A 65,413-nucleotide genomic window follows, 5' to 3' on the forward strand; every position below is an offset into this window, starting at 1 on the left:
GGAGCACGAAGAATGAAAAGGGGTACAGAGAAGATTGAAACAGAAACTGTGTTGCTGGAGTTTGAAACAAAAGAAATGCCAAGGGAGGTTTTCTTTGGCTTGATAAGATTTAGTGTCAGGGAATATGTGCCCAAACCAGTGAGGTGCTTCAACTGTCAGGAATTTGGCCATATTGCAAAAATGTGTAAAGGAAAAAGGAGATGTGCCCGTTGTTCTGGAGACCATGAATATGGTAAATGTGGAGTTGGAGTTAAACCAAAGTGCTGTAGTTGTGGAGGAGAGCATAGTGTCGCTTTTTGGGGATGCGAGGTAATGAAACGACAATCAATGATACAGAAAACAAAAGTTACGCAGAAAGTAACGTATGCAGAGGCGTGTAAAGTAGTTGAGAAAGAGAAACAAACTGGGAAATCTCTAACAGGAGAAAAGCAAGTAATTTCAAAAATTATGGAAATGGTTGAAAAGAAAATTGAAGAGGAAAAAAAGAAAATGGTGACTTTTATTGCAGGAGTTATAAATGCAACATCGGATGTGAAATCAAAAACGGAAAGGATTCAGATTATTGTAAAGGCAGCATGCCATAGTTTAGACTTAAAGAATATTCGGTGGGAGGACATAAGGGGAGAACTGTGTAGTCAGGCAAGTCAAGAAGGATAGTCTCAATATTACAATGGAATGCGAGGAGTCTTCTGTCAAATGGGCAAGATTTTAAACAGTTTATTTACGAATTAAAAGAAAAACCTGATGTAATTTGTATACAGGAAACTTGGCTGAGGCCTTTTTTGGATTTCAAATTGGATGGATATATTGCAGTTAGATATGATAGAGAAGAAGGAAATGGAGGAGGGTGTCTTTCTCTGATTAAAGAAGGTATTCCGTATAAAGTTATTGGAAGTAAAGGAGACTTGGAGTATGTTGCAACTGAAATATGGGTGGAAGAGAAGGTACTGTTGGTTCTAAATTTTTACAATCCTTGTAAAAAGCTTGAGGTAAATAAACTTGAAGAGATGGATATGAAAGGAAATGTTATTTGGTGTGGAGATTTTAATGCACATCATTCATTATGGGGTAGTGAAAAAATAGATTATAATGGGAACATTTTAGAAGAATTTCTAGATAGTAATAATTTGGTTTGCTTGAATAATGGAAAGAAGACAAGAATTGATATAAATTCAGGTAAGGAATCTGTACTAGATCTGACATTTGTTTCTAGCTGTTTAGCTCCACTATGTGATTGGCAAGTTAAAAATAAGTCATTTGGTAGTGATCACTACATTATAATCAGCAAAATAAGGATGGGCCAGGTGCATAGGCCTGAAATGATAGGAGGGAAGTGGATATTTGAGAAAGCAAATTGGGAGGAATTTTATAACCTATGTGATAGGAAAATTTTAAATGTTCAAAATGATCAGAGTATTGAAAGTATGAACCGAGTGATTAGTCAGGGTATTTTAGTTGCTGCAGAGGAGGCTATTCCAAAAACATCAGGGAAAAATAGGAGAAAGTTAGTTCCATGGTGGAATGAAGAGTGTAGGAAAGCAGTTAGAGAAAGAAATAAAGCATTTAAATTGGTTAAAAGGTCTCATAATTTTCAACATTTAATTGAATATAAAAAGTCACAAGCAAAAGTCAGGAGAACAATAAGGAGCACAAAAAGAGAATACTGGAGAGGTTTCTGTGATACAATTGGCAGTAGTACAAAACTAGGGGATGTTTGGGGGATGATCAAAAAAATGGGAGGAGATAGAAGGGAATGGAGTTATCCTATACTAAATAAAAATGATATAGTAGCTGTAACTGACAAGGAAAAGGCTGATATGTTAGTGAGAACATTTGTGGAGATACATAGTGGTAAAAATTTATTAGGTAATGAAATGGAGGGAAGAGAGAGAACTAAAAAGGAATATGATGGCATCTTAAGAAGAAAGGAGAATAATAATGATCTGATGAATTATCCTTTCTCTATTGGAGAGCTAAAAAGAGCTTTGGATAGAACTAGGAATAGTGCTCCAGGTAAGGATGAGGTGTGTTATATTATGCTAAAACATGTAAGTGAGGAAGTTTTAAATAAATTATTAATTTTATTCAATAAGATTTGGAAGGAGGGGAGACTGCCTTGTAAGTGGAAAGAAGCTATTATTATTCCGTTGAAGAAACCTGGGAAAGATCAGAGTAACCCTGTAAATTACAGACCAATAGCTTTAACATCTAATCTGTGTAAACTGATGGAAAGGATGGTGAATGAGAGATTGACACAATATTTGGAGTCAAAACATTTAATTGCTCCTTATCAGAGTGGTTTTCGTAGAGGGAGAGGAACAATGGATCCTATTTTATGTTTAGAGGATGATATTAGAAAAGCTCAGATTAATAAAGAAACTGTTGTTGCTGTGTTTTTTGATGTGGAGAAAGCATATGATATGTTATGGAGGGAAGGGCTAATGATTAAATTACATCAGATAGGTATAGGAGGTAATATGTTTAATTGGTTATGGGATTTTTTAAGGGATAGAAATATTCAAGTTAAAATAGGATGTCAGTTTTCGGAAATATGTAAAATAGAAAATGGAACCCCTCAAGGAAGTGTGGTAAGTCCAACATTATTTTCAGTTATGATCAACGATATTTTTAAAGAATTATCCATCGGTTTTGGTAAGTCACTTTTTGCTGATGATGGAGCATTATGGAAAAAGGGAAGAAATGTGGACCATCTTATTGTTAAAATACAGGAAGGTATAGATAAAGTGAGTAAGTGGGGAGTAAAGTGGGGTTTTAAATTTTCAATTGAAAAGACAAAAGTAATGTTTTTCACAAATAAAAAAATAGGGGTTGATAAAAAGTTGTGTTTATATGGGAAAGAGTTAGAAAGGGTTGATTGGTTTCGTTTTTTGGGAGTAGTTTTTGATAAGAAACTAACTTGGGGAAATCATATAGAACATATTATGGAGAAGAATAAAAAGGTTCTAAACATTATGAGGTGTTTAGCTGGGTTGACATGGGGTGCAAATTTCGATTCCCTTAGAAATATATATGTGTCTCTAATTAGATCAAGAATAGATTATGGGAGTGTGGTGTATGGATCAGCAGCTAAAACTAGGTTAAAAAAGTTAGATGTTATTCAAGCCAGAGCACTGAGAATATGTTTAGGGGCAGTTAAATCAACACCAATATGTGTATTACAAGTAGAGTCAGGAGAAATGCCATTATGCATTAGAAGACAGCAGCTAATGGTCAATTATTGGATAAGTTTAAAAGGACATAATGCAGATCACCCAGTTAAGAAATTATTAGGAGAGTGTTGGGAAAGAGGAAAGAAACAAATTGATAGCTTTGGGTGGGTTGGGGATGATAGAGCGAAAATTTTTAATGTATATTATAAGGAATTTAGTCCAACTGTATTGTGGCCTTTGAGACCGACATGGATTTGGAAATATATTAATGTAGACAGAACACTAACAAATATTAGGAAAAGGAAAACATTAGATACTTGCCAAGAATTTTATAATCAACTGCAGAATAAATATAATGAATATTTGCAAATTTATACGGATGGGTCGAAAGACCCTAAAAGTGAAGCAACCAGTATAGCTGTAGTGATTCCTGAATTAAAGATTAGTATTTCAAAAAGAACATCTGATTATTTGAGTGTATTCGCAGTAGAACTAGGTGCTATTTTAGTAGCTTTAGAATGGGTGGAGGAAACTGATAGGAATAAAATAATAGTTTGTAGTGACTCTCTATCTGCGTTGATGAGTATCGGAAAGGGACGTACAAAAAATCATCAAAATATTTTATATGAGATTATGGCGGTTCATCATAGGATATGTGAACAAAATAAAAAAGTTGTATTATTCTGGACTCCTGCTCATGTAGGTATTATGGGGAATGAAAGAGCGGACAGGCTGGCTAAGGAGACAATTAAAAAAGAAGATATTGATATGCAAATAAAGTTATCTAAATCTGAAGGTAAAAGTATAATTTGGAAAGAAAGTAAGAAGATATGGGAAGATAGGTGGGTAAATGAAATAAAAGGAAGACATTTATTTAGAATACAAAAAACAGTAGATGTAGAAAGGATCAGCGGATTAAACAGGAGGGAAGAGATAATTATAAATAGAATACGAACTGGGCATAGTTTCCTAAACGGAACTCTTTTTAAGATGGGGAAACACCTTACTGGTTTATGTAGATGGTGTGATGAAATAGAAACAGTGGAACATGTTTTGATTAAATGTAGGAAATACGCAAGTCAAAGAAGATTATTAAAAACAGAACTAGGTGTTAGTAGGGAATTGAAATTTGAGAAGGTGATCGATCAGCTGAATAGTATTGAGGGGAAAAAGAAGATTTTTCGTTTTTTAAAAAACACTGGGATTTTTAAGAGTCTTTGAGGAGTAGGTGGTAGGAGTCAATAGAGGGCAGTAGTGCAACATAATTGGATGCAAGCTGCCGTTAAAATCTAAAGAAGAAGAAGAAGAAGAAGAAGATCTAAGCTGAGAGCCGAGAAAGGCAAGAAAGTAAAGACACAGCAACACCATAAATGAAAGGAGAAAAACCTGAAGCTAACAGGAACAATAAACAAAAAGAGACACTAATTGAAAGTGTTCAAATAATGAGATAAATGAACTAAAAGAATGACAAAACTAAAATGGCAAGCTCTAAGCAAATGAGCTATAAAGAAATACAAACTAAAAGTTCAAACACCTACAGATCAGCTGTAGTACATACAGTAGTTCTATCTGCACAGTGGGACATTTTGTCAGCCCAAAAAAATCTATATTTGTAAATATAGGTTTATGGAGTTCAAAGTCTTTCTCAGTGAAAACGTCTCTTAAAGCTTTAATCGCAGCTCTCCTCGTCTCTCCCTGCGATCAATTAGAGGCCAGTTTTGGTTTCCCATTTGCCAAAAGGTGCCATTTAGCCAGGTATTCATCTGTGGTTTCTCGTGACCTTTTAATCATCGATTTTTAAATCCTCTGACATCACCTCTCCTCTCATCCCTTCTTTTCTACCTCTCCCATCCTTGTTTTCTTTTTTTTCCATTTCAAATTTGTTTTTTCTTAGCACAAAATCCACCAGAGCAACATAAACATCCGGTGCTCACTCAAGCTCCCTGCTGTGTTCCCTCTCTCCCGCTCCTCTCCTGCCTCGTCTCCCGTTTTTAAAATGTGTGGCTGCGGGCTATGAGCTGCGATGTCAGCAGGGGGAGAATGAGAATGGTAATTCGTGCCCGACTGTCACCTCTGCTTGGAGGTGAGTAAGCACACCTTTCCCCCAATGAGACAGTTGGATTCGTCTGTAATCCTGCAGTGATGTCGGCCTCAAACAGTCTACAAATGGCAGCGCCACTGGAGTATTTAACTTGGAGTGAGATAACTTAGACATCTTTCCATTGGTGCTACGAAGTAGAATACTTGTTTACATGTAAGGTCAATGAGCAATATTACTAGAAAAAATAAAATATCTCAGAGAATATAGTGACGCATCCCCCCCTAGAAGAGATGTAGGTCCTGTGTGGGTCTGACAGTCCTTGGAAAGCTCTTGAATTGTTAACAGGTGTGGATGTATTTTCCATAGAGGATACAGTGCAGCTCACTGGGGCACTTTTCAAAATAGACCGTCACACTTCTCATTGTGGCTCTATTACTGACTCCATGAGGACACACACACGCATATATATATATACAGTATATATATATATATATATATATATATATATATATATATATATATATATATATATATATATATATATATATATATATATATTTTAATCGCTGCAACTTCATAAGTGACAAGTCCAAAACATAGAGTCCTAAGTAGGACTTAGGACTTCCTAAGTCCTTCCTCACTTAGGAAGGACTTGTCACTTCCTAAGTGACAAGTCCAAAACATGAAGCCTCGCCCAACTCTAACTTTAATGCTAAACTTTTATTAGCAGTTTATTTTTGAAACGCTTCACTGATTAAGAAAAAAAAATCTCCTAAAGCTTGTTTTTCTTTCAGTATGTTAAAAAGAAATGATGATTGGCAATGACTTGTTTGCATTTTTTGTGGAGGAAATATATATATATATATATATATTTTTTAATTCAATAACATTTGAGAGAGAGTAAAGAGTTGGATCTCAACCAGAACTCTGTCAAAATTTTGACTGAGCCACTCCAAAACCTTCATTTTATTAACGAACTTGCTGGTCTGCTTCAAGTACTGGTCTTGCTGCATAGTATAAATGTGGCACAGCGGTCACAAACTGATGGTCAAACACTTTCTGGCAGAGAGTAGCATTTACTGGTTCCATCAATTATGGCAGGTTATCCAGGTCATGAAACAGCGAAGCAGCCCCAGACCACCATGTCTGACTGTCGGCATGTTGTAACAATCATCAAGATGCTTTCCGGGTTATTTTCGGTCTGTAGGGGTTTTCTCCTTTCTGTGGATGTTGTTTTTTTGTTATTATTGAATCACGAACACTGAGCATAATGGAGACAAGTGAAGCCTGTGGTGCTTTAACTGTTGGAACCATTCTCAGACTGAAAGATAGCAATGATTGTGTTTATTATCCGTAGCTGAATTTCTTTAGTGAAGAGCTTGATGTGTTACCGTTTGAGTTTTTAACCTTTGTCTTGTTGACAGGCTGTTTTAAAGGAAGTTCTTTATTCCAAGCATCATCAGGCAGTAGCCAGGCCTGGGTGTTGCTTGTGAAATAAAGTTCAGCCTTCACTGAAAATATATTTATTTGCAGTAATTCACTTAACAAGACGTCTTTTTTTCTCTACAAAGAGCCAAGTTGAGCCTTAGGCTCAAATCTTTTTTCTTAGATATTTGAAGTCATCATTTGAGAAACATTTTACTTTTACTCGGTTTCTCTACATCTGACATAAAATATGTCTGATTTTCTGAAACATTTAAAGGTGACAAGGATAGCACAAATCTTTAAGAGGGCAAATACTTTTTCACAGCACTTAACTTTTAACCTCTGACCCTCACATGACCCACGCTAAAATTAGGCCTTAAAAAAAGATGCTGCAGGACAGGAGGTAAAGCGTAACGTCTTCCCTTTGGCAGATTCATTTCACTACACAAACAAACCAAACCTCCATGCCTCCCAGTGATACATTTCAAAATGATATTTTTGTACACTGAGCCGAATAAGTGGCTCCCGGCATTCCCCCGCCCCGCGTCGCCCTGCTGGTAAATCCGTCTGGAACATTTCAAGAATCTGTCTCAGGACAAGATAATCCTGGGACAGCTGCCCTCTAATTTTGAGTGCAGGACAGGAGGATCCGGGTGTTTCGGTCAGAGCTGAGAGATTGGCTGAAGTTAAAGTGGCAAAAGAAAAAAGAAAACAGAAAAACACATTTTGCAACTGCAGGGCTTAACGGTTTCTGCGGCACAGTTTTATCGAGGGATGTGGAGAAGGTCAAGACCTGATCCCGAGGCGCAGAGTGAATGGTGAATGGACAGTCAGTTAATGATTCACCCAGGCAGTATCCTCCACTGTTGCCGTAGCAACAGCACCTGCGTTCAGGTAAAAAAAAAAAAAAAAGCACGAGCCGGTGCCACCTTTCTGATCAGACAGTGGAAAAATGAGTACACTTCTCTGTGTGTGGCTGTTTATGCTTCTACCATTACCTCACAAGATCAGCTCACAAACAGCCTTCAGCCGCCGATGTGTCGAGGCGAAAATGTGCCGCTGCTGCGTCAGCTGTCACTTACAGTGTCGCATGAAGCCGAGTTGGATCGTTGGAGCGCATCGACGTCAGAACACTGGTGTACGGAAATGCCTTGACCGTCTTGCTCCACTGCTTTCTGTAAAGCTTTGGATTCAAGAAAATGCTATTCAAAATGGTTTTCTTTAGATTTATCCAAGTGTTACGTTGGACCCAAACTAACTTTTCGCTCATTATCATACTGCATATTGAATTGGCATATTGTGCTGCAAGAAGAACCGGTTCTAAAATCCAACGGGAGTAGATGGAGGTCATGTTTTTCAGCAGGCGGCTCTTTGGGAACCACACTGCCAGTTTTAGACTGCTTTCTTTATGCCTCTCAAACTACATCTTTGGAATATTTTATAGGTTCAGCTACACAGGTGTGCTAAGACAAAAAAAAAAAACACAATAAAAAACATTCACATCCTAAATAGGTGGCAGGTGCTCAGCAATAATCGAGTTAAGAATATCTTGAATGGAGAAAGAAGCACACACTCATTAATGCATAATTTTTTTGTCTTATTTTATTGTACCAGTTGGTGACATGTTGAGAATTGCTTTTAGGTACACGCGGACCTCAGATCAAAAGTTTAAACTACCTAGAGAAGGTCATTATTCTAGGGGAAACCAGTTCACAATATGAGAAGAAGCAACAAAACCCAGAGTATAGGAATAAAGACTATAACTTTGGAGGCTGTGTCCTGTGGTCTACATAAAGTTAAAACTGAAGGGGTTAACAAGAGGGATCATCAGTACATTTGGTCAAAAATGATGGAGAACAACATTCCAACTCTGAATAGGTGAGTGACGGCATCATGTGGTGGGGGTGTTTGGGTGGAGGAAATATGGGTGCACCTCCCAAAGAAGAAGGCATCATGAGGAAACTATGTGAAAATATAAAAAAAACAAACTCTGAAGACATCAGGTCACGTGTCTTTTCATGGACTTTACGTGAACATCTGGTTATAACTATAACTGTCCAGCTCTGGGGCCAACATTGATTTTCTGCATAAGGAACAATCTTAAGTGAAAAACATTTAATCTACATCTTATTGACTCGTTTGTCAATAAAATACACTTTCCAGTTGGTCTATTACCACTGTAGCAACAAACCAACTTGTCACTGACCAGATGTTACTGAAGTGGGTTGTTGAATATAATATGATAGAAGAATATTTTTTTTAACTTTATGTCTGCTGCATGCAACGTCTGTTGCTCTTTAAAGGAGCGGCAATCCCATGCAGATTGTCTGGTTTGGTGGTTCTAATCCAAAATTTCTGCAATTTTATGTTATTAAATAAAAATCTTATTAGACATTTTGAGGTTATTGTTTGTTAAATTTTTAGTAGTCCAGGTATGAGTCCCATTTTAAAGCTCTAACATTAGTCATTGTGAGATAAGCTATTGCTTTGGGTTGGAAACATATCTCTGCATGCTGCATCAGACTTCTGTGCTGTGAAATGAAATTAAATGAATTATGGGCTGGTCCATTTGTTACTAAGAACTGCTTAGCAGAATCCCTCCACTTACAGGTGCATTCCTCACACTAACGTGTTGAGTTCACTCTTTGAAAATGTAAGTTTAAAAGTCAGGTTTTTATTTAAACCATAAACAAAAGATGCCCAAGATGCCGAGCTAGATTTTTGGTAACGTCCACGATTGCTTTCTCTTTAACCTGCTCCCGACAAGGTCAGCTTTAATATTCTCCCCCCTGCAGCAGCGTCGCTTCCTCCGCCTGCCCAGACTCACTTTGTCAGAGCAGGCGGCCCCGCAGCCGACAGACTACTACAGCTGCCGGCATGATGGATGTCTGCCCTGAGCGCTCCAGCTGAGAGTGCTGAGTCATTCAGCAGATTCCTGCCGATCAGCAGGATGCTCCGGCGCTCCAATTATTTATTCGAGGTCAAATCCCCCCCTGCCCCCCATCCCACCACCCCCCAAAAAAGAAGCCTACCTCCCAGTCAGGCATGACGTGCTGTGTGGATCCGAGCTGCTGGTTTTTACAGTGCGTAAACGTCAGAAGGAGTTAAACGGTTTCAATCAAGGGAAATGAGTCACACAAGCATAGTACGGTCTGTCTCTCTCTCTTTCTCTCTGTGACCGAGTTTGTGTTTTTGCAGACTCCATCATCTGCGGAGAGGAGAGCCGAGTAATAAATACAGTTTTGAACTTGAGAGCTCGGGGTCTGTTTCATTAATCAATGCTGGAGCTGTGGCTGCTGCTGCTGCTGCTGCTGGCTCTGCATCAGTCTTTTCCCTCCCCTGCCTCTCTGGCTGGGGTTGAAGTGGCGGATGGGTGGAGATGTGTGTGTGTGTGTGGGGGGCTAACGTTCAGCTTTTTAGGATTCCTCCTTCAGGCTGTGGAACTAAAATAGAAGCCTTTGGGGAGTTTCAGCTTTATTTCCGCTTAATCTGAAAGAAAAGTGAAGCTCTTGGTGTCAAAATTTACAGATAATAATAAGAGCAGGATAAAGTTTGATTTTTTAAAAAAAGAAAAGGAAGTTGTGGATAATATATTTCTTCAGCAGGGTGTTATTTTTGTAATGGGATCTTTTCTAAACATTGTCTAAATTTATGTCGGTCCTGCAGCAACAGGACGCGCTCAGCCTTTTTTTAGTCACCATATTACATACTTCAGGCCTGCTGGCATTCCCTCAATCTGGCTCCGAGACGGTGGCGAGAGTCGATATTTTAGGCTCAAGTGATTATGTTAGTATCTCCCATCTGGAAATAAAAAAAATTAAAAAACTACAGATTTTTTCCCCCCTTCTTTCATGACAAAAAAAAAACAACACTTGGAAACATAAATTTTTTCTTCATTGTGTGAAGTCAGTTTCTTCCCCCTCCTCGTGTGCATCTTTTGCAGAAACCTCCTCAAAGCTGCAGCCCGCGTTATGAAATACGCCTCACGTTGACGGAAGCAGAGGAGTGGGAATCCTGGAGGTGGATAGTTATCCTGCGAATATATTGTGGAAATAAGCTGCTGTCAGAGCGAAATCGCAGCCACAAAGAGCCGGAGCAGATGGCAGGAGCCTTCAGGCTGAGCTGTGCGTCATTACCCTCAGGTGGGCAACAGAGTGGAAACCGCAGATCTTCCTGTTACTGATGTCGTCTCTCGTGGTCGGCGTTTGACTTGGTAGAAAATTTGAGCTTTTGTGTGTGTGTCCGTCCACTGCACAAGTAATTGAACATATTGACCGACGGAGGCGTTTGTGTTGCAGGATTAGACTCGTATTCGGACTAGGAGGTTAAACTTTTTCATGCCACAGTAATAAATCTGATTTGGAAGACATACTTGTGAAGTAGAAGGAAAAGGATAAAATTTCTATTATTTTCAAATAAAAACTAAAAAATGTAAAGAATAGAACAGAATAGAGTAGAACAGACATATCTTTTTGTCCGATGGTGGGGAACTCCAGGTGTCACTGGAGCAAGTTAAGCACGAATGCTCACAATGATGTAAAACAATATGAAAATAAGAACAAACTGTACAGTAAGGTCAAAGTGCATACAGAACAACACACTGTTTACAAGAGGCTGTGAAGAACAGCAGGGACGTGATGTAAACATGCCTGCAGTGGTTCAGTCAGGACTTTGTAAAAATATTTTTTGCTGCTGTTACTTCTGCAGGTCCTCTTGGTTTTGTCTCTTTACATTTACAGACTCACACTTTTGCTGAGTCTTCTTTGCAAAATAGATCCAGGTCAGTCAGACTAGATGGAGACGAGTCTGTAAACAAGAGCCTCGTTTAGATTTATGTCTGGACTGCAACTGGTCCAGTTTGGGGTTGTTCAAGCTTCAGTCTGAGGTATGTTGCAGATTTGAACAGAATTCCCGCCAGGATTACAGGTTTCTCCCACAGCTTGATGGGGCCACCACCATGCATCATAGTAGTGCTGGTGCAAATCAGTGTTCTTCCCTCCACCTGTTTGCCGTGTCTCAACTGCAAATGGCTTCTTCTCATCATTGGCTTCCTTCTCGCCACTTTTGTCTGATTCAGAAATCTGGGACACATTCTCTCACTTTTCCCAGAGTTAGGCCGACAGCGGGAACATCAGGATCCCGTTTTTTTAGCACAGCGTGGCCCAGCCTCATGCAGAGATGTTTAGCTGTGATGCAACATTTCAAAACGATGAATTGAATCTTTTGGGGGTTTTTTTTTGCTTCTGCTTCAAAAAAAACAAAAAAACAACGTTTGCCAGACCTAATATAAAGTAATCGTTACTCCCTTAAATTTAAATCTATAAATTATGTAAACTTGAAGGTCTCCTTTTCGAAAGCATGTCAAATTTTAAAAAATGCACGTTTTTACATGAGCACGCAAGGTTTACTAATGAATATGCATGAGAGAGCGACTGATCAAGGCTGATGAATAAAACGGGGCTCCGTTTCCTCTGTGGTGAAAACTTTCGACCGTTCGAGCTGCAGGAGCCGAGAGCGAATCTCATCCATTAGTCATGAGGCTCAGAGTGCAGGCATGGCTTCGTGTAGGACTGTTACTGATTCTGCAGCGCGGTACTGCGCCACATTCGTCCTCTCTCGTCCTCCTCCTCGCCTCTGGATCCCTCCCGGCTCAACTTTAATATGTTGAGTCACAAAGTGGGAAGGAGGGACGACCCCCCTCCCTCTCTCTCTCTCTCTCCTCCGGCCGCCGTGCTCGCGCTTTTGAAGATGAAAGGTGCCGGCGATCAGATTATTTTTCCAATGAAGCTGCATCGATCCCACTTAGTTTTATCAGGGTGGGTGTATTTTAGTCGGTGCTTCTGTAAGTTGAGGTTTTCCTCCCTGGAGAAGTTTCCCACCCTTTTTTTTATTATTCTTTTTTTTTATGACTCATTATGACTTTTTTTTGTCCAGGTGTACAAAAAAAGAGAGAAAAGATTAGCTCTAGTGCTTCAGTTCTCACTCTAATATAATATATGTTAAATACCTCGTCCTTTTGAAAATGAGAACCGGATCTCAAATGGGGGTTTTTCCTGGTTAAATAAAGAAAAGGGAAAAATTAACACAACTGTGGGTTTTGTTAAGTAAACTTAATAATAAAAAACTCAGAAGACAAGAGAGATTTGTCACATAGAAGTACAAAATAAAGCAATAAAATAGAAAGTCAGGACATTCACCATATAGTTTTTTCCTCTGTTTTTTTTGTAGGATTCTCTGTTTTTATTGTTTTATTCTGTTATAGTTGAGTTTATTTTTGTAGCTGTGTGCTTTAGAAAAATTCTCAATGCGTTTTCATCTCATCTTGCTCACTTTGTGTGATTTTAAACAAACAACATTGGGCTGCTGACAAAAAATGAATAAAAAACATTTTTTCCTTCTGCGTCTTGATCACCTGAGGGCAGCTTCAGACTTTTGAATATTTTTTACAGGATTATATTTATCCAGAATATCATGTGGGTCACGTAAAATACTTTAAAACTGAGTCTGCTGAGGCTTGTTAGCGAACAGGCTTGAGCTCATGATGGGTTTGTTTGGATGGGCTCCAAGCTAAATGCAACCAGTGGCTAAAAGTAGGAAGAAAATTGATTCAAAGTGAGCAAAACATGCAGATTCCAGCCTGGATATTAAAGCAGATCTTTAGCTGCCAATGTTTACGCTTCAACCTCCAAATATGTAATGATAAATTATTATTCTCCAAGTCAGAGAGACCCAGTCAACAGAAGGTAAAGCAGGCATTCATTGTGCTGTTTGCGGCCGATGCAGGTTAGTCTGCAATGATCACAACTGAAGATTAGAAACTAACTTTAGTCTAAAAAAAAAGAAAAAAAAAAGTCATGAAATAGGAAAATGTTAACTTCAAAGAGATGGATCATAATGCAAACTGGAAAGACAACAGCAGCAAAACTGAGCTGAAGATCTGGGGCTTACATATTTACTTTAAGTGAATGAATGAAATGAGGGAGAAGGGCTAGAAAACGAATCATGACTGAGATGAGGAGAGAGAAGAAAGTAAGACCAGGAAAAAAAGAATTAAAACAAAAACAGTCCAGTGGGAAATCAAGAAAATCTCGTCAAACACAGACCTACGAAAACAACTAAGCAACAAAATGAACTTCAACAAAATTAGAGGAATTGATCATTTTCTTTCCTCCTTGTCAAAGTCATTACTTGTCCATTTCATAAAGTCATAAATTAAAGAGGAGGAGTAGCTCAATGTCCCACTTTGGTGCAGTAAATCTACTCCTGACACTGTGAGGCGACCCGGACCCATAGTTCTGCTGGCTAAAGCTGCCATGAAAGAAAACAAATAGCTAAATAGATTTTTAGCGATATTATGTGAGATTGAAGCTGTGTAATAACATATCCTATCATTTCAGGAGCACTGTGACCTGCGCAGTTCTGCTGACAACAGACATAAATCGTATGAATGCGCAACATGTGTCTGTTTAACTTAATTCCAATAAAACCCTGTTTCCCCTGTTTGATACTGTTTTATTCTTACAAACACCTCTGTATTTAAAATATTTTTTTAAAAAGGTAGGATATTCTAGTAAAAGGATTAGTGTGCATACATCTATAGCTTTTCATTTTAAATGGGTAGGATATTCAGATGAAGGGAGTGATCTTCTTGTGGTTTCTTCATGTATGCAAATTGTTCCAATGCTAAGCTAAGTAGAGCTCCTAAGCTTCCACTTCAGTCCCGTCACTCAAATAATGTTGTCCAATATATTTAACATTAGCACAACCTGGTTTTCGGTTTGGACGAGTAGCACTGCCAGATAGATTTAGCTATCTATCCGTGCTACTGTAGCAAAATCTGACGGGGTAGCACTGATAGTCAGAACACCGGGCTCACACAGCTGCGTAACGTGACATGGCAGAGCTGGTATAGCAGCTCCATGCTGGCGGCTGCAGGGCGCAGAGCTCTGGATGTGATCCGTCTGACATCAGATAAACACAACGCCAGGGCCTCACGTGGATAAGAGAAAGAGAGAGAATGAGAGAAATAGAGCTTATGTTGCTGGAAGTAGAGGAAATGTGCTGCATGCTCTCTCTCTCTCTCTCACACACACACACACACAAGGTGCACTCTGTGTGTCTTTCAGCCAGCGGGAGCCAATTAGGTCCAGCGTAAGCAGGGCTCTGCTGGGCTTCTGTTTGTCTGAGGCCGTGTGGTAACACTAATGAATGTCATCGACACAGTGGGGCAGAAATCTGCTCTGTCATGCAGACAAAAAAAAAATCTAATAACATTTCAGACCGTTTTTCCTTCACTAATAATTCATCCCTCCATTGTCCATATACCCGTTTGTTATTATTGGGTCACAGGTGTGTCTATCAGGTGTCTACCTCCTGCAGCCATTAGGTGTACACTCTGGACAGGTGGCAGCAAGAGACATACAGGACAAACCACCATGCACACACTCACACACAGAGAGACCAGCTCAATTCGCCACGTTTTTGGACAGTGGGAGGAGGATACCTGTGTATTTAATTCCTCTTTGGAAGCAAAGATGTACTTTTGAATTGGCAAGTCTAGGAGAGACATTTTCCTAAAAATGATTTTCCCACTCACGAGTGAGAAAGGGATGTCCTCTTGTCTTTCCGTCTTTGTAGAGTTGCAAAAATACACCTGAGTCGTATATTGAAGGAAACACAAAGTCACGTGCGACTGAAACAGTATAGAAACCGTTCTCATTAGTTTAAAACATACTAATCTGCTATGATTGGATGTTGTGAACATCTGTTATGAAAACTATGAGAAATTAATTATTCCAAACATTAATCAAAAATTAAACACTAAAATATTAACAAAACGAGAAACAGGTCCCACAGAGTGTGTGTGTGTTCTTGTGTAAGCTGCTGCAGGGATGCTGAAATACTGGCTGTCTGCTTGTTTGTATTTTCCCCGAGCTTGTTGGCTCTTAATGGAACAATTATTTCTTTTTCTCCATGTGTGAAAGAAGGTACAGGAACAGTGAACAGATGTTCATAATTAGCAGAAAGAAACTCTCTTTTCTCCCCCCAAGTAGAGTGGCTAAGTAGCATCCTATTCAGAGATCTGACTCAATTAGTGGCTGAGTAAAAAACGTGTGAAGATGTGCCAGGTTGGACTGGGGGGCAACAAGGCTCTGACTGCAAATGTCAGCTTTAAAATATACACATATATATAAATATATATGCTTACAAACAAATTTCTGTCAAAATGTATGCTACTGTTGCTGTTGGTTTACGAAGCTTTCATTCTTCTGCCATGGGGTTTCAGTCAGGGCCTTCAATATGTCAATTGTTTGTCAATTTTGATTGGCTGATAATTCTGTCAGTCATGTCAACTATGGCGGCCCATATTGGCGGCCTACTGCATTGGATTTTTGACGAAAGGTCCTGAGGCGGAACCAGCTCGCCAGATGCGTTTAAGGCACTTTTTAAAGTAGGAATTTAAAGTGAAACCTTAAAAATACCAATAAGCAACTCGTTTGTCGAATAAAAATGAAATGATAGATAAAATGAAGTATGATTAATGCATATTACACTTTTTCTTTTCGCTTTTCTAGGGTTGGCAGAGAAGACTTTGCTAGGCTTGACAGCCCACCACTGTTCTGTAGTTTTCAACTCTTGGATCTGAAGGCGTCTTTTGAACAGACATGCCTGGTACTCAATTAAACATTTCCAAATGTTCAATAAGTGAGACAGGACTTATCTATCGATGTGTTTCCAACAAAATGCAATGATTTATCACATGAATGAATATGCTTTGATGTAAACTTGCCTCTCTGGCTATATGTTTGGGGTCACTGTCCTGCTGAAAGATGAATCACCGACCCAGGCTCAGCTTTTTACAACCTCTACCAGGTTTTCTTCCAGGACTCTTGCATATTTTGCTCCATTAATTTCCCCATCAGTTTGGACCAATCTCCAAAACAAAACAAAAAAACCCGTGGCCTTCTACTTTCTTGGTTCTGACTTGTTTTTGAAAACTTCACTTTTTAGCTGAATCTGCGTGTTTGGACAATTACTCCTCCTGGTTTTGGAGGGACTGCTGCAACAAATCTTTTTTTTTTTTTCAACTGGGGGAGCTGATTGGTATCTTCAAAGCTCAACTATTACAAAGATTTAAAGAAAAGCAGCAAAAGCAAATGAGATAGATTAGCTAAATATTGTCAAGCTGTTAGCATGTAATGAAGCTGTCGTACAGAAACGGTGTCTTCAGTCAGAAGCTTCTTCAGATTTGTTGCAAGACTGACTGCTACCAAAGATCTGCCGATAGTACCAGAATCCACGACTCCTTGACGATACTTGGATGCAGTGAGTTACAACAAAATTTTATTTCCCTTTGGGACAGAATAGTTTTTGCTTATACCTGAATTCCTCGTTGAAAGAAATGTTGGTGGTGAAAAGTCTCTGGTTATTTTAATACTTTGTCCACCCTAAAAGCTTGTTTTCTTAGAGTAAAAATAAAGAAATTTAAAGTTTTGCTTTTTTAAAGTTCTTTAATGGTTCAGTTGGATTTGGAAGCATTAGGGCAGTATGGTCAGCAGCCATACAAAACCAAAAAGAAATCAACTAATCAATGTAGACTGGAAAGGAAAATAAAATACAAGGCGACAAAATAAAAAGAACAAAAACAATTAAGCAACATCCGGTCACAGTAAGAAGATACACAATCCTGCCTTCAACTTAACAGCATGCTGAAAATCAAAACAGGGAGATTTTAAGTTCAATGAGGATCTCTTTCTCTCTCCTCTCTCACACACACACACCCACACACACACCCACACGCCCACCCCCGCACACACAACTTGATCCAAGGCTGCAGTCCAGCCCTGATGGGTACAATGTACAGTAAGACACCTTAGAAAAAAAAATGCATAGAGACAAATAAAGAATGTTTTATAATAAAGTAAACATAAAATACAGACAGACCTGTTGGCTGTTTACATTGCGATGATTCTTGGAAACATTCAGTCTGAACTTGAACTTACCGCCAACAACAACAACAACAACAAAAAAAAAACATTTCTAAGAAGCTGATAGCTTCCACAAATACCAACAATGTACAAACAATGGTCATTGTGACAAGGCTGAATAAACATGAGAAACCACAAAGCAGACATGCTTGGCTTTAAAACATCTTAAACCTAAATTAAATAAATCAGCATGTTGTTAAGAAATATGCCTGTTGAGACACAAATATTCTTTTTTTTTTTTTTTTCAAAGTCCAGCTGCATCAATTAAAGATTTAACTTGTTTTCTTTTTTTTTTTGTAAATGACAAATAACACATTTACAACCATACTTTTCACCCCGCAGTGAATCAAACAAATAATCTTTGTCCTAGATATTAAAACGTTTTTCTTATTTTTAAAAACAAATATCCCGCTGATAATAGTGCAACAGATACAGTACAGTTAAAAAAAAAAAAAAGAAGAAAAAAACAGCACACAGTTGTAATGTTTGGCGTTATGGGTTTGATTACAGGTAGTTAAAAGTTAGAGTTTGTGTGAATTTAGTGTAAAAGAGTCGCTGCTTGCTGGTTAAATTAATTCCTGATTTAGTGAAAACAATATTATCAATTCAGGAAACAATAAATTACACCCAAAGCTTGTTTGTTTTTTTTTATTAAATTGGCACATGGAATTCATTCTTCCTAGTTTCCAGCTAAACGTACAATAAAAAAAAAAAAACTATCATATTATAGTTTTACTCGTCACAATGAGTGAAAAAAAACAAAACAAGCAGAAAGGATGTTTACACCTGTGTTTCATGTTTGATTCGATAACGTCTGGTAGTGTCTGTAATTTCTGATCAATCGCTCATGATTAAAAATAAACACTGACAAGAATAAAGAAAGCAGCAGAAAGATGAATAATAAATGGGGCCTCATGCACAACATATCCAGATTTAAACAAAGACCTTCAGGCGTTTCTCCTTCATAAATAGCGTCGATTGATCCAGGACTAAACTAAACATGAACGATTGATACTCGCACTCTGCTCTACCGGCCTGTCGATACCTTGTCAGAAATCCTACGGTTCATACCATGATTCAGTAAAGCGTCACTGTTTTTCTTCTTTGCAACTTCCAATCAGAAAACGAACGAGATCCAGCTGCGCCCGTCGCAGAGCACGGCTGAAGCCGACCAAAGCGGCAGACGGGGGCCGGGGGTCGATGCGTCGCTAAATGAGTTTATCTGAGTCCTGCAACCAAAATGTGAGCCTCATAATCAGGCCACAGTCCGGTGTGGATAGTTGATTAAATTTAAAACCATCCAAGCGGAAGCAGAAAATGTCTTCAAACACTGATGCGGTCATATGCAGCTGTTTTTGAGTAGTTACTCTTAAAATTAATGTTTTCACACCAGCTTCTTCTTATGAGTGACCGAATGAGATGAAGAAGTGGTAAATACTAAAGCTGGACTCCACCGGGGAGACTTTCTACCGGATCCTGAGACACGGTTGTAACTTTAAATCTGCTGAGAGTTTTTTTTTTTTTTTACAAAACGAGGCCCCTCGTTAACAAAACAACACACAACAGCTAAAACCCGAAACTAACGGCAGGGCTTTTAAAAGCAGAAATACTTGCCAACCGTCTCCTCTAACACGATTATCACTTCTCTTCGCTTCGGGTCAGCTGTCGAAAAGGTCCGCCTCGGTGACCGCAGCAGACGTGACGCTGCCCGACACCTCGACGCGGACAGAACCTAACAAAAATCAACCCTCGATGGCACCACAGAAAATGAAAAGAAAACCGAAACCGACAATTACCCAATTTGTGAGTGTGTTCACAGATTGCCTTATTGCCAAGGCCACGGCCCACAGTGACCCGCTCGAGTGCATCCCAGGTGCCGTCAGTAGGTGAGGAAGGGGCAGGATGTAGGAGGCGAACGCCGTGTCTCCTCCTCCTCCTCCTCTGCCTCCTGCAGGCGCCCCTCTTCTCCTGAGCTCATCGGTGTGTGTGTTTGTTTGTGGAGTTGGATGTTGTTGTGAATCATGCACAGGGCGGGACAGTGGGTGGGTTTGTTTGGGAAGAGGTGGAGAGAGGCCTGGGTCACTGTCGTCGGTCTTCTGTCTCTGACCGTGAGAACGCCATCACCACGTCCTCTGCACCTGGGATACGAAAAAAAAAAAAGAAAGAAAGAAAATGAAACGTGTTCAGAGAAAACGGGTAAAGCATTTAAAGGAGATTGGAGAGTTTCCTTTTGTAATAAGAGATAAATGATTCAGAGAGGAAGTGATTCCATCTCATTTCCCAGTGTGTCAATCAGAGACTTTGACCTTCAAAGCCGAGTGTGAGACAAATGAAATGCAACAGACCTTCTACTTTAAAACGAGCATCAGTAAAATGCAATGACTGGTGCAGTTTCATCATATATTCATCTTCTTCTTGTTTAAGCTGCAGTATTTTAGATTTTATTTGGCTTAAAGCTGCAGTATGTAACGTTTCTTTAAAAGAAAAAGAAGTAAAAAAAAAAGAAAATTGGTTAAAAGAGCCGTGACAGTATAGACAGACATAATCTGTGAAAAGATCAATCTCCTCCACCCTTTTCCTTGTCTTCTATTGCCATGTGAAGATATGCACAGCTCTCAGTCAAAAACAACCAATCACAGTCAGGAGGAGTGTCTTAGCGCTGTCAATCACTCATGTACTCCTGGTGCTAATGGTGGAGAAACAATATTCTGTTACAGGAAAACTGTTTATCTGCCGTCATCGGTGGCTATGCTAACTAACCTGAGCATTCATGACATGCCATTCTAGCTGCAGTAAAATGAAAATGTGTCAAATTTTCTAAATGATTCATATATGCATATACTTTAGAAGCCTCTCTCAGGTACTCACTGAAAATCACTAATACTTGAGACCTGATCTACTGTCCTGGTAACTGCCTATTTTAGTAGTTCTAACACAATTAGTACTCAAATTAGAAACAGTCTAATATCTAAAGTTGTGCTTATTTTTGCTCTTGAAGATTCAGCCAATCAATGTCAAGGAAAATGAGTGGGGCGTCTGGAGTGTGCTAAGTGTTAAGTAGCATTGCATCTGAACATTTCAGCTTCCAAAGCTGCATTCTCTTTTAAACATTTTAGATATGTTTTACAAAAACATCTATGAATAGGCAAATTTTCCATGAATCATTTAAAGTTATGTTGCACAAAAACACTGTAGTCCTTCAAACATGGACATTGTGGGCCAAAAATATTTATTTGATTAAATAAAACAGCCCTGCAACTCCCAAAATACCAGTGAAAACTAAAGCCTGTCTACTCTTTAGAAGGTGTGTGTCATTGCCAATAAAAAATGGTATTTTTAAGGGTATAAATAATTTTCTTTTTCATTTAAAACAATTTTGTTTCAAAGAGAGCCTTTCATATTGCCGATCAGAAATAAACTTGAAAGAACATTTTAAATCTAAATCTGCCAGAGGTGTTTAACAACATTCACTAACGATCAGTTCTCCTCATTCGGTTATAGACTGGTTATCCTGTAAATTATGTAGTAGAGAAGACAGTAGAGAATAAGTGGGAGACAGAACACAGAGGGAACAGAGTGATTGTACAACATTTTGTAACATTATATGAAGAAGCTCAAGCGTTTTTTTTCTTTTCTTTTTCCATTCTGACACCCACGGCTCAAACACCAACTCTAGTTCGACACGTGAAACGTGGGTTCTTATGAATCCGGTCGGCTGCGACCGGTGAAGCTGGAGGAAACATCCCACTGTGAACGTCGGCTTGGTGGACGCAGGTAAACTCTTCCCTTGCCAGATACACCTGCAGCGTAAAGGCGCTCGGTCGTCTTGACGGGGACGTGGCGACGCTCTGAGTGGGCTGCTGACAGCAGAATCCTGATAACCTCCAGATCTGAAGCTTCACTGCCATTCAATCTCCTCCACTGAGGCGGCCTGAGGCGTGACGCTGCCTGATACTAAAATCAACCGATATTATCACCATTAAGCATCATTTAGAGTCGACTCGCAAACATGACATGCTTGTATTTCTTCCCTGTTCCTTTTGTGTTATGGTAGATTATAATTACAGCCTCTTTGGTGTTTATGTGACTTGTGATTTATGTCAAATACACAATAAAACCTGTCTGCTGGCTTTTATTTAGAAACAAGCGATTCAGTAGTAGTTTGTCAAATTATTAAACTATTTATATGGAGTACAGCAGACCTGTTTAAGCAGCTTTCGTCTCCAGAAAGTGTTTAAATACCAGGATTTAAAAGACACAACATTAAATTAAATGTGCAGCTGTTCCGTCATATCACAATCAAATAATAGTCAATTTCAGCTCTTCTTAAATTTTCCGCAGGACAGTAATTTTTTTAATAACATGCTATTGAAGAAAATATCTCAATCCACTATTTATAAAATTATTTTGGTTACATAAAACTAGAAACAAAAGGGAGGTTCTTTAAAAAAAAAAGAAACATTTCCAGTGGCAGATAATTTTCAGAAATTATAAGTCACATTTTGAACAGTTTTACTGAGGGCAAAAATTGCTCTTTGGAGTGTAAAGTTTGTAGACCCTTATTCTAGACATTAACTCAGGAGAAATGAGTGGTTTAAAAATTCTTTGAAAACAGAAAAGAAAACTGTTTTGATGCTTTTACCACCTGGCTCAGTATCTGAATAAAAAGTACACAGATATTATGTGGTTCTGGTCATTAAAAGGAATAAAATGAAGGAGAAATCACGCTCGAGTGCGATAGTCTACTGTCACCACCATCCTGTGCTGTAAAAACACACCTTACAGTCTCAAGCATGTTTAACACCAAGATCAACACCTTTTCAAAAGGCTAGGAAGCCGTTCTGACAGCAACCATTTTTTTTGCTTAAAAACCCCCACTTTCACCGCAGCTTTGAGGAGTGCCTGTTAGGTTTAATCATTAGAGATATGAAAGTAGGCCAAGAGACTGTGAGCCTCGATCCTCTCTTTGACACAAAGAGAGGATCATCTTCATTAGACATAACAGATCCTACAAACAAGTTTGTGTTTGACCTGGGTATCGCTTTCAGAGAGCATTTATCCTAGGATACATTCAGTACATTTTAGAACAACAGCAAGGTTAAATCTATAGGGAGAGGATGTCTTTTTCTCTTTTGACTGGGAACGATGCAGGTAAATAAAGGAGGAACAGACAGAATTTACAAGACTAGACTAGTTTTGTGTGTTATTGTGCGTCAAATTGTTTTCTTTTGAAAGACTTTAATCTGGAACAATTCAAAATGGAGATAATTTTGCACCTGGACACATCTGTCACCTTCACTGCTGCACAACTAAAAACAGCTCCGACAAGGTCATGCTGCAGCACAGCTACCAATATTAGGCCAAGGAAAGGAGGAAGGACTGAAGGACGCAAGGACAGAAAGGAACGAGGGAATGGATGTACAACACAAAGAAGCAAGTTAGGATAACCAGTAGGGAGGACAGAAGAAGGGAAGGAAGAGGAACATTATAAAGAAAGAAAAGAAAGGATAGAAGAAGAGAGGAACTATGGAAGAAACCAAGAAAGGATGGATACAAGGAAGGGAATATAGAGGGATAAACAAAAGGAAGGGCACAAAAAGTATAGACATTAAATAATGGGAAAGGGCATAAAGCCTGGAAAACCAGAACTTTTCCTGAATCCTTATTTTCTTTTTCCAACCTTCTCCAGTCCTGAAAAATACAGAAACCAAGTTCCAGTTGCCGTAGGAACGCTGCAGATTGACGGAAATAAGCACCGTCTGAATTGTGTGGTGTTTGTGTGAAAGATTTCTCCCCCCCGTAACAGACAGTTCAGGCCAAGGGCACAAAGCGACGCGAGCCAGAAACCAACAGATATTCTCTCAAAATACTCCCAGAGGCCGAGCTAAATCTGAACACAGCGCCTGAGAGTCATGTTCGGACCTCGCCCTGATACCAACACGCGCTCTCAGAGAACACACACAGCAACAAGCTCTAGCCGACGAGATGGAAACGTCAGGTCCCTCAACGCTGTTGCCTAGCAGCAGATAAGAATCGGGCCGCGCCGGAGCCGCTGCGCACGAGCGGGCGGCTTTTGGTGAGCTTTGATGCAGCTCTGCTTCCAGCCGTTCTCTCGCCTTCCTATCTGCCTCAGGCTGAACCGCTCCTTACCTCCGCCCCCCAGACGGAGGTGAACACAAAGACCTGCGAGGGTCGATTTGCTCAAAAAAAAAAAAGAAAAAATAGCAGCACTATGTCTTTACCTGATATGTCCTCTACAAATCCCTCTGTAGAAGAAAACAAATGACCCAGAGTAATTATAGGAATCATTATTTTGATTGGGCAAATTTCTATCAGCATCTAGAGCTGAACAGTCTTGTTCACTAAACCACATATTTAAAAAGAAATACAGCTAAAGAATTTAAATTCTTAAATTTTCTATTAAGAAAAATTATCTAAAAGAGCAAAGAGTGGATCATTTTTACCGATATCCCTGCTTCAGGGTAGCATCATCAGGAACAACCTGAACACACAGTCCTCCTCTACACTTCTGAGGCAGCATAAATCAATATTTAGCTTGCTTGAAATTAAAAAAAAAAAGCAACATGAAAGCTTCGGCGAAACCTCTGAGGAGACGAAATCTTTTATTAAGCTCAAAGGGAGCCTGTTTGAAGTGAGAGGAATGAAGCGCTTTCTGTCCGTCTTTCTAGATGGAAAAAAAAAAGCAGAGAAGCGTCTGGATTGATGGCTCCGGTGTTGCAGTGGTGCAGCACCAACAACATTTAAGGTCACAATCTGTGCAGGGTCGGCTGAGGGGATAAAGGCGCCGAGAACAGCGGCGTTGGAAAGACTGTAGGGGCGGGTTATGTGAGGTTCAACACTCAATTTAGAAAGGTTTGGGCTGAAAACAAATAATCGATTATTGAAAAAAATCGTAAACTAATTTAGTAATCAATTAATTGTTAGCTGGAGTAACAAACTCAGAAAAAAAAGGCCAAAAAGTTTGAAAAAAAAAGTGTTTGAATGAACACAAAGCAGTAATTAAGCCAAAACTGTAAAAAATATATATATACATTTTACATTTAAGATGAAAATCCTCCTTTGTCTCTAGTTTTAGCTTCATTTTTATTTAATTCGCTAAATACTTCATGTAACAACTAAGATATCATGAACGAAGAGGAGCATAAGTATAAACTTTTAATCTGTGTCCCCTGGTTTAAAGTCTGTATAACGGTAAAAATATAAATAAAAAAATCCTATTTTTGCTAACAGAATTGCTAAAGAAGTCAAACAGAATGGCCTGAACTTTTCAAATGTTGCTGTAGAAGTATTTTTTAAGCTACAGATGCATCCTTTGGCAATTGTTTTCTCAAGTAAGTGCAAATTTCAGATGTTAGAAAGCGGTTGAGGTGTGTAATCCTACAGAATACAACAACAACAACAAAAAATCCACAAATTCCCATAACATAAACTGCACACATAGGCCTGTCACGATAGCAAATTTTGCTGAGCGATTAATTGTCTCAAAAAATTATTGCGATAAACGATAATATTGTCTGAAGACCTTTTTACACTGATTTAATGGAAATGACGTGATAATGCATGCGATTTCCTGCCAAAGATAGATACACTTTATTTTCAAAAGAATATTTAACACTGGAGCTGATAAACAAAATAAACAAAACAACCAAAAACAAAATGGATTCTCAGTCTCCATAAACAAAAAATGTACTTGATAAAAACTAAACAACATAAAGCCAAAGTGTAAATAAATACTGCATTCAACCAAAAGAGTGCAGATTATGAAGTCTGTATATTGTGTTGCCCTTCAGTAATAATTAGATTTAAATAGAGAAGATGGGCACATCGACTACCTGATGCAATAGTTCACACTACACGATTTTTTGCTCCTATTTTTCCCTTTACAACAATCTTAAAACGTTGGTCTTTCTAAGATTGTGTGGTGTGTTACGGTAGATCGTCCTCCGATCTAAATCAGGGTTTTTTCCCGACTGGGAGCTTAACGCCGCCTGTTGAATGTGACAGGCAGCCAATCAGAAAGCGCGGATTCTCCTCGCTTTCTGAGGGGAAATTACGTCGGGGAATCCCAAACAGCTGACACGGCGCAACCCGAAGTCCAGCGGACATTGGAGATAATATGTGGAAACAACATTAATGTTTATTCAACATGCAAAGAATATAGAAATGACAAGAGGAGGAGTTGGAGCGAAATTGCTACCGCAGTTGGTAAACCCGGTAACTTTTCAGCTGTTCTTCGTTAACGTGACGTAAATAGTTTCTAATGATTTTCATTCAGTCAGGACTTTATGCTGACACTAGCCACATGCATTGCAGGTAGATTGTAGTAAACATTGATTAATGCCTGGTTTTAAAATTAGTTCACTGAACTTGTAGCCATTATTTTGTGCCCATTGTTGGACACCACACGGCAGGAACGAACCCGATCGAACAGTTATACCTAGGATTTCTGTCGGCTAATGTGTGGTCTCAGGTTTTGAAAATGGTCGGCCGACAACTCTAAGATCATGTCGTCTGCGCTGGGCTTTACACTAAGGAAATGAGGAAGGGAGGATCAGTGGAGAACCGGAGTTGGTCCTTTTTTCATTCGGTGTCATCAACAGAAAGAGAAAAAGGCCGGAAGAGACGATAATGCCGATAATTGAAATGACGTCGATAGTTTTAATTTATCGTACGATTAATCGATTTATCGTTTATCACGACAGGCCTATGCACACACAACTAATTTTAGATCTTAGATGTGTCTAATTCAGTAATTTTCAGTAAAGGAAAACATTTCTTCTCTCTGAATGGTAATTGTTTCAGAAGACGCCTTAAAATGATTTTTGCCATTATTTTGCATAACTATTAAATTTAACCTGCCAAATTTCAGATCTTTTATTTAAGCCATTTAAAGGTTACATAGTTAATTCAACATATTTATTGTATGACTGCATTATTGTTCATTTTCATCTTCAACTGAAATTATTAAATTAAGTGAAACCACCACACATGAAATCATCTTGCGCTAAAGATTTAGCTGTGTAGTCTGACAACAATTAGCATTCTCTCAGTTTATAGAGCAACTACAAATCCCTGAAGGAAACTCTGGTTTCCATGGATAACTGAGGTTTCTCTGGCAACTTTTCCTCGCCTCTCATTCGCCGAAGCCCTCCACTGGAGGCAACTGGTTTCCTTGAGAGAGAAACCAGTGGCCTCGTTCTGTAATACAACACAGATTCTACCAACTGTTGCCTTTGTGTGTTTAAATGAAATGTAAATACCGCAAAGCCGTAATTAAAACGGTTAATTAAGAGCACCAGCAGCCAGATTACAAAGGAAACGCAGTCACCACTGCGTAACAGAATTTCTGTTTCTTTGTGTCTTAATCCACTTAAAAAAAACAAAACAACACAGTCACATGAGTCAAGAATAAACTAATTTACACTAAAACAAGCCTCACTTAATGGGTTCATGCTCTTCCCAACATAATAACAGTGTTCATACAAAGACTACGGGGTCCTGCAAGGCCAAAGCAATAAGAATTCAGAACAAGACAGCTGAATAAAGAAAATCTCAGTGCCGGCGCCTTAGCAGATAAATCCTCCTTGGCTTTAATTAAAATCGGCAAAACAATTTTTCCCCCTCACTTTTTGCATTTATGCTAATGAGCCAATTAAAATAATCCAAGATGCAAATGAAGTGACCCATAAACAGAATGACAGCTGACTTTTAATCAGTGAGGGAATGACTGATTGGAACGGGGGAGAAATTAAATTTCTGCACAGATTAAGAAAATACAAGCAAATACTCTCATCACATTTTCCTCAATTGTAAATTTTAATCAATCATCAGATTATTCCTGGGACTCCTTGACTGTGCTGATAAGAGGGGATCCTGTCTCAACACGTTCATATTTTTCTTTAACTCTGCATCTCACTGCTATGAACTAAAAGAAGCTGCAGCTCCTCAGACCTGACAGGGACCAACATGAACCAGTTCAGATCTATTAATCAATATTAAAACTGTTAACTGATCTTCTATATCAACTAATGTTATCAGTGGAAGTGTAATGTATCAGAATAACCTATTTTATAACCTTTAAAGATCTAAAACAATTGCATTTTAGTTTATTTTTATAGGATAATAATGCTGCCATTCACTGCATCCGAAAAAAGAACAAAAAAAATCCCTGAGATAAATTAGAAAGTTAAAAGAAACAAAAAACAGTTGAAATGAGTGAAAATCATACAAAACTGGAATTGAAAATAATCCTTTTGCTACTGCTTTAGATCAACTTGAAATAACAATAAAAAAAAATTACAATATTAAATCCTGCTGAAATGAAGTAATAGATACAGCAACATATCCATGTATCATTCAAATTAAATATATTTACTAATTGTGTTTTGAGTCTGGGTTGCAATTTATTGCAGTTTTCTCATTTCAAATAACATTGTTTCCGTAATTTGCAGTTTTTCCACTTCTTGTAAATACTATAGTTTTTTCTTCTCCAAATGACTTTACTCAGCTGCACATCACTATTAATCTGACTATGCCCCAATTTTTTTTAAAACTTGACAGCATCATCTTTCTTGTGTTGTAAATTTACCCGTACAGCACAGTCTTATTCCTATTTCTATATTGTTGGACTTTTGTGTGAATATGAGTGCTCCCACTTACCTTAAGTTCTTGCTGTGACACCCGATTGACAACAAAGCATGTTTCTATTCTACTGTACCAAAAATAGGCAGCTGGGAAACTGATATACTCTGTAGCGGTTTAACACACAACTGCAAAGTGTTAAAATAATCAAACATGAGCTGAGCTTCTCATCTAAATGTTCCCTTAAACATTTTTTCTGAGATAATCCTGGCAGACAGATGTGCTTAGTTTCACGAAGTGCCTTCAGCAGCTTAAAATAAATTCATATCTGACATTCAAGCATCACAATGTGCTCCTATGTGAAACCGTAAACCTTCTGTTCATCACCACCCAGCTGGAAAGACTCATCTTTGAAAAGACGTTTTAAACCTTGACAAACTTCGTCACTGCAGCAGATAATTTATCCACCATCATTGTTTTGACGTGGTTAGGTTGCTCACAGAGAGTGAGGTGAAAATAGAACATTATTTTTGCTTTATAACAAACAATATTGGTGCTGACAAATGTGATATAAACTGTTTTGTTACTATAAAGCAATGTCTCATCTCTTTTCTTCAGCTGTAGCATCTGATTCCTTAATTATATACATCAGCTTGGCCAGTCGGATCAGCGACATTATGAATTACCTTAAAAGTACTGTGACGATTATCTGCTTTTTAAATTAAATACGGATTTCATTCAAATTAGCTGATTAACCGTCACTCACTTCAGCAACAGATGCTTGTGCTGTTACTGTAACAATGCAAAAACAAAAGAGTCCGAATGAAAGAAGTTAGAGATGTGCAACAGCCTTGCCCTCATTGCTTTTCATTTTGTTTATGGAGTAGCTAAAATCTCTCCTTAAAGTTTTAAGGAGAGGTCGAAGTTCACTTGGGGGGTGAACTGCAGCTGCTCACTCCCCAAAACGACGGCCATTAATCCCATCGGAATGAGAAACGGAGAGTTCAAGCATCTCAGGTAAAAAACAACAATTTCACGTCAAAACTATCAGCCTATTTTAACACCAAACATTTTTGTGTACAACACTGGACAACATCTGGCCGCTCTAACAGCCTTGTTATTTTCTGACAGACCACTGATGCACCATCAGAAACAAAACACCGTGCTGCTGGACTGCAGCAGAAGCATATTGATGGAGCAGCTGCTGCATATGACAACATGAACCAACACCAGAAACTAAAACCAGGACAGAATGGTTCGTTCCATCTAAAGTTTAAACTGATCAGTAAAATACATTTTAAAGGTTATCATATTATTATTATTAGAAAGTGTAAATGGAAGAAACAAGGTTGCCAGACATTAAATATCAAATCCCATCAAACACACTCAGACTTGCCAACACACACCGAAACACCTCGTCCTTTGTGCAGCCTTGATTATTTAGAAACGGATTACCTCTCCAGCGTGTGTGTAATACCTAATCACAATACCTCGGACCAGTTCTGGACTGTGAATAATTCATGGGCGCACGAAGGACATTCAGTGCATCTGTTCTCTAATGTACGAAGAACAGAGCATCTTTCACATCTTCCATCACTCCATAACTTATAAGAGATGATCCCATTGTATTGACAAAGCAGAGACGGCAGAACGTCTGTGAACTTATCACTGATGAGGCTTTTATAGATGCTATAAACCTCCTTAAATGGTGCCATGCTTCATGTTCTGCTGGTTAATGAACAAACGTGAGGCTGTAATGAAACCTGCACAGTCTTAACTGCATCTCGTATAGGAGTATAAAAAAAGAGAAATTATCTCCACTTCTCTCTGGTAGTGATTTTATCGTTAGAGAGAAAGGACACAGGCAAGGACACCGACCTAACACTTTAAGACGTTGTAGGCAATTTTCTGTTTCCAACGCCCCCTGAAGGTGTGAACGTCATGAACAGGAAAGCAGGACCTGAGACACAGCAGGCCGCTGCCTAATACATGATTACTGGACTGGAAATCCAGCAGAACAAAAATATCTACACTTCTCTGCTGGATGACTGCAGTACCGCTGCACTTACACTGTTGCTTTAATGCAGCGCCATCTTGTGGTTTAACCTCAAGCAACCAGAGGGTGGGAGAAAAAGATCAACAGCGCACTCTAGTGGACTCCTCTGAAAAAGAATGAATGTTCACGAAGCAAAACGGCAGACCGGAGTGCTGATTTGGTTTACAGAGTAAAATACTTTCTGATAGCGAAAGAGAGAAATGACAGCGACGAGCGTTTCGCTCTTGCTGAGGGTGAGTCACTTGTTTCCAGCGATGCGCGCCGTTTGTTGGGTGAGTAATCTCAAAGCTTGGTGGGCGGCTGGATGGTTCCCATGCACAGTCAGGGAACGCGATTGGTCTGCTGAGCTGTGCACTCTTTGAGAATGAGGTGTGTAGAGGGATTTTCTCTTGTTTTTAGATTAACCAGAGCAGCAGCTCTGCAGCATGTCAGAGTGGTAATGTTTGGATTACACCGCAGGGGGAAAAAATCCCAAAACATAAACATTTGAAAAGAAAAAAACCTTCTAACACAATTATTATTGACTTTATGAAGTGTGTGTGTGTTCCAGCCTTACCCTGGTCTATATTGTGCTGTGGTAGCTGGCTCATCTGACTGTGAACCACTCCTGCATAACTCCGGAGAAAAGCTTCTTCGCTCTGTGTAAGCTGAGAAAGAGTAAACAGAGCAGCTTTATGAAGCCTAAAACAAGAACAAACAGGCAGAAACTCTGATCCCACTGACCTGCATCCTGCTGCTTTGCTCAATAATAATAATTCTATAACAATTCTGGAAACCAATTTTCTCAAGGAAATTATTTTGCTCTCCCACTTTCTTCACATTTCATAGTCAGAAACATTTGCATGTATTTTCACTCTGCAGTCATATTTCTTTGTGTCACTGAGTTAAAGAGGTTTCTGTTGGTGTATGCTGGAAATACAGCGTCCTTAAGTATTCAAATCTATAGAGTCTTTTCACATTTTGTCACATTACAACCACACATTTCAGTGCATTTCAATAACATTTATTGTGTTGACCAATGACAAAATGAGACAATTACGATCACAACCAGTCAAATCTTTTGCCACTTTCAATTGGTCATTTTTCAAGATTTTCCAGTATTTAACTTCATCCATCTTTCCTTTAACTCTAACCAGCTTCCACAGCATATACAAATATCATGATGCTGCCACCACCGTGTCCCATCATGGGATGATGTTAGGGTGCTGTGCCAGTTGTAGTTTTCATCAAACAAAGTGTTTTGCTTGTAGGAGACGAAACGCTTCCTCCATGCGTTTACCATGAGGCTTTCTTTGAACAGTGATTTTCTTGCTGCTCGTCTTCCATAACGACCAGATTTATGGCATGTATAATTTATATTTCTAATGTCCACAGACTTTGCCACCCGAACTGTAGGTTTCTGCAGCTCCTCCAGAGTTGACATCAAATGTTTTAGCTGCATTTCTGAATTATGCTACCCTTACCTGGTCATGTCTTTGTAGGTTTTTTCACTATCCTCTTTGTTTTCATATGATGCATGATGATAGATGGCTTGAACAAGATTCTGACAGACTCATAACTTGGCAAACAGTTTTATAATCTAACAACTTTAAGCTTCTCTACATTTTTCTTCCTGACCTGTCTGCCGTGTTCATTGGTCTCTGTGATGCTTTTTGTTCTCTAACAAAGATCTGAAGCCTTCACAGAACATCTGGATTTATACTGAGATTAAATTAAATGTAGCTAGACCTTTAGGTGACTTCTCCAATTGCACATCACACTTTCTAGATTTTTACTGGTAAATAACTTAAAAAATGATTTATCATTTTCCTTCCACACTAGTTTTTGTTTGTCAAACGTAAAATCCCCACAAGTTTGTGAATATAATGCGACAAAAGTAAAGAAAACGCTATAAATACTTAATGAGATACTATATGAGAGTATATGGCAGAGGAATAGAAGCCCATTTGTTCTTATCCTACTCCTAAAATGTGAAAACCAGCCTGCTGTTCCGGTCACCATACTTACATTTGAACCCATTTTCTTAAGCATGAGCAGGACCCGCACTTTATGCTGGATGTACATGTCTTCAGGAGACTTCCCCGGCGCCTCCTCGCGGTTCATCCCCTCTGCTCCTGTGGCTCTGGTGACACAAAACCCAGCAGCATTAACACAAATACTGCAACACATCTAATGTACATTAATGGTGCGAGTTAAAAATATGACGTTGTGGGGGTTTTTCCAGCCACAAAGTCAGACTACCGTTAGATAAGATTAGATGAGATCACAACTTTCGGCTACTGTTCATTTGCTGTAGATGATATTTTAGGTCTGGTGGTTCTAGCTCACCTTTCTCGATTTTTTTTTAAACACGTTCTGCGTTAAATTCTGATTTATAGGGGCTGGACAACAAATTATTTAAAAAAATAGCCAAAGTACACACACATGGATGCATAAACCGGAGTGTGACCACATGAAAGCCTCTGCATACATCCCGTCTGACCTCTTTGAACGGACTCTTATCTTTTAGTACAGTCACAGCGCAGTGCAGGTTAGGCGCCTCACCACTTCATTAATATTGTGAGGTAGTTTTCGCACAGATCTCACTTCTGCCTCTGACCTATTTTCACAGCCAGTCTGCAGAGATGCAGAATATAGGAAAAAAGGAGTGGAGAAAAAAAAAACAGAGGGAGGAGGTGAAAGCAGGCGATAAAAAGGAGCTGCCAAATCTAATGTGGGTGATAAAAAAGGGAGAAGTTATGCTGTGATCGTGTGTACGCATCAAGGTCGGTTGATGTCGCATTAAATCTCACAATGCACCAACAATGAGCACTGCTGGATATCCAGCTTAAATCTGCTAATTGAAAAACCAAATAAATAAACCCATTAAATACAAAAATGATGTAGAAAGAGAGCACATCACTATGCATGTCAGGATTTTCTCTCCCCAAAAAATATCTTGTATAAAAAGCCTGAGCAAACCACAGAAAATGATGATAGTTCTGGCAATTTATTTTGGCCTCTTATCTGAACAAAGGGCCGCTAACGCATGCTGACAGGTCGTTTGATGTTGGGTTATATTTAATTGAGGAGCCGGCTGATCAGCCCTCTTTTCCAGAACCCACCAGAGAGAGGAAGAGTGGGGGTCCTGCTGGACACTTAGTTGTCAAAGTGAGGCAGTGAAATCACCCAGATCAGAGCAGCGGGAGCTCATGCTACTAGCTACAACATCTGTAACTGGAGAAATCAACAGAGTCGCTTATTCGCCTCAACCTTGAGGCTGATCACGTTTTTTTATTTGGAGAGCTGCTGAAGACTCAAAGACAGACAGACAGACAGACAGACAAAAAGATGGAGAGCTCTCTGGCGTCAGTTTAGCTGCTCAGGAAACCTCCAGGGGATTGGTGGCGGTGGGTGAACGAGTTGGGGGTGGGGGTGGAGATGAAGGGAGGATGCTGGCGGCTCATGTAGGGAGGGAGGCTGGTGGCGGCAGCGTCTTTAGATCAGCCTCCGTGACGCTTTTGATCACGTCTCTGAGCTTCAGACGAATTGGAGAGCTCGTATGCCGAGCAAAGAGATTTGCAGCAAGGAGACGGAGTGAAACTCAGGAGCATCAATACGTCTTCCTCAGAGGTTCGAATCAAACGGTCACTCCAAATAACGGGACAAAAGATGAGCGGAGACTGTGGTTACTCGGCCAAAGGAGCCATCTTGAGATAAGATCTTTAGAAAGGTGATTTTACAACACCCACCACATTTATTGACTTCTTCTAAAAACTCTTAAATCATATTTAGATTTTATTGTAGTGGTACAACTTGGAATTAGAATGGAATAAAAAAAAAAAATCTGCAGTAGGAAATAATAGTTTTAAGAAAAATTAGTTGTGTTACACTTACTGGCACATTTGAACAATTCCTATAAAATAAATGCAACTAAAGCCTTTCCTAATTAGACATCACTTTTTTAGGATGATCAGTTTGAATGCTCCCCATCTGACACCCAGTCAGTCATTGCAACATTCACCTAAAATGTTGAAGACTACACATTTTTCATGTGTTGTGCAACATTTCAAATGATTATGGTAAAAATCTGCCCCTTTTTGATAAAAACTATCTGATGTTTTGAGAAACACAAAAACTGCCTGGGATTGTTACTTTAGATGTTTGAACAGATTTTCACAGGGTTTTTTTTTTACAGTTCAAGCTATGGTTAAATCTATGGGGTAATTCAGCAGTAAAGTTTACAGCGATTCAACTCCTGTGATAATGGAGAAGTTTAACTTTTACAGCAATGTTGGTTTTTGGGCAGCTTTGACTGTGTGCAGTGACAGACTGATGAATGTTAATACTTCTTATCGTCACAACAGTTTGACTCCATGTTGTCAATCTTGTGGAATGTTTCAGGTGCAAACAAAGTGCTGTCTAGTTGACAAAAGCAGTTCGTACAAAATATTTTAGTTTGATTTAATAAAAATAAGTAGATATTTCTTAACACGGATTTTTTCCTACTGAATATATAGGAAAAAAGTCTGGATTTGAAATGTTTCTGTTATACTGTGCTGCTGCAATAATAAGCTACATTTAAGGCTTTTCACACATCTTTACCAAGGATACCAACAGATATTTATAATAAATATTTTCCTGTCTTAACAATGATTTCTATGAGTTTGTTCGAACCCGGGAGCACTTCATTCCAAAATCACTTGCAGTATAAATAAACATTGATTTTATGACAAGGCTTTACAAATCCATGGAGGTTTGCTTTTGAAGCTTGAAAATCCATATTTAGCATCATATCCACGCAGGACTCTGCTTTGAGTGCTTCAGGTTTTATTTTTAACCAACCCTAAAAGTGTCACCCTTTCACAGCAATACACAAAAACGTGTGTATTGCTTGTAGCCTTGTAAATAAAACAAGGGCCACAAAAGCACAATATGAGAATGTTGGCTCAAAAATAAAAGTACTGCACGATTGTAGAGACATGTCATCAGAAACGTGATGAGTACCGCAAACACAAAAAAGACAAATAATCTGCCTCTTTCCCTGATGTGACGGAGAATAAACTCCGCTCCAAGTTTTTTTAAATTTTTATTTATACATTACATCTTATTCTGAGTTACAGACGAAAATGAGCAGATGATTGGCATCATTTGCTCATCTATTGAAAGAAGCACTCCATTTAGAAATATTTTCCTCCAAATAAATAAGCCTGATTTATTTTTACTTAATTAAACCATTTCTTTCAATCTTGGACCCGACTGTCCCTAATTGAGGATATAAGTGGGTAACATTTTATTTAAGCCTCTTACAATAAGCATCTAATCATTCAATTACATGATAAACTAAAATGAGCTTGATAATTTTCATTCTGATAATTGACATTATTTAAAGGGCAATTTTGCTTGCAGAGACATTACAATCCATTTTATTTATGATTCCAGTTGTAAGTAGTTTTTATTTGTTTTATTTATTGGTTTTTGGTTGCTATGTTTTATTTGGGATATTTAAAATATCTTCCAGTTAGATGTTAAGTGTGCTCTACAAAAGGTTTATTTATTTAAGACCAATAAATAATTACAATGATAATCAATAATGATAATAAAATTATCATTAAGGTAATGATATTGGAAACAGTCTCAAAAACAACATTAATGGGACCATTTATCATCCAACAAAATTTATTAGGAGTGACAGGCCTACTCCTAAAGGGTATTAATGATAAAACTTAAAATAATTATGTAGCTTTATGTGTTGATATTGCATTACTCTGTCATTTGTTGTTAGTCTTAACTTTGGCTGTCATGCGACCATAATTAATACTTGTCACACATATCAGTATGACAAGATACTGTATGTGTCACACATAACAGATATGTGTGACAATATCTGTCACACATTTATAACAGATTATGATTTCTTGGTTAACATCCATTTGTCCCTACAAATAAATATTTGCTTTTGTTAATGCCATGTTGTCTCTTTGCATTAAATGTGATATTAGTTACTGACTTTAATTCTTAATATCAGTCATAAACATTTGTGAAGAGTCCATGATCATGACAAGTGTTAGGTCAAGGCTATAGCAGAGCCGTGTCAATATTATGCCCTGCCCTTCAAATAAAGTTGATTTTATGACTGCAAAATAAGAAACTTCATTACAAAATTGACAAAGACTGTAATTATGATCTAAACAGACCTATCAAATCTATAGTGAATAATTATTTACATGCACATATAAAAATCTGGAACATACAAACTGAGAGGTGTGCAAATTTAAAATAATTGCAGATTTACCATTTTAATCAGAGTAGATAAGCTACTTTGTACAAGTTTAAGAGCAACATTTACACCCAAACCACAGGCTGTGTAGTGTACCAGGAGCTTGGTACTATATTTCATGTCTTCCAACCCTTCAAGTACCCAATCAGGATCCTGTCAGATTCCTTTGTGTGTTCCTGAGGTTAGCATGTAGCGGTGGGCTGGCTCTGCATTAATCCCTCGAGGGACACTCAGTCTGCCTCGACTCAAACCGGGTAATATTCCAGACATAATCAAAGGCTTTCTTTAATGCTGATCCAGGTCTAATCCCCATGAGACACACCCCTCCTTGCTTTCTCTGTACCAGCGCTGGGCTCTTGTTAAGAGTTGTGATGTTTATATCAATCAGTTAGGATATCAGGGGCTGCTAAACCAGGCTAAGAATTGTAATAATACAATTCTTTTAATCTAATCTTAATCTTCAGGGATGTAACAATTATGATTTCGTCCTAAAAATGACACATTTTTTAGCAATATACTTCATATTTAAATGACAAACCTTTTCAATTTTCCTTCCTCACTATAATGAATGTCAAAATTTGACGATTTAAAGCACAGATTTGTTTCTTAAAAGGAAAATGTCCTGATTCTATGGGTACTACGGGAGTTAGACTGTTGTATTGTTCATTTTGACGTAACTACACAGAGCAATTTAACTACACATGCATGTTAATGTCCCAAGAGTGGACCTCGCTAACTTTTAATTAAAGATCCTTCTCCTACATGCTAAATATAGCCTACCTTGGCTCAAAGTTTTGCAACAGGCTGCAAGCATTTCCAAAACCATTACACAATATTTGCAGTAGGCCAGGTTTACTGAAAAAATATATACATACATGTAAAATTAGGCATAATATGTTCCATCAAATCCAGTCATCTCCAGGTTGGATGAGTAGAGTTTAATTTCAAATTAGATGAGGTTGAAGAGATTTGTGATATTGCATATGCCATTGAACACCGAATCTAGAACATCAGGTGTTGATGATCTGAGTCCGCATATGAATCCAAAGTGTTACCAACTACTAGTCATTAGACACTTTTGTACCTTTACAGTTTTGATCTGTTGTTCCTCTTGTTTTTCTGTCTTTACAGCCACATACTGTATACTCACACTGACGATTCAAAACCACAACCGCCTGAAGCACATGGGTCCAGTCTTCGAAAGTGGCCAAAATAATGACATAAAATCCAATTACCCAGTTTTGGACAAAATGTTATATTTGTGATCTTTTGGAGACAGATTCAAAATTAAATAATACATTTTGTTATTTGCACAGCCCTACTTTAAACAATAGTTAATTGAGCTACAACTCTGGTAATGTGCAGCAACATGTGGGGGTGAGGGCAGGACTGTGTGAGGAGATGTATGCAAACAAAATCCTGTTCACTTTGAGATTTTTCCAGCAAAAAAATTATAAAGGACTTTATGAAAGAAGCTTAGAGCGGTTCTGAAACTGTAGCTTTTTAAAACCTCACTGTTTTGATATGGATACCCGGACCATACCAAGTTAAAAGCCTAAACGCAATCAGAGAAGTTATACAGAGGTGGCGTTCAACATTGATAAGAGACTGGAGAAAATAGCATTCCCAATTGTCTTTGCCTCCTTTGATTTTCTCCTAAACATCTTACTGACAGTAAAAGTAGAAAACTTTGAATCATTCTAACTTCAGCAGTATTTCTGTTTATGGGGCTCTGATTTATGAACAGTGTAGCCAAAAAGGCTTTTTACTGTTAAAGCAAAAAGATAAAAAAATTTATGCGAGTCATCCTTAATCATAACTTTGAAAACTTTTCACAGTATAGATGTGCCGTTTAGAACAATTACTGGCTGCTTTAACGGCATCACATGGTTTTTGGTTCTCCTTATTTGAAGAACGTCCAGTAATGGTAACCAAACAATCAAATGGTGCATCCATTACCAAAAGTATCAATTGTCATTTCTAAAAAGGGACAAAGATCATTTCTCAAAATCATTTCAGATTCCAGACACGCCACAAAGTGCAACTAGGGTACACATTATGCAACGTGATATGCTCACACATTTACAGGAGGTCAAGAAGGCCAGAGCCCGTCGGAGAGCATAGAAACAGTCGCACCCACCCCAGTTCGTTGCATGATGCTCGGACGACGCGAAACGTCCGGTTTACAAATCACATTCCTACAGCAAGCATGAGTCCTGCAATATGACTCGAACAGTTTGATGGCTTGAACAGATAGGAAAAACTGAGAGCAAAAAATAACCTGAATTCAATCATGAGCTGCTCCAACGTCCTGAGCAAATGTGTGAGAAACATTAGTAGGCCATGAGGCGGGTGTGGCTGCCAGCTGATCAGCCTGCCCTGGTTCTGCAGAGCAGCTGTGCCACTGCAGGTACACCCACACACACACACGCCCCCACACCCCGACAAACACACACACACACACACACACACTCTACCAACATCTTGTCATATCTTGCTCACTTTTCAGTCAATGGTTTTATTAATAAAAACATTTTAACATGTAAAATCAGTCAATACATTTTTAACAGCAAGCAACGTTGATACTAATTTGTGTCATAAGCCTGTTTCTTTCACACTATTAAATCTAATTTAAGCCAATTTGTTCTTATGGAGACCTTCATTTGTGAAAAAAAAAAATTCTTTTTATTATTTTTAATGAACTTAAAGAATCATTTGAATCAAAGAATAGCTTAAAATTCTGGCTGCCACAGATCACAATCAAGAGTCCATCAGTAATTCTCTCAAACTCACCTGTTTTTGTGCAAAGCACACCTGCCTACAGAATCGATTCTTAATCATTTCTGGAGCAATATTTGGAAAAAAAAAAAAAATGGCAGACGGATATACGTAGATAGATAAATGATAGAGAGATAGACAGTGACAGGCAGAAAAACATAAGAGTTGTACTGCAGATTTTCCACGCCATTTTCTTTTTCCTAACTGATCCAGAGCTGGAAAAATTATTTTATCAAATGTCATACTACTCCAGGCTACAGGAACAGTGAAACACACCATAATGGATTTGAAATCTTCAAATGAATTAAAGATGCCCCCCTGTTCAGGTCCGTCTTAAATTCACCAGTGAAGATCTGAATGATTAATTTTGGGAGAACGTCTTGTGGACAGAAGGGAACGCATTTGAGCTCTTCTACATTCACCGGACCCGATCATAATCCCCACAGTCAGGCATGGAGATTGAAACTCTATGCTTTGGAGCTGTTTTTTCCGTTAAGGGTGGAGAAAGACTTAATTGCTTTTAGGGGCGTCTGGACAACATGTGCCACAAAATCTCTGACAAGGATCTTCACCTCTAAATACAGGCAGTGTTGATGCAATGAGCTGTTCATGAACGAACACAGAAATTAGAGGAAAAAAACTGCCACAGTCAGTGTCTTTATTAACTAATAAGTATGCAAATATATTAGAAGACTCTTCATTGAATAATACATATTTAAAATGTTACTGCTAATTTAAAATATGAACTAAGACTAAACACATGACAAAAATATTTCCCTGAAGCACATATTTGTATTTGCCAACACAACATAAAATTTAAGGGATGAAACATTTGGATTTTTACATCAATTACTTTAGAGCAATGAATTGCTTATCCCTCTTCCAAAAAAACCCAAACTATTATAATAATCTCCAGAGACTAAGAGTGGGTGACATGGAATGAGAATTTTATCACAATATTTTGTAGCATTAATGTGAAACGAATAAAGATGGTGATAAATTAAGTAATTTTATGGCACAGCATTCATAGTGCTACAAACACAAATACAGCCCTTGAAAAACGTTCCTATTTAAATTAGGCTTTTTTAGGATGCCATTTACCCTGAAAAAGTGTGATTTGTATATATCACTAAACTCCACAATAACAGCATTTAACCATATTTTAGTGATATTTATTGATGCTCTAGTAGAATAAACAGTGAAGAAAATAGTAAAAATAACCCATAAAACTGTCAGGTTTTGTTTAACTTTAACATCATCAATTGGAATTTATCAATACAATGACGAATCAAAATTCTTATCATGACAATAATTAATAAATGATACGATAAATGCCCATCCCTACTCTAGACCCAAGCACTCATTCATTCTTTGATTAAATTCTCATCTGAACATTCACATCAAGTCAAGACAACACAAGTCATGCCCAGGTAGTAAATCATAAACCTGGCACTAGACACACACACACACACTTCCTGGAGGTCAAACCAGTTTTGGTCCTCCAACACCGTGAGCGTGCCAAGCAGACACCAGAGGCTAGAAAAGGTCCGACAAGGACCTGCTGGTTGTATCGCAGGCATCTCTGCTCATGCAGTGGCCTTACAACAATAGTGACAGTATTTGGGACAATGGTGATGAACTAGATTGTGAAAACATCAGTGATAAGTGGGTCATGTTTTGTCGTCGTCATGTGATGCGTGAACTCAAATAATTTGGCAGAACTCAACAAACTTGAACAGATAAGTTGACAGATGCCTAAGATGAAGATACCATTTCCGTACTTACTCAGACCCCAAAAATAGCTAATGCTTAATTAAAATCTAGACTATTTCCATACATTTTCAGACTCCATTGAAACCCTGTGGAAAAAAAAGAACATCTCATCTGGTCTATGATCACAGAGCATCTATTCTCACTCCTCAGGGTCCCTCAAAGGACCTGAAACAGAAGCTGCTGCCTTAAGCTGGTCCCTTGGGGGTGCAGCAGCACGATTTTCAAAAGCGCCAGCATCAAAGCAAGGCAGAAAATTCTGATTACAAACAGCTATATATATGTTCTATGTTCTGAGAACAATTTAATGCAAGTGGCTGTGAATAAGAGACGAGGAAACAAGGATATCTGGAAATGAGAAAAGGGGGGAAAAAAATATGAGTGACTGATTAAAATTATTCAAAAGATTTATAAGTGATTTTGTGAAAACATCAAGTGTGAGATGATGACACGCTGGATCTGGGTAGCAAGACCAGGACCAAAAACGGAGCAAGTGATTGCGGAGATTAACCAGCCGTTCCCCTTCCGGTGTGGGCTGCATGCAGGCAGCTGATGATGACCCCTCAGGGAGTATAAGGAGGCAAGTGGTCCTAATCTTTCCGCAAAAATCTAAACAGCTAAGAGAATGTGCAAACTAAGAGAGGCTTAACATGCTGTGGTACACGACCAAGTGTGCCAGTTGCCAGGGGGATTCTGTGTGTTTGCCCATGACCAAGGCCTGACACCTGCTGGCTGCAGCACTCATCAATGTCCTGCTGCCAACAGGGAGCCAGCTTTGCCACTAAAAGGGCTGTCAGATACTGGGGAGTGGGGGTGCAGCAGACACTCTAAAAGGCAGGGCAGCACAATGGATCTGTGGCTGCATTAAAAATAGAAAACCTCTTAAAAAGGGTGTATTTGTGGCACTAACTTAAGGGTAAAAAAACCCATTAAATATTAAGTTGTATCTACAATATCATGGTTGTCTTGTCGATATCTGTTATAACGTGTAGGAATTCATAATATATACTGCAGTTACTGTCAATTGAAATCTAATATAATTTAGAGAAAATGTACTTTCTATTAATATTTGTGGACAGAAAATGAAAAGTCACAGCTTCAGGAAGCCTAAATTGCTCCTTTAGCATATTAGTACTGCTCAGAAATCATGTTGCGGGACGTAGACAGTTTTAAACTGTAGCTCTATTAGCAAGCAGCAAACCTTTCAGCGATATCCCCCCGAACCGCTTCAGAGCTATAGCCATTGTTGCAACGCATATAAGCATGAGTCCTAACCAGTTATAAGTCCTCTATGTTTTAATATGAACTGACATTTTAATTGGAGGGAACCAAAGCCGAGCCGCAGAGCTAACCAACCAAGCTAGCTCGCCTAGCATGCCACAGACAAAAGCCTGAATGAAGTTCCAGCGGAGGGAAACAGCATCCAGGTGCCGCCGCTACACGTCCGAGCACCGCGGTTCAAACTAGGAAAAAAATAACCCTATTGACAAACTAATACCCGTCAAGTAAACGACAGCTCACCCCTCCTGGTCCAGCTTTACTTTCTTGTGTGGTCTGTTTGAATGGGGTGTTGTTGTATTAGCAGGGCGTCCTTTTCCGGGGTCACATCCCTCCAGTCGGCAGAGCTACGGCGGACTGAATCAACCAGCAGAGACCGCGGCTGGAGCTACAGTACCGCTGCATGCCGCAGGGGGCGCTCACGATCAAGCTGAGGATATTATTAATTTTGAATTAAACTTTTCCCCATTATTACAATCATTTGTTTATGGTTTTTATTCCTTCATTTCTTTTTTATTTAAACAGAGATGGGCAGTAACTAGCTACATTTATTCAAGTGGAAAAGAAAAAGAACAATTTTAAGAGCTACATTTTACTTTTTAATATAAAGTATCGCTACTTGCATTACATTTCTGGATACTCCACCCACTGTGAGTGACTTCACTAAAATGAAAAACAAACATGTTTCACCAGACACGCACCAAATAGGCTGTGAAAAATACGAGACGTCACAAAAACTAATTTTTTTTTTTAATTAATGTTTTTTTTCTTTTATCTGCTGAGCCTGATGTACCAAAAGAGCAAGCACTAAATTGTCGCTAGAAGCATTTTAACTTGTTCTACTATACATTGCCTAGTGGAAGTGATAGCTGAATAAGTTTTAGATTGGAAAAGTATATTTAGAATACCTAATTTGTTATTTTATAATTATGTAGTTTATTTGTATTAATATTTTTAGTTTTTAAAATAGTAGAATTTGCACAAAACTATATTCTTTGCCTAAAGCATGACATAATAAAAAAAATACAAAGTTAGTGCTAGCTCTTTTACCAAATATTTTTTTTACTCTTACTGGAGTAATTTCTTGGATGACTGCTTTTTACTTTTATTTCAGTAAAAATGTGTTACAAGCATTGCTGCTCTTACTTGAGTACAATTTTTGGGTTAATTCAAAAGATGCTTCAACAATATAGTGTACAACTAGCTTATTTAAACTTTCTTTTAACGTTGACCTTGCACCATACAGATATGCTTTTTTCACATGAAAAATACAAAATATACTTAGCAAAGGAGAAAAAAAAAGTTAAAAAAATTAGAGAGCTTTCAAAATGATTAGCTTAATGAACAGGTTGTGTTGTGGCATGTTTAAGAAGCCCACAACAGATACAGCACAGAGAAAACCAAGTGAGAATGCATAATAAAAATTTCTGTTAATCTACTTATTGCAGTCTAATAAGTACGGACTAAAAATGAAAGCAGAAAAGCTTCATTAAAATAATATGTTGGGCAACGGTTGTGTTGGACTTTTTCCATTGTCATTTGTTATCAAAAAATTCTAATATAATCTATATCTACAGTACCTGTCCATTTTTAAAATGATATCGACAAATTCCATTGCATTTAATTTTCATCCAATTTAAAAAATATTCAACAACCTAAACAGAGAATTCACATCTCGTCAGACATCAAGCAGATGAATATAATGAATATATTTAACTTTTTATCTACAGTGACAAGTTTTGAAATCAGGGAACATTTTTCAAAGTGAAGTGACCAGAAGTTGTCAAGACTCTCTGCACTTAAAAAAGCTGTCAAAGACAGAGGGAGAAAAAATGTCACTTTCAGTATCAGGAAAGTGGTGTCCCGATACGGATCCGTATCGGGACACCACTTTCCTGATACTGAAAGTGACATTTTCTAATGAAATGTAATTTTGTTGCCTTTTTGAACAATTCTTCTGATATCTTAAATTATGTAATGTAAATGAGAGAGATGTCCGATTTACAGAATTCATGTTGTAAAATCTAGAAAGCTGGGTCCTTTAACATTTGATTGCAAGTTCAAAATCATCTCTTTGAAATGTGAGCTTTCAATAAATTTGACCAGGAGGACATTGCTTGAAAATACAAATTATTTCTAAACCCCCCCCCCCCCAAAAAAAACAGAGACCAAGGACTTTAAAATAAATATTGACACAGCGAAGAAACATCCAGGCTGCAAAAAAATTCCTCCTGAAAGCCTCGGTGGTTGCAGACTTTTTTATTCGGAATTAAATTTCACTCATAAACAGCAAGTGTGGGAAATGTATAAAAAAGGAGTGCAAAAAAAAATGTCACATCAAACTTATGTTTTGATGATAATTTATTTGCTTTAGCTACACAACTGAAAATCTGGCATGGACCTTAAAGGAGCTTCTAACAATTTAAAAATGACAACCAGCATAAAAGGCAACAGCATCATGCTTAATTAGCAAAAGGAGCGACTGATTTCCCCCAGTGTTGCTTAAAGAAGCAGTATTTAGTGAGGCCCCTTTTAAAGGACAGAAATGATAAGTATAGTCAACTCAGTGCTGTTAGATCTACAGCTACACTTGCTCTTCTTCTTGTCATGATTGCACAGAGACTCATAATAAGAAGAGACTGTTTAACAATATATATTTTTAAAAAGGCAAGCAGTCCTTTCAGGACATACAGTGGGGTATGCAGCATGTAAAGTAATAAAAATTAAAAAAAAAACTTGCCTGGAAATAAAATCAAACCGTACACAGCCCCACTTAAGCTGACAAAAAGCACTTTGTGCTGCAGTTAAATTATGACAGTGATTGACCTTAAAAGCATGAAATATTTTCATGTTACCTGGCACATTTGACAAGAATGTCAATGGAAGTGCAAAACTTAAATATCACAACACACACAAACTCACAAACACAGGGAACACTCTTAGAGAGTCTGCATCGACCACGCTGACCTCTGACATGAACAGTGTGACCAAAATCACAGTATGAGAAGCGCATCCATAAGTAAATGGCTCTTTTTCTTTTGTTACAACCGATTGTCTCAAGAAGCAACCCTCAGCATTTTTCTCTTTCTTCACAAGACATCTTTGCTTTAGAGCATCTTGAGTTTCCTTCCTACCAGCTGCCAGTGGCATGCGTCTTTAAAAGCTGAGTTAAGGCATTTCAAATAAAATCCATCAGTTTTACACGAAGCACACGTTCAGGATGGTTCATTACCATCAACACTAGAGCAAGTTGCTATGTTTTGCAGAAGAAAAAAATATGAGGTAAACAAATGAGTCTGACTGTGTTTCTCTCTACAAGCAACTCTTATGATTGTGATTGTGAAATCTAGAGTTGTACGGAGGCAGATGCCAGGTTAGCCTGAACAGGTTGCTTCCTCCTGCATCACACTCAAACTTAAGCTAATCTTTTCTTTTTTTATTTAAAGAAAAAAAAAAACCCCCGTTAACAATGGCATTAAAAGCTTTAATGCAAAAATGACTCTATAGCTAGATTCTGGACAAAGCCTGGTCTTCTGGTGTGTTCATGAAAAACAGAAATGAGAAACTTTGTGCCTCGCATTAGGTTTAACGTATACTGGCACTCAGTAAAGCTTAAAGGCCAATGACACAACTATTTTAAATTAATTTAAAATAAACATCATGAATTTACAAGTTCTCTACACCAGTCTAATTAAATAAAGCACATTATAAAAATACACAACACTGTCGGAGAGAGGCCGTTCAAGACAATATGTGACGGATCCGTTGCCATCCGGTGCGTTGCCGTCTCCCCCGGTGAGCGACATCTAAAGTCATCCCACAGGCTGTCTGCAGCTTGCTCTCTGCTGAGTAATGCAGTTGCCGAGATGAACTTCCTGTTTCGGTGATGCGCTTTGCAGGAGCAGATGGTTTTCAAGTACCAATTTCCACTAAATCCAATATACATTTATGGTTTTGCTTGGGTAAGACAGTTCATTTTGTAGATGGAAGAAAGATAACGGGAGCAAATGTCCTTGACTTTGAAAAGGCCTGTGTGGAAAGGACTGCTGGATGCCTCTGTTTAGTTGTTTCTCAGCCGCTGGCATGTAAACATTTGCTGCTGTCTGTGTTTGAATGCCATGTGTCAAATAAATTTAGATCCCTCATTTGTTTTTTTTTCTGTCTATAAGTTAAAAGTTATCATTTTTGGCAGGCTGCACCGGTGCGGTGCTCTTTCACGGCCTGTTGTCCTTGGCCAAGGAGTGCATCATCCAGTTGACTTTCGTCTTCCAGCTCTCCCGCAAAGCTTCGTTGAACTTCACTTTGAAATTCTTCAGTGCTTCGTCCTCCGATTTGCCCAGAGCTAAAGAATCCTGTTGAAAACGAGACGCAAATGGAAACATGATTCTCATCGTCACTAAACCACTGTAACTAAAAGGCGTACAAGTCTGATTTTTTTTTTTTCAGGATACCACTATTTAAAAAAAAGAAAAATCACCCTTTTTTTGAAAAGACGTAAAAATTTTACATCTCAGTTTGTTTTAGTGGTGGAAGTGGCAGTATTCAAAGTGCTCAGACAGGAGAGGCAGAAGACTTGCAGGAAAGGTCCTGACACTAGGAGTCGAATCCTAGAGGGCTGCCTTCAGGACAAATAGTCTGTGTATCTGGGGCGCAGGCCCTCATGAAGCTCTTTTGATAACATGCCAGATAGCACAGCTCCCACCTCTCCAGATGTGAGAGACTGTAAGCTGTCAGTCAGCTATGTGTGCAAAGAAGGAAAACTCCACGAAGTTATGGTGTTGCGATCGCAACTATTGAAGTAAATTCTCTCATCAGTCGCAATTCTGTGCAAACCTGCAATTTTTACCAGCCATCACAATTTTTCAGGCAAATCAGAACCAATCACCTTAATGTTTTCTGTACTTCCTTCTTTTCTCACCAATCACTGCAACTAGGTTGAATTTTGACCAATCTCCTTTGACCTCTTCTAATTTATTTTCCTGTTTCACGTCTCGATCGTCGAGCCTGCCAGATGAAACCATGTGATGCTGGATGGTAACATCTGCCTTTTTAAAAATTTATTTACAATGTGTAAACGTTTTTATGTTAACTTAAACAACCAATAAAGAATTACTCTTTTGCACCTCAGGACAGGACTTTATTTGTTTTAAGGGTGTTATTTCAAGAAGGTCCATTAAATAATAACTATCTTGTTATTACTTAACAAGATAGTTATCATCTTGTTAAAGAATGCTACGTGTAGCAATTTAAACTTTTTGGTAAAACAATGTTATGGGAAAAATTAAGCTTAAAAAAATTTGCAACTTTGACCACAACTTTTTGAAAAAAGTGCCATAAAATCAGTAAGTGTCAGCTGCAATAATCACAAAAAAACATTGCAACGTCCTGAAGGGAATGCTTAGTCCTATAGCAGTAAAATAATCTCACATTGAAAATGATAGAAAATCCAACAAATAAATAATGTATGTGACATAATTATGGAATGTACAGTTATTGACATTCATTACAGTCCTTTTAGAATAAATGTCACAGGAAGCTTTTTTCATAAGATCACGCTTTTTTGGAGCAAACACTCCAGATAACTCCAGATGTAGTGCTTTTGATGTAGGTTATCACAATCCTAATCATATACAGACTCACGCAAAATTAGCTGAGTTTTGTACCTTTAAATACTGGATATCTTTGGAGGAGGAGAGCTCCGGCAGCCCCGCTGCCTTCATCATGGCGAAGAGGTTGACAAACAGCGTCCCGTTTCGACACAGGATCTTGTAGGCCCGCTCACAGTATTCCCTGAACCTGGCAAAGCAGACAATCGCTGTAAGTATTTAAAGACATCCCCAAAGTCCCTTGGTAAATGCATTAGGCTTTATAATTTGTACCTTTCAAACTTCTCACTGTTGTTCGTCCTGCCTTGCTGGATCACATGGACAAAGTCGTACGTCAGGATAAAAGGCACACGCTCCCTGTTGATCCCGAGTTTCCGCTTGAAGTTTCCCAGGAAGTGTCCGAAATCAATGTGAAACAGCTAAATATGAAAGATTATTGTCTCTGTTAGAAAGATTCGCAATGGATAGAATTTGTTGAATATTTTACTTTGCAGGTCCGCCTTGTTTAACTAGAATTTTCACCGTCGTATAAAGTTTGAGGCCTGCGCATACTCCAAGAGAACAGATATTATTATCTCTCCCATAAATGCAAGAATAGGACCTGACCAAATCTGACCTGCCCTCTGTTCTTGCAGGTCCGGTTTGGTCGTTTTCGTCGGCTTCTGAACAACTGCTGTGTTATTACTCCATAATTTGAAGTGGGTGTGACTACTAGTTTGAAATGTGCTGCAATGCTTCAGATGTTCTATGAAGACTTCCAGGAATTACGTTTCTTGTGAAGTCTGAAACCAACTTTGCTCCTCTTTCTGAAATCCGCTGCTCGTGGAGAATATGTGTAGGCCTTTTACCAGGCTCAGAATATTCAGACTACATAACTCAACAGAAAAATAATATTGATTCATGTGAGTGCGTTAAATCTGACCTGTCCAGTTTCCCTGATCATGATGTTGTCATTGTGGCGATCTCCAATCCCCAGCACGTAAGTAGCTACACAGTAGCCAGCACAGGAGAGAGTGAACTCCTCTATCGCTTGATCGAGTTTATCCCTGGAGAAACATGAAGTCAGAGAAGAAAAGAAAGACAGCATAAATGGGTTTTATTTGTGCAGCACATTCCTACTTTTCCAGTTTTTCCCTGCTGTTGCACACAATGCGTAAAGTATTCATAAAGGAGATCCTGTGGCAGCTTAATGATCGACCGTCACATCCTTTCAGTTTAGATGTGCATGGACTCCGCTGTATTATGTTCTTGCTAATTTCCCCTGCTCTTCTTCGGTCTTTGCAGCGTTTAAGATAATTACCTTTCTGTTCTGTCGTGCGGTCAGCTGCGCCTGTGCTGCCGAGTGACGTACAACACCTTTTTTCATTTCCTCCAACAGACCCGTTTCTTCAACAAGCTTTTAGAGAATACGAGACCTTCAGACGGTTTGGCACCAAATAAAAATGTACTCTCGTTTATTGCTCAAGGAGCTGCCGGTGCACTTCGTTCCGTCCTGCTGCAGCGTTGAAACACAGCTCGGAAAAGCAGCAGGATGAATGGGAATCCACCAACCGTACGCGTTGCAGCTTTTGGCTCAAACTTCATCGACACAAAGGTTATAAATTAGATATTTCAGTCACACAAAGAACTTTGAGAGGCAGGAAACAGAATGGCCTCTTTAAATACTGGCTATTTAAAGAGGCCATTCTTTAAATATGGCCTCTCAAAGGCCATATTTAAAGAATGGCCTCTTTAAATGGCAGCTGGTTAGTAGAAGTAAAGATGAATATTTCACAGAGGGCTATAAGAATTAAAAAATGTTTTGGTGGAGAGACACATCTAAATGTCTAAAAGGTTGGAATAGGACACCACCATGCTACAGAGAGTAAACGAGGAGCCCATTTGGACTATATGACTAACATATTTATGTTGAGGAGGAAATATATTATGGATTATATTAGGTTTGAGTTTGGTTCATAGCTTTGTTCACAATCTGCTTAGGTCCAGAAAAAGATGGAGGCTGTGGGAAAAACTCTTTTAACTAAATTTTAATAATGATCAGGGTAAAACTCCCATTGAGGACACGTGGAAACCAAATAGGTCCCTGCAAAAAACAACAACAACAAAAAAAAAACGGTAATAAAAAAAAATAATCTTTTTTTCCCCCACTTTAACGCTTAAGTCTTTCTTCAGCTTCAGGTCTAAACAGAACTATAAAAAATTGTAGATTTTTTTTTCTAACATTTTTTCTGTCATAATAGCAACTCCTACTTTATCAAGAAAAAATGCTAAATATAATTTATGGAGTGCAGAGTTGAATGCCTAGGTTGTATAGGGCTTGTTTTTGCAGCAATGCACAACAATATGGTAGAGCAGTGCAAGTTCTGCTGCCAACTAGTGGTTGAATATGTAATATCTTTACTGATTAATGTGTTCTTTGATATTTTTGTAAATCTGATGAAGTTGCCTGAACTTCCCTTTGTTCCATGAAAAGATGTTAGCAAATTGTTCTGGCCTCAGCAGGAAGCCATTTGAAAAAGACAGGTAATGTCTGACAAATCCATTTCAGCTTATGATTTAACCCATCGTTATATATTATAGTAATCTAATTTAAATCACTGAGCAGAAACCAGCCTTTATGAACCATCTTTAGCAGGGACTGTACACAAATTCAGACCAGCAGTTTTAAATTATATTACATAGCCAAAAATATGTACATATTCATTTCCATTGACCGTAATAAGACAACTCCCTGATGTAGAAATACATGTCGTCGTCTAAAAAAACCCTAATTATTTGAAATCCTCCTCAACATTTTTGAGATTTTAACAAATTTTTTTCCCCCTCTATTCCAGCACTGGATCTATTGCTCCACTGCTGTAGCAAATTGTAGATTATTAACATGAATATGTTATAGCATTAGAGTTGATCTGACTGATGTTAATATTAATCCACAAAAAGTGTCAAAGTGCTTTTTACACATCCAGCAGTAAGGCTGCCACACTACGTCAGATTAGTGGTATTTTGTGCTAAAATAAAGTTATAACATAACACCACCTTAACATGTTTTAAACATAACGTTTCTATTAGTCGTTTCATCTTAACTTATTAACAGACAAAATTGGAAATAATGTCTTGTCTGCCTCCTTGAGATTTGAATTATTTTCCGGAGGCGAACACATTACAGCTCATGCAGAAAGACGGCAGGAGCTACTTTCACATTCACAACTGGGACGGGCCTTGTGACGAAGCTGTCCTGGGAGCACTGGGGAGGCCCCTGTGTAGAACTGGAGCCATTTGCTAGTAAAAAATCTACATAAACAAACCCCACTGATCCTATGTGGCTTCTTAGAAGCTTAAAATAGTCCTTCGGCGCAAGCATAATGCACATAATGCCGTTTTTGAAATAAAAGGCAATTGCGTCTTCCAGATCGAATGATAATGTATCGAGATGGTTTAACTCACATCGTTACTGTCGACTTTACTCACCCTGGATTCTTGGACTTAAGCCAGTTGAGCAAGGCGTCCTTGTTGAAGGCAGCGGTGGCCGCGCTGTTGCTGCTGTTCCTCTGGATGTTGGCGATCGTGTCGGAGCTCTTCACGACCTCGATGAGCCCCGTTTTGTTCCCGGTGGACAGGCAGCCGTATGGGATCATCCTGACAGCGCGGGGCGGAATCAGCAGGATTTAGTTTGAAAAGGAGTTCTTCTCGTTTTCAAAGCATCAAGCAGGATGAGAAAAGCGGATCCCACCTGAGATCCAGGCCTTCTTTCTTCCACAGGTTCTCCATGAGCCGGATCATCTGCAGGGTTAACATGTCCTGCCGGAGATCTGAGGAAACAAAGCAAGAAAATAAGTGAAAAAATGTAAAAATAAACCAAACGTATTGTAAAATTTACATCAGAGTCAAAAATTATTCATGCCCCTTCAACTGCTATGAATTTTGCCATATTTCAAACAAAAACGTCAATGCATTTCTTTTTTTTGATAGCGTTATTATAATTAAATTCATGAACACACACTTTAAACATTTTTACACACAGGAAAAAAAAGCCCGATGTGGCCTGCATTTGTATTTAGCTCCCTTTATTCTGCTACCCCTAAATAAATTGAAAGGAAAAAATATTTTAAGTAACATAATTGGTAAATAGAGTCTGTAATTTAATTTCAGCATGAACAGAACCGTTTGCTTTGCATTTATATTTAGCAACTATGAGTCAATATTTTGTCTAACTACTATCCATCGCAAAGAAGTTATTTAGGGTTCTGGTTTCATTCATATTAAGGATAAAAGAAATTTCACTTCCTCTTTGCAAAAAGCCAAGTAAAACTGGATGGAGAAACGCTTCGCAATACTAATGTTTTGCCTCAACTTTTGGAGTCTCAGACAGATTTACTTCCTCCCACAAACTCTGACTGGCTTCCTTGAACCCGCTGAAGAAAACTTCACTGCAGCATGATGCTGCTACCACCACATGTTACCATGACAACTGTGAGTTCAGGATCATTTGCAGTGTTAATTGAGTTCCACATAAAATCCACTTGACCCTGTGTTAGTCTCAGTTTGTTATTCAAATTAACGTTTTCGATCTAAGGAAACCCAGCAGATTGCATTGATATGTGGACTTGCAGGATTCACTCTTCCTAAAAAAAATGTAAAAACAACACATTATTTTTCTTTACCATTTACAATTATGTGCTGCTTTGTGTAAGTCAAACACATAAAATCCCAATGAAACACAAAGAGACATTGGTGGTGACGTTATAAAATGCGGGACAGACTAAGAGGTGTGAATTAGACCCGTCACAATAACAAATTTTGCCGGACAATAAATTGTCCACAGATGTTATTGGGATAAATGATAATATTGTTGTTTGAGACCATTTTCAAGTAATATTTAATGGTAATGGCAAAATAATAATAATGCAAGAACACCTTCTCAAAGATAAGTAAACATCAAACTCTAATGAACACTTTACACTGGAGCTGGAATAAATCTTAAATATCCAAAATAAAGAAACAAAACAACAGAAATAACAAATTAAATGAATAAAAAAGTCTCTATAAACAAAACTGTCCTTCAAAAAAGGGGTTAGTTCAAACCAAAGCACCAGACTGAAGATTTTTGTCATCCAGGTTTGGTGGAAAAAGACAAAAAAAAAAAAAAGGTAAAATATTCAAATGGGAATTATTGAGTTTAAATTGATTATGTAATAATAAATATTATGTGATTTATTGCTTATTGCAACAGACGTAGTGTGAATACGTTTCTCAGGCAGAGTAGTTAGATTTTGTTTGTTATATTTTATGTTATAAGCTTTCAAATACAGAGGTATGTTTATCTTTCGTTTACAGCTTAAGAGTTTTTCTTTTTCACCTTTTGCTAAATTAAAGTCACATTTACTTTCCAAGTTAACAAAAGTCAAGTGTTCATGTGTGAGGAGATGTTTTAGCATCGTCTCATTTCTCACCGTCTCCGTTTTTGAAGATGATGCCGACCATGTCTGCTTGTTCCAAAGGGTTCTTGTACATAAGCCAGAGCGGCTTCATCTTTGAATCCATAAATCTGCACTTATCGGTGCTGTGAAAATAAAAAGCTCATGTCAATCATGCCACCTTTTAAATATGTCTCAGAGTTTACAAAAATACTTTTTGTTTTCTTATATTTCCCCTAAATTAATATCTAAAATACCTTTTAAAATATGCATTTATATTGATAATTATTTATTGTAAGCAACTAATTCATAAAACAAAACTTGTAGGATTTTGGAGAGAGTAAATAAAGGTGGAAGCATTTCTTATTGTGAATTAACATTAAGACTTTGGTAATTAATCTTCAGAGGGCATAAACCGCTGTGCGTATATGTGTGTAATGCTAACCAGATCTCAAACAGGATGACGCTGGGGTTGAGCGGCGACAGCAGGTCCGACAGCGCCTCCAGGTACGACTCCTGCCTGATGCACAGCTTCAGGTCGTCTACTGTCATTTTCTGGGAGCCCGTCTTGACGATGTCGCTCAGGGCCTTCATTTTACCCAGAGCCTCGTTCTGGGTGGCGTAGGTTGAGTTTTAGAACAGCAGATACGTTTAATGTGGGAGTCAAACGTCTGACTAAACGAGCGGCATGTTACCTGTTTGGACAAAAGCTTGATGTGGTGGATGTTTCCCCTGCAGTAAGCCTCCAGAATCAAGCCAAAACGTAAACTGACCGATGCCACGTGAATCTCAGATCTACAATAAACAACAAAAAATTTCAAGAAAAAAAAATTTATCCTGTGTCTTTTAAAATATATATATAAGTAAATACTATTATGAGATAAGACTATGGCTTACTTAAGATGCCAAAACAGAAAGTGTCCTATCCTCCTGTTGGACAGCGCCCTCTCCAGCAGGAAGGTGGTGAGGTCGCAGTCCAGGTAGGACTCGTACTTCAGGACCTGGACCAGCTGGATCAAGTACTGCAGCAGCTCATCGTCACTGTGGAAGAAATGTATTTATTTTTTTAATCAATGCTGATATTCAAAAATAGAAATCTTCAAGCCTGTTTTCTGCTAGTCGATGTACCTGAGCTTCTTGAGGCATCTGATAGTGAAGGACCGGACTGCTGGGTCAGGAAAGCTGTAGTCCAACAGCTCCAAGGCGTGGATGGCAGGGAGTTCAGGCCAGCTTTTCAGCAAACCCACCATCTAACAAGTTCAAGAAGACAATTTTCACTATAATTACCGATAAGGCTACCATTTCGGTAAACTAGCTACGTTGAACCCCTCCACTGACAGAGGCATAAATAACAAATCTTTTTAATGCCATATCCAAAGTGTGATCAAAGCCACGGTGTTTGGGTGCATTTGAACTCATTAATAATGCTAGCAAGTAATATCAGGGTTTCCCCCAGTGTATTATAAGTCTGGTGGGCCACCAGGCTTTACTCGTGCCCCCACCAGGCTTAGCATTGCTTATTTTTTTTAAGTCTTTTTAAAATGTTTGCATTTTTTTAAAGACTTTTATAGTTGGTGTTCAGGTATTCATTTTCAATCTTTCAATAACACACGATTATCAAGTGACATTTTCAAATTTCCTGTCAACTTTAAACATTTTTTAACTCAAAAACACGACGGGCCGCTGGAGGAATGACTGGGGAAACCATGAATATCATCCATTCAAAATATTATTTGAAGATTTTATTTATTACTACTCATGTTAAAACTACTGGAACTGTGGAAAAACAAGCCTGGATGAGGATCCAAATTTATTTTGTCGCCAAGTCCTGTGGGCAGGATTACAAGGCTGCAAAAAAGTGTTCAAAGTGTTAAGGTAAAACCACAAAAAGTATGGAAGAGTGTGAAAATGTGTGCTTTTAAGGATCAAACACAAAATGAAACATAAAAAATATCTAATTTCTCTTGGTACTCTTCAAAATGGGAAAGACAAGAGAACATGACACTTCAATTAGAGCAGAAAGTGAAACATATATGAAAGCTACATATGAAATAAGTCAACAGGCAAAAAGAAAAGAAGATAGAAATGCCAATGCCTTCAAAACGGGAAAGACAAGAGAACATGTAACTTCAAGTAAGACAGAGCACGGAGTCAGGATAAGACCCTCACAAGTTGAAAGTAAAATAAAATAAACAACCCATTAAAACTAATGTAGCGTGTGGAATATGTGTAAGCTACACGAGTTGAGTCAAAAAACAAACACAAAAAAATCTAACTATCTCCACACCTGAGCTACATCCTCACGCTTATTCCACTTAGTGATGAGAAGCAGCTTGGACAGGCACTCGGGGAAATAGTCGCGGACCTCGGCTCGGAGCTTCCACAGGAGCTCTTTCTCATCCTCGAAAAACTCGGTGTAGTTTTTGTTGTCCATGATTTCTTTTAGTTTCAAGTACTACAAAAAGACAAAGAAGCAGCACACAACTCACTCAGCAAGACACGCTTTGTTTCATTTTACTTTAACAGTGTTCAGGTTTTAGAAGGATTTTATTGTTTTACCTCGTCTTTGGAGGGAAAAACAGTGTTGCCGTTCATTTCTGGCTCGATGGTCTGAAATGGGTTGGAGACAGAAAAAAATCTATTTCAATAACCAGTTAACATGAAGTTGTTTTTGCGGCAAAATATCAAATTCACGTTTACGTGGTGTTTACGTGCTAAAAGGCAAAATAAAAATAAAAATGTTCTTTCATTACCGCAATGGTGCAAAATTACAGAGAATATTTATGAAAAATCCATCCTTTCCAAACAATCAAATCCAACCAAACAATATAACATATTGTTCATTTCTTAATATTGTACTTAATATACAGTTAAATATTAATACTTTATATCTGCACACCTTGAAAAGCTGAAGTCAAATTACTGTAATTGCTTGGGCGAACAGCGATAATGTGGGCCAATATCGCCGATTGTGATTTGTTATATTGAGTACATTTATCTAGTACAAAAATCGCTTCTTGAGAAATAATTAATTCAAACTTCAGAGATGTCCAGTGGATCTGGTAACTTTGAAATTGCTATAAACTACTTTCTGTTTTTAGGGGGTGTAAACCTGATGTGACATCTTGGAATAATAATAATAATAATAATAATAATAATAATAATAATAATGCTGCCCATATACATTTAGGATAAAACGACCTTGTCAAGGGGAGGATAGTAGAGCGGATGGGGCCGGATGTTAGGGAAGCGAATGAGGAGTCCGGCGGCGCTGTCTACGTTGGGATTCCTCTGGACCGTTCCCATCGGGTTCAGCAGGTCACTTTTGTCATCTGTGGTGAACAAAATTGTGCATTAAAACATTTTGCATTGAAGGTAAACATGTTATGAGAAAAATGTTATCTGCGAATAACCCTTTAAGCTTTGACTGCGCGTTCAGACTGAGCATAAAAACAGTATATAAACAACTGAAAAACAAGAAGCGAGTGCATTTTAAATACCTCTGAATCTAACAGCTTGTCTGTCTGCAACCGACAACACAGAACGTGTGTAAATACGTTGGGTTTATTTTGCATCACTTCCCACTATGGGTATTTCTGATGGGATCACTTGCTACTAGGTGTCGGTGAAAGATGCTGTGATCATGTCAAGTGTTTTTAGAGATAGGGAAATGTGAGACTGAACAGGAAGTACCAGGTACAGATGGCCACATGGATAAGAGGAACTCCCCGGTCTTCAGCTGGTCCTTGTAGTCGAACAGCATGGTGTTTACCCAGGCAATCGGACAGTCCTGGAAACATGCAGCGTTGGTTAGGTTTCAGCGATAAACAAGTAGTCACAGCACATAAGAAATACAGCGAACAGGATTGGGTAGTGGCTTTTTAAATTGACCTAAAAAAACCTTTTTTATTCATTCAAACTTTTTTCAACTAATTCTGTTTTTTGACAGAACATCCTGATCTGATGGTGAATATATGCCTATCCTGTGCGTTTAAGCTCATGCGCAATTGGGTCATTCAGTAAATCCACCTTAAAATGGCAGTATATAAACCAAACTAAGGCTTTGGAGTGGCCTAATCAAAGGCTGGTCTTGTCCAATTGACATGGTATTGTGTTAACTTGAACAGGCTTTTCATGAAGGAAAACATTTCTGCAAAGAAGAGTGTGGAAATATTCTTCCACATTGATTTAAGATATCGCAACTTATGGAAAACTCTTAATGGAAGATGTTGCTGCCAAGATTTAGGGAGTAATTACTTTTTCAACATAAAGAATATGTTAACAAAAAATACTAATAGTTTGAGCCTACTTTTGTATTAAGTCATGTAATATGTTTGGTGAACTGACAAAAAAGCAAGAACATTATGTTTATCTATGTTAAATTAATAGTGTTCTCTTATAGCATTGCCTTTATGTTGTTCAGGTTGTGCCAATTATACGTTATGGACACAAAACCTTTGCGGCTTTAACAAAAAACATTCCCTGGTTGTCATTTCTGTCATGATGGATAAAAGGAACTAAGCTCCGGGCAGGTCTTAGAAATAACAACTTTCGTTACTTCATAATTTCTCCAAAAAGCGCAAATATATCCGAGTCGAGATGCGCGCAGATAAAAACAGAGGCACAAACAAGTCGAGCTAAAATAGCCCAACTTCCGTCTGCCTGCAGGACTTCTCCTCCGGACATCAGAAAAGAGAAGTGGCTAAGAAAGCAGAAGTGGCTTCGATACCCTGGAAACACACCTGGGCAACTTGTTCAGGGAGGCGAACCCAAACATGCTGCCAGCAGCCGCTGCAGCGCTGTCATAACAAAAGATGCTCAGACCACAGCTGCAGAAAAAAGGGGAATTTGTTGTTCACCAAGTGGGTGTGGGGAAGCTTCTTTACCTTTCACATTGGTTTCACAGTTTAGTGCGGAAAACATCAGCTTGACAAATGGACAGAGGAGAAAATTGTTCACTTTGTTAGTTGCAGGGTGACTGGTTCGTGAAATAAGAAGAGAGCGGTTAGCGTTCTTCAGCTTTGATTCATTGCACTGAAGTTGTTGACGACTAGTTTCAGAAAGTGTGCTACGTCTTGAACTAAACACCTCCGTTTGTCCTTAAAGAAATGAGATGGCACCATGGTGCTCTGTATGTGAGGGGATTTGAAATCCCCTCACATCCAAGTTTACATTCTGACTCAAACTTTCTTTACATTGAATGTTTTGAGATTTGCAGAGACAGTGAGAGAATCATGTTCCTTCCAAATGATATTATGAAATATTAGGTCAATTTTTAGACCTTATTTAAATCTGTCATTAACCAAAACTGATCCATTTTAAAAAAAAATTTTTTTACATAATAACAATCTTGGTGAAAAGCGCCACATAACTCTGTCTCAATCATTCCTGGTCTTTAAATTCCATTTGCAACCATAAACTTTGCAATTATTATTTTTTTGACTATTCTGATCATTATGTTTGTAATTTGTATTAAGGGAATGAAATATTAGCAGTTTCTTTCTATGCATTCCACAGAATCCTCATAGTGCAACACAGTAGTGGAATCCGTGGAAAAACTTAAAAATCAATGTCCCACACACACTCTCCAGCAAACCTGACTGGGTTGGACAATTTTGCAAAGCAAAATGGGCCAAAATACAAATACAATCTAGACTTTTCCCATTTTTATTGGTAAAGACTTTTTACCAGATCATTTTCTTTCTACTTCACTACATTATGTTGGTCTTTCACATAAAATGCCAATAAAAGACAATGAGGTTTGTGGTTGTAATGTGACAAATTTCAATGGATTTAAAGAATTAAGCAAGGCTCTTGTATGTTATTTGATCTTCATGCTGTTTGTGGATATAAAGGAGTGTGCTGGGTCTGAAATATGAAATAATTAGATTAGGTAAAAATGATTGCATCCAAAGTACAAACAATTAAACTGTGACATAAGCTGTGCATTAAGTCAAAACCTTTCTGACTCAAATGACTCAGAAATCAGTAACTCGCATCTTGATTTGTGAGTCTAATGTTTGCAACAAAAACTGACGTGCAGGTTTACATAGAAGCCAAAAAAAAAAAAAAAAAGGTTCCACAGTGGGAACGATTTGCTTTGTGCTTCTATAGGCCGTCGCAGCGCAAGCTCCAATATCTAGCAATGAAAAGTTCAACTTTAAGTGTGTGGGTGTCAACTGTGAGTATGTATTTAGAATTCCTTCCTTCCTTGGACTAATGTGCAGATAAAAGAGCAAAAGCGGATGAGACGCTAACCGCAGCCTTGCCACTGAACACACTTGCACAACCAGACGCAGCAGCAGAACACACCCACAGAGCACACACAAGACAATACGCACCAAAACACAAGCAGCAGAGCGTTTGTACCTGCCAACTCATTTACACCCGTCGGCCTGAGCATCAGCCTGCCAAATCCCAAACCCCGACGGGCCACTTACTGCTTTCTTGTTCTTCTTCTTCGTGCCGCGGGGTTTCTTGGTCTTCTCGATGACGGCGTAGAGTGCAAAGCAAAGGCGGCTCATGCGCGGCAGGTCGGACACGTTTATGTCGAACTCCAGCCTCTGGTCCCACGACGGCTCGGAGCACACCGTGACCTCCGAGCTCGTCATCATCTTGCACAGGAGCTCGCTGCCGTGGAAGAGGCCGGCCTGCACTACGAGCTGCGTTGGAGCAAAGACACGCAAACGCACATTTACACATGTGTGGGGGTGATTAGAACAAGGCCGCCAGCTGCAGTCTGGATGCTGCATCGCTTAGCTGTTGCGTGAGGATGATTGTTTTTGGAAGATTCACAGAATTGGCGATAGATGATTCAGAGCTTCCTGTGTCACTCGAGTTATGAGTCAAAGGGTCGACGTTCTCAATGTAAACAGGTTGCTGTGACTCTCGGGGTTAGTCCAGGCAGCATGACAAAAAGCATTGAATTACAATTGAACACCGCGCAAACAATATGTTCATCCTAAATTAGGAAAATCTTAAATCTATATTTTGTAATTGTTAATGTCTCTGTATGCCAGTGGCTGAATGGACCCAAAGGAAGGCAACACGGTAACTTTGGCATGAGTCACAAAGTTCACACTCTTGACAATAAAACGGCTGGGTAGTTACGCACTATGTCATGGAGTGGAAACACAATACACAAATGAAGGAGGAGGATAGTTTTTGCAGATCAGGCCGACACGCGAAGGTTAACAGAGCGTGTGCGACGTACAGCCATATAAAGAAGCGCATCTGAGAGCAAGAGAAGGGGAAAGAGCACGAAGCCCGCCTTTTTTCTTAGAATTAAGGCCTCAGAGTGAGACATAAAAAGCCAGATAGGCCCTCCCCACTTCCTGTTTTGAAGTTTTAACCAACCGACTTGATGAATTATGGGAAACGTGCGGTTTGGACATGTGACCCAACCCCCCCCCCCCCCCACACACCCCTATCGGCGTGCCCCTCTCCCTTCCCCTCCTCCCCATTCTGTCATTTGCATGTCAACCTGACAGTTCCTATAACTGAAGTTGAGATATTGGTAAACAAACGAATGCCACATTTCAATGAGCAGCAAAGTGAGAGAAAACCTCCACGAAAACACACCGACCTTCATCCCCTCGTCTGCATTGACTCTGCTCCCCTGAAGGAGGTGAATGTAGAAGGGCTCATTTATGGACCAGAGGGAGGAGGTGTTCTGCTGCAGGAGAGGGAAAGAGAAAGAGGAGGAAAGATTATTCTCTCTTTTTTTTTTTTCTATTTACCTAAAAATAAATTTGCATTCTCTGCCTTCGGTGTAATCTAAGTGGTGAAGCTCTTGGCGCAGTTTCCTGTTTGGCAAGAACGTTCAAAGTGCACAACAAACTTACTCTTTCAAAAGTAAGCAAACAAAACACCACTGCAGTATTGAGCTGTCAAAAAAAAAAAAAAGAGAACAAGAAGCTCTCTACAAACGGTAGCCTAAGTTAATTTCCTCTGGTTTGAGTAACGGTTGGATTCCTTTATATTTAATTACAGCAAGTGAAAGTAAACTATCTACTTCATTTACTAAGGAGAAAGGCTTAGAGACGGTGATTTTGAGTGCAAGACTAAAACTCGAATTGGACTTGAATTACAAAAATAAAAACCTTCACACTTGACCTAGACTTGTGCCCTGAAGACACGAGACTTGACTTTGACTCCTAGTTTAAGACTCAAATATTGTTTACATGTATAAAGAAAAAAAGGAAGGAACTAAGTGAGCTACAGATCCTTCTGATAGGTGATGCACCGCAGCGTATGTTTTACTCAGAAAGAATGCGCTTGATTATTAGTCAGTGGCTAGGCCTGTCACGATAAGAAATTTTGCTGGACGATAAATTGTTCCAGAAGTTATCGCGATAAACGATACTGTTGTTGTTTTGAGAGCATTTTTGAGTAATATAACGGTAATGGCAAAATAATAATGCAAGTACAAATTCTCGAAGGTCAATAAACTTTAAACTATAACAAGCATTTAACACTGGAACTGAAAGACATTTTAAATATCCAAAAATAAATAAACAACACAGCAAATAAAATGAATTTTGTAAGCAAAATTATTCTTCATACAAAGGGGCATGTTTAGACCAAAGCACCAAACTGAAGACTTTTATCATCCAGTTTTTGGTAGAAAGAGGGAGAAAAAAAGAGATAAACGATAAATCATGCCAATGGAAATTATTGAGTTTGTTTTAACTTTTCATGCATTAATTCATCTGTTGACTATTGTGACAGGCCTATCAGTGGCGTTTGTGAATTATGGGACGTTAACGGCTCATAACGATCATAATAATGACCACATGAATGGTTCTCCAAAGGAATAATTTGGATAATTTCATAACAAAATACACTTAAACATAACTTCCTACATTATCTCGTTTCTGTCTGAAATCATAAAACTAAAAGCACTTTCGGTTCCATTCATTCAGATGTTCAAAACTTATTTAATTTCTACACAGGAACTCAAAATTTGACTCTAAAAGGGAATATAAATATTCCATATTACATTTGATAAAATTTTCAATATAATATGAAGAAGACTTCAGCAGATTAAAGTCAATGAGAAATTGATAAAGGACGACTGTTGATAAATATTCAACATTGAAAGATAATTAACAATGTTCTAATAATTATCATAGTATAATTATTAGAGTCCTTAACCTATGATGATGTAGGGTTAAAGAATTGATGACTCTGACTTTAGGCAAAAAAGACTGAATCAGAAAAAAATGACTTGTGAACATCTCTGATACAAACATACAAGCTGACAACACATTTCTCTGCTTTTTCCACTTTCACACTCGTTTCCTAAATGAATCAGTTCAGTGTGCGCAACAGACTTACTGAGACATGTTGACAGAAATCAAACAGCCTAAACTATTTACTGCAACTATCACTAAGAATTATGTGCAAGGCAGCCATGTTGGATTTTTGGACAAGGTTGGTGCAAAACCTTGAAAGGATTACGATGTTCTGCTAATTTCTACCAACTTCAAACCTGAAATTGTCAGTGAACAAAATTGTTAAAATTTTGGCATTTTTACCTGTTCCTTAAATTTTAGTGAAAGTAAACATTCACTTTAATTCAATAACTTTAGCAGAAAACTGGTAAAGTCTAAGCCCCGTTCAACCTTTGGATAATTTTGCATTTATTGAGACGCTCCGTCTGATCTGCGTAATTTTGCACTGTAGCCGTAAGCATGCTAAAGTTCACAGGCTGGTGGAGGATTAACTGGAAACAGAGAGCGCTGCTGGGTTAAAGGGCGACGACTCCTTACCTTCTTCAGGGGCAGAGGTGGCGGTCTGGACAGGGAGCGGGTCTTGTACATCTGGCTGCACACTCTGCCCTGATCCTCCTGGTATTTGCTGATGGTGCAGTGGTGCACCATGGTAAGCTGGGGGTTCTGACCATTCCTCAAACAGGAGAAAATGTACTGGGGAGAAAACAAAAGCGACAAGAGGACGTTTTTTTTTGTTTTTGTTTACCGGTAGAGCAATCAGTCAGCTCAGCAGCCACAGATATTTCCCAGCATCCTGATGGCACTGGTTAAACTCCTGAAGGCTGTTCATTTGTTGTAAGTTAATGCAGTGAAAATCTCATTATGTGTGGATGGAAGCAGTTCCTCTCTGCAGCACTGCCGGACAGATATGAGTCACTCCATCAGGTAGCGGGGGTTTCAAAATCAACAGGGGAGCCTCCTGCCACCTAAAGTCTCAACTCAAGCCGCCTCTGATGCGACAGCCGCCCCGGCTTTGTGTCGGACCACCCGCACAGGTCCAAACTCACATGCAGACGTGTGAATAAACACGCTTTCAGCTGCTGCAGTTTTTCCCTTAAGACCAAACTGCAGATCTGAAATGAAACCAACTGATTATGAACATTTTCACTTTTTGTCACAACTGTCTGCATAAGTGTGTTTCTTTTGTTGTTGTTTTTAAGTGACACCGCTTAAAATGAGCTACAAGCGTGTATATTTGCTTTGAATCCCTGTATAAGAAGGACGTAAATGATGGGAGGATACTGGCAGCTCTGCCAGACATTTCTTCATGGAAAGAGAGAGAAGGAGAGCGAGAGAGAGAGAGAGAGAGAGAGAGAGAGAGAGAGAGAGACAGCCTGTTGGAGGAATTACTGTGACATCTGTGTTAACCGCCTCTCTGCAGCAGGTCCAGAAGGCTTGAGAGCGTAGGAACAAATACAGCAAACTATAAAAATATCTGATTCGGTCTGAATGAAACTACATTTTGGGAAACGTTGCTTCAGAAACACAGAACTCAACCGGGACGGCAACAATATTTGAGTCCAGGACAAACTGATTTCTTCATTTACACACCTAGCATCCATGTGAAGAATATTGGCAGTAACTTTCACTGCTACATGAAAGTGAGAAAAATGTGTCTTTAAAATATCTATACTATTTTGGATATTTATTTACAAACAGCATTTGTAGTTTAACAAACACTTAATTTTTCAACACGGCACATTTCTGCAGAGCAAAAATGTTTTGTTCCCGTCACTTTAAGGATCCCCCGTAACAAAAAACAGTCCAATCTAATTGATCTGTGGATTTATTGATAAAAGGTTTATTGAAAAAAGAATAAATAGCAAACAAACAAAAAAAAACAACTACTGTTTATTTGTTGTCAAAAAAGCCATCATATATTAAAGACTAAAGGAAACTAAAGACTAGCCAGAAGTTGAAATTAGTCAATTCTCTGTTCATTGCTTGGTCAGACAATTTAAAACGATATATTTTCCCCCTAATTATTGAATATCTTCTAACTAAAAAAGCAGTTCCAGGTTATAAACCATAAATTGACTGCATAGACTCTGATGCACTTTTTTGAGTTCAATAAAATAAGTTAAAGGTCAAGAACGTATGTCAAATTTTCCAGGATGATAAATTGTCCCAGAAGTTATCGCGATAAACGATAATATTGTTGCTTTGAGACCATTTTCAAGTAATATATAATGGTAATGGCATAATAATGCAAGAACGCATTCTTAAAGATCAATTAACTTTAAATCATAATGAAGATTTAACACTGGAACTAGAAGACATTTTAAATATCCACAATAATAATCAAAACAACAAATAAAATGACTTATGAAGTCTCTGTAAACAAAATCGTCCTTCAGAAAAAGAGGCTAGTTGAACCCAAAGCACCAGACTGGAGACTTTTGACATCCAGTTTTTGGTAGAAAGAGAGAAAGAAACGAGAAAAATGGAAAATTCTTGTTCTTACTTATGCAATTAAATTTATTGCTTATTGTGACAGGCCTGGTGCCTTCCCCAAGGACACACTGACATGTGGCCGCAGATTGAAGCTGATATTAGGCTCACAACTTTCTGATTACCCTTCAAGGACACCTTGAGAATTATTCTGTAATTTCTTTCTTCTTTTTTTTCCCCCAAAGTATTCAAAACTCCTAGTTCTAACCTGCAGCACGTTTTTGCTCATTTTTGTGTCACAGTCCCCAAGAAAAATAGATCAAATCAGTTACAATGCGCAAAAGCAAATCTACAAGCTGA

The 65,413-nt window shown here is 38.5% G+C and overlaps 2 protein-coding genes across 2 annotated transcripts; both read right to left on the reverse strand.

Moving 5' to 3' along the window:
• Positions 1-17,132: 17,132 nt before the first annotated feature.
• ctnnbip1 (catenin, beta interacting protein 1) lies at positions 17,133-42,745 on the reverse strand. Its single transcript, XM_032572448.1, has 4 exons — positions 42,611-42,745; positions 32,290-32,404; positions 30,839-30,929; positions 17,133-19,762 (listed from the first exon to the last, which is right to left on the reverse strand). The coding sequence occupies exons 2-4, from the start codon at positions 32,383-32,385 to the stop codon at positions 19,704-19,706; spliced, it is 246 nt and encodes an 81-aa protein (XP_032428339.1). The 5' UTR covers positions 32,386-32,404; positions 42,611-42,745; the 3' UTR covers positions 17,133-19,703.
• A 1,864-nt stretch (positions 42,746-44,609) lies between these two features.
• LOC116726004 (phosphatidylinositol 4,5-bisphosphate 3-kinase catalytic subunit delta isoform-like) lies at positions 44,610-63,337 on the reverse strand. The gene is made up of 18 exons (XM_032572459.1): positions 63,161-63,337; positions 60,973-61,059; positions 59,828-60,049; positions 57,081-57,177; positions 56,589-56,719; positions 55,947-55,997; positions 55,675-55,842; positions 54,516-54,637; positions 54,285-54,428; positions 54,083-54,182; positions 53,833-53,999; positions 53,424-53,533; positions 51,704-51,782; positions 51,442-51,609; positions 48,896-49,019; positions 48,247-48,392; positions 48,031-48,163; positions 44,610-46,719 (listed from the first exon to the last, which is right to left on the reverse strand). Exons 1-18 carry the CDS (start codon positions 63,269-63,271, stop codon positions 46,582-46,584), a joined length of 2,298 nt encoding a protein of 765 aa, XP_032428350.1. The 5' UTR covers positions 63,272-63,337; the 3' UTR covers positions 44,610-46,581.
• Positions 63,338-65,413: the final 2,076 nt, after the last annotated feature.

The sequence above is a fragment of the Xiphophorus hellerii genome, chromosome 1 (genome assembly GCF_003331165.1).
Source record: "Xiphophorus hellerii strain 12219 chromosome 1, Xiphophorus_hellerii-4.1, whole genome shotgun sequence".
In the NCBI taxonomy this organism is placed as follows: Eukaryota; Metazoa; Chordata; class Actinopteri; order Cyprinodontiformes; family Poeciliidae; genus Xiphophorus; species Xiphophorus hellerii.

What these genes read in the sequence shown, in the direction of transcription:
- ctnnbip1 (XM_032572448.1), bottom strand. Translation starts at nt 32,385, where the DNA reads ATGAACCGCGAGGAGGCGCCGGGGAAGTCTCCTGAAGACATGTACATC. An exon ending in TTAAGAAAATGGGTTCAAAT is followed by an intron (nt 30,930 to 32,289) that starts GTAAGTATGGTG and finishes ACTCTTTCTCAG; the next exon opens with CTTACACAGAGCGAAGAAGC. An exon ending in ACAGCACAATATAGACCAGG is followed by an intron (nt 19,763 to 30,838) that starts GTAAGGCTGGAA and finishes TTCGTATCCCAG; the next exon opens with GTGCAGAGGACGTGGTGATG.
- LOC116726004 (XM_032572459.1), bottom strand. Translation starts at nt 63,271, where the DNA reads ATGGTGCACCACTGCACCATCAGCAAATACCAGGAGGATCAGGGCAGA. An exon ending in CTTAAGTCCAAGAATCCAGG is followed by an intron (nt 49,020 to 51,441) that starts GTGAGTAAAGTC and finishes ATGTTTCTCCAG; the next exon opens with GGATAAACTCGATCAAGCGA. An exon ending in AAGATATCCAGTATTTAAAG is followed by an intron (nt 46,720 to 48,030) that starts GTACAAAACTCA and finishes CGTTTTCAACAG; the next exon opens with GATTCTTTAGCTCTGGGCAA.